Source organism: Accipiter gentilis, chromosome 15 (genome assembly GCF_929443795.1).
Source record: "Accipiter gentilis chromosome 15, bAccGen1.1, whole genome shotgun sequence".
NCBI lineage: Eukaryota > Metazoa > Chordata > Aves > Accipitriformes > Accipitridae > Astur > Astur gentilis.
The window spans coordinates 10,676,302-10,748,229 of record NC_064894.1 but is presented as its reverse complement, the minus strand read 5'-3'; the positions used below and the strand labels follow the sequence as shown (position 1 = coordinate 10,748,229).

The 71,928-nt window shown below is 43.9% G+C and overlaps 1 protein-coding gene across 1 annotated transcript; it reads left to right on the top strand.

The window, feature by feature from the left end:
* Positions 1-20,959: 20,959 nt before the first annotated feature.
* TBX18 (T-box transcription factor 18) lies at positions 20,960-44,949 on the top strand. The gene is made up of 8 exons (XM_049818114.1): positions 20,960-21,439; positions 22,337-22,520; positions 24,126-24,227; positions 27,141-27,312; positions 33,789-33,956; positions 35,142-35,206; positions 38,830-38,924; positions 41,462-44,949. Exons 1-8 carry the CDS (start codon positions 21,142-21,144, stop codon positions 42,184-42,186), a joined length of 1,809 nt encoding a protein of 602 aa, XP_049674071.1. The 5' UTR covers positions 20,960-21,141; the 3' UTR covers positions 42,187-44,949.
* Positions 44,950-71,928: the final 26,979 nt, after the last annotated feature.

Sequence of the window (71,928 nt, the reverse complement as noted above, 5' to 3'; positions counted from 1 at the left end):
CTCATACATTACAGCACACATCTGAAAACACAGTGGTAAATGCTAATCCTGCAATGGACTTTGAAGCACAGGTGTGTTCTTGCTTGATAAAGATAGATTCCATTTCAACAGTAGCCATTTAGTAAGAAATATGTGTAATGCACTGCTGCCTGAATCTGATGTATCGTGCTTCTGCTAATACACGACATCATAGAAGCCAGAGACAAAAGACTCATTAAACATCAGTAGCTTTTCCACAAACTCACCACCACTATTAATTAACTGCCTGTTAATGAGTGCAGCATGCTTTCTAAAGGCCAAATCTAGCGATTTGAATGGAGTTCAACAATAATCCCACCATACTGATAGGCTTTGACAAACTACCAAAATGCCTATTTGTGGTCTTCATGGAACAGTATAGTCAGTAACGGTATCTGGTGATACCTCCATATGTATATGACTTCTATATGATTCATGGTCCAACATGAGTAATCACTGCAATACCTGTAAAGTCATGGAGTAGACATATCCCACCACTCTTTGTCAATGGAAGTTGTCGCAACACACATCAACTCATTTAACTCAGAGAGCTAAATTTTGGGAATAGATACAGCGTTGAAGCTGCTCCTAGTTTTGGTTCCATGGGAGACAAAGAACTGAAAAATTCACATTTCCTCAGAAACGTCATGAGTTGAGCTGTTTCTCCTAGATCTCCATATAGCAGAGAAGAATGCCTGTGGGCTGACAGTCTTGCACAATATTTAATACTTGGCACTTAAATCTCAGGAGAACAGTTAATCGCATTTTGCTTTCTTCAAGTTTGACCCAGAACCCTGCTAAAGGCAGAATAAAGCTGCCCCATGGCTGAGAGGGACTCTTTGAGGTGCAGGAGTGGAAGTTCCACAACATTCCAGCTGAGCATTCCCCTCCTTGCAGAGAGCACCGGGATACTTTGAGAGTACCGACCACGAACTGCCATACACAAGCACATTTCGACGACAGCATCTGAGCCAGATTCCTAGCCTCCCCAAGGAGGTTACAGGAGCGTGATGTGCACTTTCAGATGTGCTACTATTGCTACCATCTTTGCGCAAATGTAGGCATACAGCCATTCGTGTACGACAGGTCACTGGAGTAAACAAGCACGTAGGGGTCTTGTGAGCGTGGGTGACAAGTAATTCTTATTAAGGAAAAAGGGGGTTTACCTCACTTGCCCCTTTTCGCTCTTATAGGACAATAGCTAGAGTAAATCTGCACAACAATAGAGTCAGATTTCTAATCACAAACTAATGTCTCCATTCTCAGCACATCAGATGGGGAAAAAAAATTCTGTTCCCTTTCCCATTGTTGGCCTCCGACCAAGTTCCATGTGGGTCTAATACTGCACTCTTCATTCAAATAAGAAGAGATTTATCAAAGTAAGGATCAGGACTTTTGTCTATAAAATCAGCTGGTTCCCGTTAGAAGATTCATTCAATCATGATGACATTTGTGATATCTCCACCAAAATCAGCAAAACTCATTCCTTTTGCCTTGCAAGATTCATCTCATTGTATCTTATCAAAGTCTTTTTGTTACTCAGCCCAGTGACTGTAAAGAATTATCAGGAAAAAAAAAATTCTGGAACTGCTTAAGACTACTGATTTCATGAGGGGGATGGGATGACTGCATAGAAATCCCCTTCCAAATTAATAGCATTTGAATCCTGCAACAAATGTAACACAATAAAATTGTCTCCAATATTACAATAAATTTAATGAGCCTTAGAGCAACTCAGTCACAATAATAAAATGCAGAGTCATGCAAATAACACTAACAGTAACAGACAAATTCTAAGAACAAGTATTGCATCTATCTGAGAATAATAATGGTAAGAAGATGAGAAATTAAATCAAATCAGAAAACAAACTTTCAATGGAAAGCTTACCATCCAGGCATTTTATAATTTAAAATATGTCTAAAATAAAAGTAGCAAGAAAATGTTAAGTATCCTACTATACTCTTCATATTTTGATTTTTTTTCAGTTTTATATCTTCCATCTTTGTTTTTGATATTTAGGCAAAGCTTCCTGGGAATGCTTTTCATGCTGACCTTCTTATTTATCATTTCTCTTCTGATTTTTGATCCTAGGAGGTAAGAAATGACAGTAAAAGAAAAATAATGGGTCAGTGAAAGAAAAAGAGAGAAAAAACTATCTGGCTTTAGTCCCGTTTTCTGTAATATTATAGGTACTCTTCATTTGTGAAAAATGGGAGATAACATGTTATACTTCCTAGATACTGTTAAATCCTGACTCTACCAGTTCACATTCAAAGAGTACCAGCAACGTTTTTGAGAGGACTGCTACCGAAGAACTTTCTCCAAGAAAAGGGAGAACATTACCCTCTATCTTTATGGGTTTCTGAAGACACATTTAATCCATGAGCTAATTGATTTATTTTGGCAGGAGAGCTGTCATTTTCTCTTTCTCTTTTTTCTTTTTTTCCCTGTAAAACAAGCAAGGCTATCAGGATAGCTTTTTAAAATGTGAAGATCTGCTTAATAAAATCCTTTGAGAGTAGTTGGGCCACAGATGTTTCTTATAATTATTAGTTATAGCTTAAGATAAAACGATGCTGGCAAATTAGAAGTCTGAGTTTTATACTGTGTACCTATTAAAACTCTATTAGTGACCTCATCCAGCAGCATGCAACAAATGTATTACTGCAAAGCATGCATTAAATATACCACACGTATGTAGCCTGATAGTTGGATGACATAAAAGCAATGCAAACATTTGCACTCTTCTTCCATGGGGGAAGTGTTTACTTCTGTAACGTAGAGCATTTGACCAGTTAATATCCCAAAGTTCATCCGATAGGCGAGACGACGTTTGTTTCTTTTTTTTTTCATGGCAAATATGTAAAACTTTCCCTGTGGATGTTTTCCTATAATGCATAGCAGCAAAGCTTATGTTGCTCAGCCCTCTCACTACAGAAATAGCACTCTCTTGCTGTCAACCAGCACAACTGGCCATGTTAGACCTTGACCTTTGGAGACGGGTCTTCAGTATTAGCCGTCTTGCTGGCGCTCAGGGATCTCTATCACTGATCAGGACCTGGCTCTTCCAGGCACCTCACACACACATAAGAACAAAATTCTTGCTGCCCTGAAGAGTTCACAGGCTTGAGAAAGTCATTTTCTCCTCAGCCAGCCAGTGGTGGCTGGTGCAAACTCCTCACCAAAGGCAAGTGCACATCTCCCAGCAAGGGCACACAGCCTTTGGTTCCCCTCGAGGCTGTGTCCTTAACTGCTGCCCACAAATAAGTCTTGTTTTCTCTATTTTTACCATGTCAAGCTCTGTAGCTGTATCTCCCTGATTTGTCTTTTTTTTTTTTTCTCTCATTCCCTTTCAAACCCAATCGCTTTGTCCCCACAGAACTCATTTAAGCCATCGGGGTTTTAAATTTAGCTCTGGTAGAAGTCAGAGGGTAGATTCCATGCCTTCCTCCGGTGATGTAAGGCTAACCTCGGGGTCCGCGCTTCCAGCTGAGCCCAGCGCTCGGTGCTCGGCTGGTGCCGATGCTCAGCTGAAGGAAAGCTCAGCATGCCGGTTTTCCCATACCGTCAGATTTTGCCTGCCGAGCTGCCTGCAAAGCCTCTCTGGCCTGCCTGGTGGTAAGCACTGCAGTAAACAAAAAGCAAATCCAGCATGGTCAGTTCTTGTTTGATCCTTATGTATCAGGAGCCCAGGCTCCAGCTGGTGGAAGCCAGGGCAACCCAGCCCATCGAAGCAAGGCTATGCCAGGTTATGTCACCTGAGGACCTGGCACCTGGTCTCAGGAGCCTCTCTTGAAGTTCACCAGGAGATTTTCAGCCAAAAATCTTCACATTCCCTTTCCAATAATGGCTGCTTTTTCCACTGCTGAGAGCAGAGTTCTCATAAAACATGTGCTCTTATTATTATGGGACAGTAATGCTAATATTATAGTAGTACCCAGAGGCCTGGAACGAGGTCCCATCACGTTGTACGCTGAACAAACATAGCCGTGGGTTTTGGCCCAGGCGTCAGCCCTGCCGCGGCAGCAATCACTGCCACGTGCCCGCAGAAGAGCTGGAGGTACCGAGGGGGAGGAGACCCCCGCGACAGCCAGGTAAGTATGCAGCAGCCCCGTCTGTCTTCAAATGCTCACCCTTTTGTGCCCTGAAGGTGGGTTTTCACCCTCCTTCTTACAACCTAAAGAAACCTACTGGAAAAAAATCTTATAAGCTGCAACATAAGACAGAGGCCAACACAGGAAAGTCGTCATGACCCTCGTAGAAGAAATAAGAACATATCTGATCTGTGTACCACCACAGGCTTAATCAATTTGTTTTTCAAGAGAAATACTTCAGTCATGAGCTGGCCCTTCCAGAGAGACTTTTAATGGCTTAGGGTAACGAGTAACTGGCTTACACTCTCTCCTGGGGTGCTGAGATCACCCTTTCATATCCAAAAGGGAGTGAGAAGGTACACGCTCCCAGGTCCTGGCTCTCAGACATGCCTTTAAAAATTGTACGGTGCCCTGCAAGCAAGAGGGTAACAGGGGAGATGTCACCCGGCAGAGCCTGTCTGAAGGAAGCTTTCCATGGTTCCAATACGTGATCTGCTGGAGAGACGTGGGAGCCCACAGTTCCTTGGTTTGTTCGTTTATGTCAAGAATTCAAAAAAATACATATTTCATTAGCTTTAACATATTTAGTTAAATATTTAACTATGTTAGCATGAGAAAACTCTAGTTAGTGTGCCAGTCGGTTTATTGGAGAAGTAATTATCAATTGATACATGCTCTTTATCAGTACTCTCTAAACACTCCATGCTAACTAATGTAACATTCCTCAAGCAGAATTTCAATCCCAGTACTGCTATTTGCTGTCTGCCCTGGGGTACCTGGAGGCTGTCCCCACACTTCGCCATTCTGCAAGGTACTCTACAGGCGCATAATGTTTCGCAGACCCTGTTTCAAAGACTTTTAAAATTACGTTCATGGTTTCTGGACTGGATTCTCTGTTAGTTTAGATTGGCAACCCTACATTGACTTCAGTGGAAGTCTGGTAATTTACACCAACTGCAAATTTGGATCTTTATTTCTTCTTCTTTTTATTTCTGAGGACAGATTGGTTTATTTTAAAAGCTGGCTGCTGACTAGAAATGTGTGAAATAACTTTTTTTTGCTGCATAAATATTTTTAAACAGTATTTTCAGGGATTTTGCAATGAGTTACATGAAGCTGGCAAAGCTCTGGTACCCTCTTCATCTTGTGCAAACAGGATTATGTAAAGAACAGGCCTTTGGGACATTAGCATGTTCAGACAAAAAGAACATTAAAAAGCGACTTTTTTCCCAACGACCCTTAACCTTTCCCCATCCTGGCCCCTGGAGTGACATTCCACCATCCAGAGATGTTACCTGATTTATCCTGACCACACCCACTAAATTTTTTTTGTAACCCAGATAGGACCAACTGGCCAGTTTAGGCCTTGCGTTTGCCATCACTGCAATGAATAATTAATCTCATATTGTGAGTCCCTCGGTCTATAAAGCCTACTCCAAATTCAATTAAATTTCTAAGTGTAGGCACAAAGCCATCTCAAACTTGTTTTTCCCTTGAATTTTATAGGTTTTGGCCTAGAAAGCTGGTCCTCTGGCCTGGTAGTTTTTCCCACATAAGGGAGGCCTTTCTCTTTCTTCGTTATTCAGAATTACCACGAGATCTTCTTAGCAGTAAGCACTCACTTAGCCATACACCTCCCCAAAATATTTTAAAGTGATGAAGCCACTGAGCATTTCTAAACATGGGCACAAATATTTATGACTGTACTGTAAATGGTTCCTGCACCCCTTTGAGTATTGTCTAAGGCCAAAACTCATAGCCAAGGAATCAAGTTTAAAAACTTGACATGAAAATCAGGGCTTGGCATCTGGTCCTCGAAGGAGGGCTGCACCCCTGCTGAGGCTGCAGGGATGCTTTGCCTTCTCCAGCGCTGCCTCTCGCCCAGCTCTCTACACATGCCTTGGCATCCTCTCTCCCATCCAAGGTTTTTTTTCCTTTCTCACCGGTGTTTTGGGGAAGTCAGTCCTATTCTGTGCAATATCCAGTCTCTCTCCTGCTGCTGAAGCAATTTGCCTCCTCGGCTCTAACCACTCCTATTCCAGGTTCCCAGTTAGTTGCACACTGGTATTGCCAAAGTAAAAAGATAATGATTTGGGCAACAGCAAGACACGGACACCACCATACACCTACATGTATGTGGGATGTCTTTGATGCCTCCTTTGAGCTCGAACTCCTTTCGTTTCCTCATCTCCAAAGGCTGTGGTGGGCACGGTGGTGCAAGGCTGCGTGCGGTGTTGACGGCTCCCTCTGGCCTTCGCTTCATTTGAGGACCCTTGCATTGGTCCACCTCTCCATCTGACAGCAATGGATGCTGCTGCCGGACCCTTTCCACCCACCCCAGATCTGCCCCTCGCCTGCCCCCGCTGCTCAGCCCCACCTCGCTTCACCCTCCCAGCCCTAAGGGGCTGCTTCTTCGGTTGCACACTGGTTCCTCACTCGTGCACTCCCATCACACTCATGCACGCACGCAAAAGAACATCTGCTTCTGCAGCTCTCCGCCCGCCCTCCTGCTCCCAGTTCCCCCCATTCCCAGCCTGGCAGCAGGGGCTGGCCGGGAAGAGGGGTGCAGAGAGCCCGGGGATGTGCATCCACCTGAGCTGCTCCCTTCTCCTGGAGGTGGAGGGCAAGGCACGAGGGGCCAGGCGAGGAAGGCTTCCTCCCAAAGGCAGAGCTGACATTTATAAGAGGGCTGGAGTTCTGCCTTTAGATCTTTCCTGGCTCTGCTCCCGAGAAAATCATGTCAGTGAGAAGAGCTGGCAGCACCGCTGGCTCCCCTCCGGCTCCTCAGCCCTGGACGACCCGCTCAGCGCTCGGCCCTCCGGCTTCTGAATCGCGGCTGAGCTGCACGTGGAGCTGGCCGTCGCTCCCAGCCTTTGCTTTACCCCTCCGTGCGCGGCTTCTATGAATCACAGGTGTTGCGCGTTTCCCTCGAAGGACTGAAAGGAGTTTTCAAGAGCTCCAAAATCACTCAAAGTTAATGGGAGCTGGGAGCCCAAAGCACCCCTGAGGAGCTGCGCTGCCCCAGCGCCGCTCGAGCCCTGATGTGCACTGGAACTGGGATTCCCAAGTCACAGGATGCTTTTAAAAATGTGTTTCGCTCTCTCACACAAGTAGGAGCCAAGAGCTTGCAAGTTCTGGTCTTGCTTCTGCAATTAAACTGTTCTGAGGCTTTTAGGCAAGTCACAATCCTACCGAGCCTCTTTCACCATCTGTAAAAGGGAGATAACAATATTTAACATCCTTCCAAAATAAATGTTAATAAGACTTCAGCAGCTTATGTCTGCACAGGGTCTTGAAGATACAAGGCACTGGGAGAGCATTATGTGTTGTTGTTACTAATTGTGAATATCCTTTGCTTTAGTTTGTTGTCAATTATTATTAAAAGTGAGAATTTGTGATCCAATGTAATATTACTCTGAAAAGATTTAGTATCTTTCACAGCCTGTAAATAACTTCGTTGTATTTGTCTGATGCAGAGATGGTAATAGGAAACAGATTTCAAAAGTGGCGCAAAAAGGAATGTGTGGTTATTCCGACAATATAGTTTTCTTAAATTTAAACCTGATAAATCGGCTTTGGGTTCGTATTTTCTCTGAGGAGAATATTTTTAAGTGAGGCAACATACATGAATTCCTTAATTGGAACATAAACATTAGCACTATGTTTCTACCCTTCCGTTCATTCTAATGAATAAACAGACACATGTCGGGGCTTTAAACGACACTTGGCAAGGCAGTATAGGGAATTTGTTCACAAATTGCAGAAGGAATCTGATGAAGGTCTTTCCGCTACCAGTTTTTCACCCCAACAAGTGAAAAGTGACCCATGCATTGCAAGGCTAGACACATTGGTGTCACAGAGCGCATCATGACATATCAACTGTTTACCAAAAACATTTGTCTTCATTACCGTGAAACACCTATCTGACGCCATCTGAAATTTGGCAAATGAAAGGTAATTGAGCTGCAGTAAAGACATTAGATCAACTGATCCCCTTGTGTGGGAAGTTACTCAGGGACAGGAAAGCTCTGCTCAATTTCCTTCATCTTGTTCCTTTTCTTTTTTTTTCCCCCCTCAGGAACGCTAGATACAACCACTCGGGCTTTGCATCTCCAGCATTAATATTGTTCCCCCCCCACTCCTGCTCATTCCTATGGATTCACACTGCCATGGGCTTCCCTCTAGTGGGGGCTAGCCCTAAAGATCAACCTTAATGTAAAGAGTGGAGTAGCTCTTGGCTGTTGTGCCATGAAGAAGCCAGTTTAGGAAATGCGGAAATTTTCTCAAGGATATGGGATTGTTGGTTTGGGTTTTCCTCTTAGAGATTTCCATCCTCAGTTAACTGAGTCTCCATGCCCTAACACCAAAGGGTTCCCAACCCTTCTGGGTCACGGTGCACCAGCTGAAGGATTGTTGATGTTGCTGTTCTTCTCCTTTTCATTGGAGCGAGTAAGCACACAAGTATGGGTCACTGATGCAAAGCAGCCAATTTGTCTGCGGAAAATGAAGTCTGGACTCTTTCTTCCGTGGCTGAGGTTTCTTTTATGCTCTCAAGCCTCATAAAGCCACTGTGTAGCTCCAGGTGTATGTATGGTTTTGTGTGGTTTTAATGCAGCTTCTTAGAACCTTTAGATTAAAATCCATAATATTTTTCTAATATAATAGCAGTTTTGGAAGGGTCAGCGCTAATGAGTTCTATTATAGTTGGTAGCAGCTCTCGGCGTATGTGGATCTGTAATGGAATCTCAACTTCCGTGGAGCTGAAGCAGATAGGAATTTCTCAAAAGAACAGAAAGGAGTGAGAATGCTAGTCTTTTCCATATTTCTAAGCAGCCAGTTATTTTGGAATCTATTGCAGATGTATCCCATTAACTGTCAAGTTACTTAGTAAACCCACCAAATTACTGCACACTCACTCAATAAAAGTGCTAGATATATAAAAGAGCAAGGAAGTTCTCAAGGTTTTTCTTAAACCTCACTAGGAAAAAAAGAATTGTTTGTTCTTTCTTTCTTTCTTTCTTTCTTTCTTTCTTTTTTTTTTTTTCTTAAACAAGGAGTACAGCCAGGGAAAATGAATGTTAAAAAACAAGCAGCACAAAATGAGGGCTTACATTTCCAAACCTCGACATACCACATGTGCCTATAAAATACAGGAAATGGGTACAAATGTGAAGCTGCACACAGGATTAGAGGCACATGAACACATTTAAAGCAGGTGGAAATAATGTCAGCTGGAGCTGTAATGTTAGGTTTGTACCAGGGGGCAAAGCGTAGATGGGGCTATGCTGCTATTAAAGTACTCTCGATATAATTTTCTGAAAAGAAATCATAAACACAAACAATTTCTGGCATCCTTAAACAAACATACAGATGTTAGTTGCATCTCTTCCCATTGCTTTTAAAACAGGAAAGCCTCCAGGCCTTCAGCCCAACTGCAAAGCCTTCCAAATCCAGAGAGCTACTTTGTCAACAAAAGGAGCCTTGGGGAACATCACTGAAGTGACTTCTTTGTCAACTGGCGTTACAATATCATGGGAGGCCAGCAAATTACATCAAGCTATTGGGAAATCTGTCGCCTGGTGCTAAGTTATCCTCAAAGAAGCGTGTCGTGCATTAAAACCCCGATGGGATGCAGACAGGACAAGAAATAAGATGGCCTCTACTGCCCCCGCAGACTCATCCCTGCAAGATCAGGACGGGCGGGTGTAATCCTGCGCAAAAATGTCTCCATTTTCCCCTACCAATTCCCAGTTAGGACGCTTTGGGGTACGCTACGTCAGGAAGAGCCTGGCAGGATGAGTGCAAGGTCTACAGAGGAAACATTTGCATCTCTTTTCGGATAATCCTACCAGCAGTGAGGGTAAAAGTAACTTGTCGTTAGCTACGCCCAAGGCTACAATCTCCTCTCTGAAGATCCTGGGGGTAGCTGGCGAGAGCCCGGCAGCCAGGGCAGAGGGCTCGGAGCTGGCACAGAGGCACAGCAGAGGACGGTCCCGACCCTGTCTGCATCCTCTGGGATATGAGTCGCTCTGCGTGCACAGTTGGTAAATTTACTGCATCCGGTGCCTCTTCTGCCAAACTCCTGCTCACAGTGAGGATCCAAATCAAAGACTCTCCTGCCTCTACAGCCCTGCCTCCTCGTAGCAGCTTAGATTACACATTTTCCACGAACTAGAGGAGCACCCATATCCTACGGCTTAAAAGCAAAAACTCAAGAATTGCCTGGGTCCAAAGAAATTTTTGTTTCCAAAAAAGACAAAATGTGAATGATTTCAGAGTCTGGAATCCCTTCAATCGATGCCTTCCAAAAGCAACCCTAGCCCTGCATCCAAAATCTACTGAGAGAGAGAAAACAAGCAAACCTTTCCCACTTCAGAAGATACAGCATACTTGCTTCAGTGCCCATTAAGTGAGATAGTAAGTTTCCCTCCTCTCTGCCAGGTTAAACTACAGATACTCCTTCCCATTCTCTTGTACTGTCTTCCAGAGCACAAATAAAGCACCATCTGGCCCTTCATTAACTCTATTTGATTTCCTTTGATCTCATGTAAACGATGAGAAAAAGATCTAAGACTCGCTTCTCCTCTTTAGACATGTGCATAACTCACATCAGTGTCAATGGGAGTTAAACATGCCTATGGAGAGGAAGAAATAGAAACCGCTCTGTGCTTCATTCACTGCAGCATCTTTGCATTTGCAAAATGGAAACAAACTGGTCCAAAACCTAATTCCCAGATCACATTCCTCCAAGTCTGAAAGTGGACCTTAGAGAGGATGTAGAAATACCAGGATACTGTGACAGGACACAATAGGGTAGCTGATGTTCTTATTCATAAAGCAAACCATCTCAGTTGTCATGAATTCAAGTGTCTGCAGCTCAAAGGAAAAGCAAAAGAATAAAATTTAAAATGCATTTTTAAGTTTTCCACAATTTACATTATCTTCTCTTTATATAGAAGACAAAAATTGCTGTCAATTAAAGCCTGAGGTCACAGAACCTTCCAAAGCCCCTCTTTTATTTGCCCCCCTCCCCTTCCCAAACTGCACCATCATTCTCTGGCTGAAGGGAGCAAGTTCGGCATTATCTTCTCTCACTGCTGGTCAAGTTTGTAAGGGCAAAAGATGCTCTCTCTGTTTTGCTTTGGCCAAAGAAGCAAGAGATCTGGAGAGCTGGCTGTTGCCGGTTAACACCCCACACTTCCTAAGGCGTGTGGGGAATTTTGTGCCTATATAACATCACTGCTGGTGAAGGTCAGGGGGACATGCAGCCCCAGGAGAACTGCACCCACCCAGGCAGTCGTGGTCAGGCAGGGGGGCAGGGATGCTGCGTGCCCCCTCACATCCCCTGGAGTGGGGTGCTCAGCGCAGGTGCTAACTGAGGCCCTCACCCCAACCTGCACCAGGCCCTGGCAGTGCGGTTCCTGCTTTGCCCTGCTGCCAGGGGGTTTCTCAGCCCCCATCCCACCCCTCAGCATCCCCTGCTGCCCCTTTAGTGAGGCTTTTCACGGATCAAGCGATGGATTTAGGGGTGATTGAGCCTGACGAGAACTGAGAAGTCTGCCCAAGAGCTCATCAGTCTAAATACATCGCCCCTTCCGCCCAGGTGAAATCCTATATATGTGTGTGCGTACATTTGTGTATATACACTCACACACACACACATATATATATATATATATGGAAGGTCTGTTTCTGCAGTCTGTCCCATCCAGGTGTTCTCAACTCGAGCACCGACTGCACAGCCCAGGCACTGTCACAGGACGCGCCGGGCGCTTTGCTGCCGGACCAGGACCAAAGAAAAGCGTGGGAGAGGGGCTGGGAGGAGCGGAGACCCTCGCCGTGCTCACCGGCAGTGGCTGCGGGGGGCTCTGTGGGTGCACAGGCGGGCACGGCCCACGCCTGCTGAGCTTTTAGCTCGTCCCGCTATCCGCCGGGAGCCGGGGGGGCAGCCGGGCCCTCCCAGACGGTCCATTTCGTTTCCCTGGTGTTTAATGCGGGCTCTGATCTAGTGCAATAATCAATAACCATCCTTCAGCCTTTGAACACCAGGGGGCTGAGAGGACTTTTCAAGACAAATTCCTCGGGCGATGATGTATACTTCACACTTACTGTGCACTTTCCACTGAGAAAAGAGACAGAAAGAGAGAAAGAGAGAAAGAGAGAAAGAAAGAAAGAAAGAAAGAAAGAAAGAAAGAAAGAAAGAAAGAAAGAAAGAAAGAAATCAAAAAAGGGGGAGGGACAGTGGGGGGGGGAATCAAAGGAAAGAATTGCATTTATCTACAGATACCAATGGGTGACAGAATCCCGACCACGAGGCGTGCCTATATTTAACGGAAAGACTTTATTCGATATACATGCATGTGCGTGTATGTATGTTTATACATACGTATAGATTTACATTATTATGTATGTGTGTATGCATGTACACACAGGCATTGGTTTATTTCTAAAAAGGCGCCGAGGGGCTTTACACAAGCAAACCTTAAAGGAGAGCGACTTTAAAGCCCCACTTCGCGACACGTAGCTGGAGTCTCCACAAGCGCCTCGCCCTTGCCCCGCTCCCCGGGTAATTACAAGCAGAGTGCTCGCACAGTTTTTAATAACTGTCTCCCTTTCAGCACATCGAAAAAGCAATATATTTAAAAGATATATTATGTATGCAACACTTGATAGGGAGCTCGGGGGAAATGATCTCCTGGATGTTACTCTGAAAGTATTTTGGTCTGGCTGATTGCAGAGGAATTTAATTTTGACGAGCCAAATCCCTTCTTTCAGGTGATAGGGGGGATCGGGCGGTGCTCGGGGGCTCGGCCGGCACCCTCGCTGCAGCGGGCGAGCGCCGGCGGCGGCGTGGGGAGAGGGCGGGCGTGGGCTGCGCGGCAGAGAAGCCCCTTGGATGGCTTCTTCCAAAATCGCTGCCCAGATGGAGCTCAGCTTTCTCCTCGAGAAACAAATGCCTTTCTGCCCCTAAAGCCTATCCGCCCGCCTCTTTCTCCGACGGCTCCCCGCGAACGCGCTCGCCCGCCGCCGCCGGGCTGTCCCGGCCGGGCTTCGGGACGCGACGGCCCCGTTCCCACGCGGAATCCCCCCAAAAGCGGGCAGGCGGAGCGGAGGGAGCGCGGCCGCCGGCGGTGTTGATGCCCCGGCGGGGCGGCGGGGAGCCCCGGCGACATCCCGGGGTGCGCGGTGCCCCGTCACCGTCCCCCGGCGTGGGCCGGGGGTGTTTGCGGGGAGAAAAATACAATAAAAAAAAAAAAAAAAAAAAAAAACAAACAAAAAAAACAACAAAAAAGGGGGGGGCAAAAAGCGAGTGCTTACGCCCCCGGGTGCGTGGGTTTGCGCTCCCCCGCGAGAGAGGGACGCGCGGGGCTGACCCGAAAATGCGGGGGTGAGGGTCCGAGGCGAAGCCTTCGGGCTCCCACCAGCCCCGCGTTCAGCTGCTGGAGTAAAAACCAGGCGGCGAAGGTGCGTTTCAGTCAGCGAGACGTTTCAATTCCCCTCGCATATAAACACAGGAACGGCCTTTCAAGAAATTCAGACAACTTTGTAAAACACCATCCACTCACACGTTCACACCGAAAAGAGCAGTAAAAGACTATGAGTGTAGGGTCTGGATTTTATATTTTCTTGTCCTCTGGGGTCTGGTTTTAGACGGAGGGAATTGTTTTTTATTTTAGGGATTTTTTTTTTTTTTTTCCTTTTTCTGGATGGGGAAAGATTAACCTTTCGAGCCGAGAAATACAGGTGCTCCGAGGAATTTCTCTTCCCCCCCCCCCCCCCCCCCACCGCACACTTCTAGGCGAGAACCGCAGAGCCGCGTTCTGCGGGACAGCGAAAGGGAGATTACAACGTTGAAAGCTAAAACAAAGGGCTCTCGTATTTCCCACTGAGCAGTACCGGGCTAGTTATGGCAGGGAAAAAGCCAAGTCCTTAGCAAGTGAGAGAAGCAGGAAGAAAGCCAGCTCAAGGCGGAGGGGCAGGGGCTTTCGTTCAGAAATCGATCTGCGCTTGGAACAGGAAAAATTGACTCTTCCCTTCACATCTGTCCGCTTATTTCGGTTTATTTATAGCTGATGGGGAACTATCATCTTTTCCTTCCCCTCCCTGGAAACGGGGAAAAGCACTGGTAGCTCTCTCTCCTACGGGATCGGCTTTCCCGTCGCTGAGAACAAGCGCTGCCGGCGAGACCCGGCGGCGGCCGGTCGGGGCTGGGGGCGGCCCCGCGCACCTCCCGCCCCGGCCCGGCAGGACCCCCGCTCCCCTGACCCCCCCCGCCGCCGCTCTCTTTCTTTCCAGCCAGGCCTCGTAACGCCTGGAGGGTAGCGGGGTGGCGGTTCGGGGGAGCTCTGCGAGGCGTGGAAGGGGAGGCCCGATCCTGCAGTCAGACTCGCCTAACGCTCAGAGGAAGCCTTAACTAAGCGGAGACTGTAAGGTCAGCTTCTAAGGCAGCCTACTGGGTTGTTTTGTGGCCATAAAGTCCTTAAGTAACCTTGCATGTAAAAAAAAAAAAAAAAAAAAAAAAAAAAAAAAAAAAAAATAGAAGCCTGCTTTGACATGGTTCAGTAATAAAACAATCGAAAAAGCTAAACCTCTCCCACTCGGGCGCTCCAAGAAGGGAGTTTGCAATTAGCTGCAAAATCCCCCTGCGAGTTAATGACCTAATTTGTGAGGTATAAATTCACTAACTGTCTCTGCTTTCTTCTTTTTCTTTTTCTTTTTTTTTTTTTTAATTTTATTTTTTTCCCCCGGACCTCCATGGAAATGTCTTTCTTCATTTGTTTGTAATATACCAAAACTATGACCGCGACACTTTGCCGCGCAGTATTCCAAGAACGGAAAATACTCGCTTGGGTACCCTTGGCTTTGTAAATAACTGCTTTGCCAATAGATGGCATAGTGTCCTTTCCATTGTGAGGAAGCTCCGCTTCCCCGTTTATTTACCTTGCTTGTTTGTTTCGCTCGCAGCAGTTTTTTTTACGCGTAAACGTCTCTTTGCATTTCCTTCCCTGGAGTACAGAAAACATAGGTATCTTTAAAAAGGTATATTGCAAAAATTAAAATTACAGATGTAATACATACTGTGAAACCTATAAAAATGCGTTTACAATGGTTACTTAAAAAAGAAATTTATAACTTTCATATGTACCTTACTCGTGCAATATGCAACTGCCATATGTTTCCTAGTTCCATAATTCAGTTTTTCCTGGACAGCTGGAGCAGGTAGTACTTCTTAAAGTACATTTCATGTAATATGAGAACTAGCCCTGACTAAAGACCGAGGGTTACCATAAAAAGACACAAGCCTTGCTTAAAAAATGTTGTTTAACTACACATCATTTCTTACAATGGTATGATATAAATGTTCCCGTAGACCCACGTTATGATAAAACGGGGTTACGCCGTATCTTTTTACTGCTGAAATCCCAGCCTCGCAAACATAAATATTTCCAATTAGTGACTCTACCCTAAACTATAGTGATTTAAGGCTACCTAATTTAATTTAATTTAATTCCATACATGTTTTCATATTTTTCCTGAGACAATAGTGAAAATACGAGTTAAATTTATAGGAAAGCAATAAAAAAGTAAAGCCAGAGGTTTCTTCATCCCTCATTTAGCGTTCGCAAACGTTTATTTTGTGACCGGAGTAATGAAAAGGCAATTTTTAAAAATCGTTTGTCTGCAACGAACAATAAATGTAAGTGGGAGCGTCGTATTAAAGACTGGAGATTTCCTTCAAAATTTCTCATACTCGTGGCTGCGTAATTCCAAATTAAGGTAGTAATTTAAAAGCGATAAAACGCAGTCACCAGAATATTTATAATTTTAACACGGGTGCCTTTAAACTGCGTTTTCAATTCTTTAATGCGATTCCTCAGCATTTTCGCCCGTCTGGAAAGCCGGTCGGTTGGCTGCGCATGTATTTCCGTACGCTGATCTTATTTATACTCCGCAGCAGGGGAGCGAATATTTTTTTTTTTCCGCAGTTTTAAAACGAGACTTGAGGCTGCGGGGGCACCGGCCGGTAAAGACGGCCGGCCCGAGGGGGCTCGGTGGAATGCGCGGGGAAAGGCCGGTCGCCGCCGGGCGGGAGGGGACGCGCGCCTGCCGGCGGACCGGGCGCCCCGTCGGCGGGCACGGCGGGCCGGCCCCGACCCGTTGGCTTCCCCGGTGCGCGGTCGCCCCGGCGCCGCGCGCCGCGCTGCTGAAGCGGGGACAAAACGTGCCCCGCCGCACCGATAAAGCCCTCCTCTAACTCCCCTCACGGCGGCCGTGTGAGGGCCGCCGTCGCCGCGCTCCTGGCAGGTTGGGCTTGGCTTCGGGGCGACAGGCGACGGCCGCAGCGAGGCTCCCTGCGGTCCGGGTTAACGCTGGGTCACCGCAGGCGACAAACGGCTCCGTGAGCGGGGAGGGCGCGGGGGTTCCCGTCGCCTCCCCGGCCCGGCTCCCGTTCCTCGGCTCCTGAGCTAGGAGCACGGAGCGGGATGCTGCACGCACCCTGGTCCCGGCGGCTGGGGCCGTGTCGCCTTCGCCGCCCCCTTGTTTTGGGACCCGCCAGCCCAGTTCGAGCCCGGGGAGTCTCAGGTGTCGGGGAAGCCGGTCCCGCTCCCTCCCGCCCCAAGCCCGGCCGCGGGGTGCCCGGGCCAGGGCCCCGGGGGCCGAGCCCAGGGTCGCCGGGACTCCGCGGGCCTGGGCCCGGCGCGGGGTTGAGCCGGTGCCGCCCTGGCCGTGAACCGCGCTCGTTACGCGCCCGCGGAAGGCCAGGCACACGAGCGGGGGCCAGGCTGCGGACGGCTTTCATCGGAAACCGAAGGAGAGCCCCGCCGCCCCTCCGGAGGGCCGCTCCTGCCGGCTCCCTGATGCCACCACCTCCTCCGCCGGGCTGCAGCCCGCTTGGAAGCGGAGAGAGCAGCCTGGCCGGAGGGACCGCGGCGGAGCGGGACGGGCAGGCTGTAATACCCCGCCGCGGCCAGGGGGGCTGAGGGGGGCTTGCCTGCCTCTTTTAAATTTAAAGCTACGCTCAGACCTTCTCTCAAGCCTGGGCTGGAGGTGACCTGTATCTCGGGGAGAGTGGCTTGCCGCTGTACCCCGCTACAGGGAAGCCGGAGTTGCTAATTCGCCCCCAAGACACCCCCCCCCCAGTCCTCCCGCTCAGCCGCAACCGCGGAGGGCGAGGAAGAGGGACGGGGTCGAAGGTGCGCTTGGGGTACACGGAAACAGGGCTTACACGCGATTTTCTCACCGGCGTCGGCAATTTTTTCTCCAGTTGGTAACGTTTGACTGACTAGCCCCCGGCAGCTACCTGCTGTCAGTTTTACACGCCACGTCTCCTTAGGGTGAAGCGATTAGGCTCACTGGGGGGAAAAAGCGGATAATGATCTAAATATGTTTCCCTTAGTGACCGCTCCTCTAGTCCCCTGCTGGGAAGTCACAGAAAATCGTGTCTTTGAAGAGAAAAGGACGCCGTGGATATTTTACTCTCTGATGGCACCCGGCTTTAATGTTCGCGAAGATTTGAAGAAATCACACTGTGAGTGGCAAAACATGGCCATAACCATCCCCTAAATGTCACTGGAGATTTTCGAAGGGACCGCAGGAAAAGCTCTTTCTGGTGGAAAACAGTTTAAACATTTCACCCCCCAGGAAGTTTAAATATGCGATTCTCCTACATCAAATAAGTAGCGCCTCACCCAACTGCCTAAAAACCCGGACTGCATTTGAAAGTCCGGAAATAAAAGTAACCCCAGAAAGGTGTTTTGAATATATATATTATTCCATTAGCAGATCACTATATATAGAGATTCTTCTCTCTTTCATCATCCCATAAAAAAATTAATCGGACAGACATATGGATCACAGGTTGTTCGATAAATTTAAATCCACCCAGTTATTTTAAAAAGTCAAGAAATTAAAACAACATGCCACATATCAACCTACAGAAATCGGGGGGGGGGGGGGGGATCAACAACAAGCGCCCATCCTCCCGGAAAAAAAAAAAAAAAAATAATAATCATCCGGCGATTTGTCCCTCCGCCGTAGGACGGGCAGGCTGCGCGCACCCCGCGGTGGGGCGCGGAGCGGTGCGGAGCGAGGGGTCAGGGTCTCCTCCGCGGGAAAGCGCGGCCGTTGGCTCTAGGGGGAGGGAAAGGAAGAAAAACCGGGCAGGACCGACATCCCACCCCCCCCCCCCCCCCCATCTCCGTCCGTGCCCAGAGGCTTCCCCGGCGGCACCCCCGCCGCTCCGGCTCCCTCCCCGCCTGTGCGCCGAAGCCGGAGAGCCCGGCGGAGGCGGGGGGGGGTGGGGGTGGGGGGGGGCAGCTCGTCCCCCCGTCGTCGTCGTCCCCCCCCCCCCCCGGCAGGTCCCGGGGGCCTCTCGGGGCCGACCCCGCTCTCCCCGCCCGCTCAGCCCCGGCCTAAAGCCCCCGGACCCCCCCCCTCCGTCCGTCCGTCCGTCCGTCCGTCCCCCCCCCGCCCCGTACCCCTCGCACGCCGGGCCCCGCCGCCGCGGAGCGCACCCTCCTCCTCCGCGCACCCCCCCCCCCCGCCCCCCCCCAACCCCGGTCCGCTGCGGCGGGGGTCGGTACCTGCTCCCGCGGGCCCCGCCGGGGCCGTCGCACCGGTGGCGGGGGGCGCGGGTGGCCCGGCGGGCGGCGGCGGGAGCGCGGAGCGGGGCCGCGGAAGGTGCCGTCGGAGGTGGGCGGGCGGGAGGGGAGGCTGCCGGGTCGCCCTCGGACAGATAACATCCATTTCCTTCCTTCCTCTCCCTATCGATCTCATCCCCACCGCGACGGCGTTTACACTCTCGCAAGATCCTCTAGCTTAGCACGTTTCGATCACTCCCGCACATCTGATTTCCTTCAGATTCAATCACGGCGGGAATAGGCAGAGCAGACAGACTTTAGACCACGGAACAGTTAATATGTCCCAGATTTAATGTAAAGATAAACTAACTCCACAGCACTCTTCGCCGGTGACAGGCGGTGGGCATTTTCCGCTCTCCTATCGACTCAGAGCGACAGGCACTGCGGGGGAATTTTTTTCGTAGTGGCGAATTTTTCTCAGACAAATTGCCATCTCTTCCAATGTGAGAGAGAGTTAGTGCTCCTGCGGCCGTTTCGTTTTGGGGTTTGTTTGTTTGTTTGTTTTTAGGTTTGTTTTTTTTTTTTTTTGGTCTTTTTCTTTTTTTTCTTTAATCAATTATCTCTCTGTCACATACCTATATTTTCACGTCCGGAAAGCACTTCTACAATTTTAACGCTGATAACCTTATTTGAAGGGATAATTTATCTCTAGGGTATATTTATTAACCAGCCCCTTCCTCAGACTCTCTGACGAAGCAGCTATTGAAATTAGGGATAAATTTGCATTTTAGGGATAGGTAAAAGGCGATAGTGGAAACGGTTACGTCCCCTAAATGGCAGCTATTTCCTTTTTAGATTACGATCAGAAATCTCAGCTGTGCCACTCGACGGCCCGAACAGGACCTCCGAGGCTGTAACACAGAGAAACCACACCGCGAATTTCTCTCTTTCTGTTGCCCAAACCAGCGCAGTCATCCTGTTCCCCGAAGCGGTGAAATTTGCCCCATGATTTTTTTACAGAAGGAGGATTTCTATTCTGTTTCCCTCAACGGAGCATGTCACCCCATTTAGTTCTGCGGAAAAAAGAAATGAAAAAGGAAAAAAAAAAAATTATCTCCCAACAAGAGAAAAAAAAAAAAGAAAAAGAAAACGCAACAAAAGCTCTGAATAGCTTTTTCGTTTCCCTGGGCATGCAAAGAAAAGGATATCCGGCTCCAAATCTTTAACAGTTTTACTCGCTGGACAGATACGGAAGGATTTTCCCCGTAACTATTCTATGCACCTGAATATGGTTATTATTAAAGTCGCTGCGGCTGGATGCCTCGATGTTCGTACAAGGTTCGGTTTAATTCTCTTTTTATTGCAGCTTCAGCGCCTAATGGGTTGGGTTTAACGGGGGCCACGGGTCCCGCGCCGAAACCCCTCTGCAGCCAGCGTTCGGCTAACAGCGCGATGAACCTCCGAGCGCAACAGCTGAATAATACTAATAATTGCTAATCCCTAACAGCAAGAAAGGCCACAACGTCTTTTTTTTTTTTTTTTTTTTTTTAAGTCCGAACGGTTTTCCCGAGTGAAACGCGGCGCTCCGGGAGGGCCCCCCCTTCCCTCCACGTTCCGGAGGGAGCCGGGGCTCCCGGCCAGCCCGCCCGCCCCCCCCCCCCCCGGAGGGGGAGATGCGAAGTCCACGGGTGGGTGCGTGGGGGGGGGGTGGTGTGGTGTCTCATTAACGTTTATTGCGGGGCGCATCTGCCGCGGGGCTCTTTCTGCCGGGGGGGCGGGACGGCGGGACGACCCCCCCCACCTCCGCCACCAACTCGAGTGCCCGGCCGCCGCGGCGGGGGCCCCCTGGTAAGGCGGCGGGCCGGGGCCGGGGCCGGGGCCGGGGCGGCGGGGCCGGGGCGGCGCTGATTGGGCTGCGGGCGGCCGGGCCGTGGCAGCCCCCGCCCCGCGGCTCCGCCCTGCCCCCGCCGCCGCAGTGACACTAATGAGCGAGTTCTTCCCACCGGTCTCCTGCCTGGAAGTGCTGACAGATCAAGGCAACAAATTTCAATTACAAGCCCTAATTTGTGTCCGCAGAGCGTTTGTTACCCATGTCAGTCCTGCCTGGCCCATCAGACGGGGCAGAACGTGGAGGAGGAGGAGGAGGAGAAGGAGGAGGAGGAGGAGGAGGGGGAGAGAAGGAGCGCATCTGCAGAAAGGAATAGATTTTTTTTTTTTTTCCTCTTAAAAAAAAAAACCACCACCCCCCCCCAAAAAAAAAAAAAAAAACAAAAAAACTTGGCTGATAACTCGGATTTAAAAAGAAAGGCGAGGAAAAGCCCCAGCCCCTTGCCTGCGCGGTCGGGAGGACGGGAGGGCGGCCGGCGCGGCGGGCCGGGCGCGGGTGCCGGTGCCGGCGGCCGCGGCGCGCCTGGATGCGCGGGCTGTAGTGGGGGGGGGGGCGGGCATGGCCGACAAGCGGCGGTCCTCGCCCGGCACCACCATGAGCCTGAAGGCTCACGCCTTCTCCGTGGAGGCGCTCATCGGGGCCGAGAAGCAGCAGCAGCAGCAGCAGCAGCAGCAGCAGCCGCCGCCGCCGCCGCCGCGGCAGCCCAAGCGGCGGAAGCTGGGCGGCGAGGACGAGGCGGCGGAGGACGAAGGGGGCAGCGGCTGCTGCGCCAAGAGCTCCCCCGCCACCACCGCCACCGCCACCGGCAGGACCTGCGGCGACATGGAGCTGGGCTGCGCCGCCCGCGCCCCCGTCGGTGAGTGCCGCCCCGCGACCCGCCGCCGCCGCCCGCCCGCCCCCGCCTCTCGCCGGGACCGCCGGGCGGGCGGCCCGCTCCCCCCGGCCGGGCTCCGGCTGCCCCCCTCCTTTCCCCAGCCGCAGCCCCGTTTCCCCGTGATCCCTTCTGCCTTTCCACGCTGCATGCGCACCCACGTCCCGTCCCGTCCCGTCCCGGCCGGCCGGCGCTGCCGCTTAAAACCCGCCGGGCTGCCCGGCGCCCCGGCCGGCCGCGGGTGGGGTGGTCGGAGCAAGAGCGGGGGGTTTGTTTGCGAGGAGGGGGAAAAAGCGCTCGTACGGCACGTACGCCTACTGCTGGGAGTGCATAGGCGACCATGCGGGGGGTGGTGGGGGGGTGTGTGTATATATGTACGTCTCGGTATATCTCTTCGGCACGCACCCGCACGTGCGTGTCTGCCACCGTGGGCGGACGCGGGTGCGTTTTCACGCGGCGGGGGCAGCAGGCCGCGGCCGGCGGCGCTCACGCGAAACGCGCCCAAACGAAACGCGCCGCCGGCCTCGCACCACGGACCCGCTGCCGCCCGCTTCGGCCCGGCCCGGACCCGGCCCGGCGCTGGGGGCGGCCGGGACCCCCCTCTCACCGCCCCCCCCCCCCACCCCCCCCTCCGCGCGCCCCCTCACGTCCTGGCGCGGCCGCCCGGCACTCGGGTCGCCCCACACCCCCACACCCCCCCCCCCACACACACACCCCCCGTCCCGGCGCGCAAGGCCGCGGCCCAGGCCCGGGCCCGGCGCTGCCCGTCAGCCCCGCCGGGCTGAGGGAGTCGTCCCCGTCCGCTCCCCGCCCCGGTCGGGGGGTCCGCGCTCTCTCGCCCTCCGCCCCCGGCCCCTCTCGCTTCCTCCGCTCTCTCCGCAGGCGGCTGCGAGGAGGGTTTCCCGGCGGCCTCCCCGCCCGCCTCCCCCGGCGGCTCCCCCAAGGGTTCGAGGCCCGGTTCGCCGCCGCCCACGCCGCAGGCGCCGCGGGTGGACCTGCAGGGAGCCGAGCTCTGGAAGCGCTTCCACGAGATCGGCACCGAGATGATCATCACCAAGGCGGGAAGGTAACGGGAACCCGGCGGGGCCGCCGCCCGGGCTCTCCCGGGGCGAGGCGGGCACAGGACGGAGGGCAAAACACGGGGGAACCCCCACCCCCACCCCCCTACCCCACACCCCCAAATTTACGAGGCAGGTAGATGGCGATCGTTTTAGGTGGGCGCGGGAGGATGTGGCGTTTGGGGCTTCCTGCTCGTTAGGGCGAGGTCTGGGAGCGCCGTGGGTCCTTCTGAGCGAGGGGAGAGCTGTTCCCCCTTTCCAGTGGAGACACGTGGTGAAAACCTGGGTAGTATAAAAGTATCTGAACTTATTAGAAATTACAAAAACATATTTTATTGAATCCATATGCTACCTTCTACGTTTTCAGAGAGGCTTTACTAATGATTGAAACGCAGTCTTAAACAGCACAAAGCAACATTTGTCTTGAGAGAGTCCAGTCGGGGAATTTCTGTTTTATCTTACAGGTGCACTGAAATAACAGCGAAAACTAGTTAACCGCAGTCAGGTTTACCCTCCTGCTTATTCAGAAATAACGGAGATAGGATTTTTCTTTCCAGTAACGACTTTTAATTGATTTTTTTATATGTGTGTGTATATATATATAAATATTTTTTTTTTTAAGAACAGCAGCAAACGCTGAATAAACTGGAATGGCTTTCAGGTTTATAAAATGCAGAAAAGTACCTTTCATGAGCTTGCAGTCAGCTCGTCACTAGGACATTTTTTTATTTTTTTTTTGGCTTCAAGAATGAACTTTCTTGATGAAAGGCATGCCAAACGTGAGCTAAGAATGCATTTTTATGTTAAAACCACCGCGTCGGTTAATTACCCCGTTTTCTCCGTGCGAGGATCCAAGTCGTGAACTTTTGGTTTTTGTTGGGAGTTTTTTTGAGTGGCTTTTTTTTTTTTTTTTTTTTTTTTTTTGAGAAATTGCCTCGTAGATTCGTTTCTGCTTTCAATAAAGAAGTTTTACTATACCTTTCAAAGACAGAGTAGCTCTTGCACTTCACCTTTAGTAAGTTGCAGACAGGAAGTCCCGTCTCAATAAAGACCATATTGTTGGGTTACAGCATGGCACGTTGGCTTTTATAACTGCATCCTTGCGGTGTTATAATTGTATCACCGTGGATTTAGCTTTCGAATTTGCTGCTACAGAACTGATACACCGTTTAGCTGCTGTCAGTTGAAACTAAAGTGGCATTTTGCATTTCTGTAAGTATTGCTCTGCCTGTGTGGAGGTGGTGTTTGCGCATCTCCAGAAATAGATTTCTAGCTAATATCTCAAACGGGCTTTAAATGCGCGTACTGCTGAAGTAAAGTCTCAAAACCAAATGATTTACTGTCTAACAATAAAGTTGAAATGATGTGGTAATAGCTGTACTCCCAAAGCGTATCCCAAAACATACGAAGCATTGTTCGAGTAAATGCACTTTAGAAATCTGTTTTGACATATCGAATGGGCCATTTCATGGCTATGTAACTATAATCGTCCAAAAGGACTCTGTAGGCTAAAAGGAAGAACGAGAAAAATCCCACGAACCGGTTACTTTTCCTAAACAACCGTTCCCGAGTCTGTTTCATATTAAACATGACCTCTCTCTTTCCATGTTCAGGCGGATGTTTCCCGCAATGAGAGTGAAGATCTCAGGTTTAGACCCACATCAGCAGTATTATATTGCTATGGATATTGTGCCAGTGGATAACAAAAGATACAGGTATGGTGACTTTAAGGCAAAAAACATATGATGCAAGCCATAGGGAGCTTGGCTATTGGAAGAAAACATTAACACTATATAAATTAGCAGAAGGTCGTGTTTAACTCTCTCTCGGATTCCTATTTTCATCCCCATGCATTTAAAAAAAAAAAAATTGTGCCAAGTATGCAAAAACAACTAAAATTGCTGTTGAAGCTCTTTATACGTCTGCCTTATGTTGTGTACGTTCAGGTTTTGGCTTTCAGTGAGTGCAGTTCTAGTGCGCTCAGGAAGCATTATCATGTTTTATTCCTCATCAGGTCAGGGGGAATCATCTCCTATTAACAAATACATATGAAAATGCACATTTTTCTAGCGCTAAATGGCATTAACATTAATAACATTAATAGAATTGATGTCTGTTTTAATGGCGTATAAGCTTTCTTGGTCATACTTCAAATTGATTATATAATTTAACTTAAAAGCTGTTTATCATTCAGATACTTGGTTGCTTAGATTCACAAAGGGTAATGTTTCTAATTACTGTTTTTTAAAGAATTAATGGCATTATTGTCTGAGGAATAACGTGAGGAACAAAAGTAGTTGTTCTTCGAACATTTGAGAGTAGGAATTAATGTGCTGAAACTCTCACTGTTTCGAGGGCAGTCGTGTTTCGAGGCAGCTAGTTGGACTCTGCTGAAACCACTGGTCCTGTAGAAATGTTTGCAGGATTGGGCCCGCAGCAGTTATTGTTGTGAATTGTAGAGGTTTTGTAGGTCTTGCTTTACAGATGCGAGCTCGTGCTCCATAGTAGCCAGGAGGAGCCTGGCCAAGTAGTTCAGGGGAGGCAGGATCAGGTCCTTACCAATTGCTGGTTTGATTGTTTCAACCCTATACTTAGTATAATGTAGGGAAAACCGCTGCAGATTTAATTGTAGAACTAGGAATATTTCAGACTAAGACTAAAAGCTTGGTTCTGCAGGAATGCTGCCTTGTTTCCTAAGCAAACACTGCCCTGTGTTTTTTTGAATGTCCTTACCTCATTGACTGCAATTTTGTCCTTTTCTCCTGTGGTGTAGAAGACATTTCTGAGGACCATTTTAGATTTTGTGTTTTTCAGCAAGGTGCAGATACCAGTGCTGAGGAAGTCCAGTACATACAGTTAGGGGAGGCTTTTCTGACTGTACCATAGCGGAAAAAAGTGTTTCTTTCTTTGGACCAGGGCAGTGCAGCTCAAATGAAAGCCCTTTTCTTGCTTTGTGTTGCACGTGTGCATTTACTTAGCAATCTAAGCATATCATTCCTAGAAGGTCTGAGCAATTCCTTAATTCATAGAAAAAGGGAGGTAATTATTCCAAATGGAATAAAAATATTAATATTTAAAATTAAAAAGAGTTACATGGAATATGAGTTGTTTAACCCTCATTTCATTTAAAAAAAAAATACAGTAGTAATGAGCTGCATTGTCTGCCCAGTGTGATACGTGGTGCCCAGATAACTGAAGTAACTGAACAAAAGTTGTATGAAGGGCAGTATTTTCTTAGTTAAATTTCTGTAATCATGTACTAGTACCGTGCCTTTAACCTTCCCACTAAATATTAAAGTTTCCCATGTTTTACTTGATTCCACTTTTCATTCTTTGCTGTGCAACCTATGATTTTTATTTTTTTTTTTAATTGCTGACTGTTATTTTAACTTTGGCTGTTCGTGTACAAACTGTCATGCAGATGTTTAGATATGAAAGACACAACAGCAGTCACATAGGGAGCCTAGTCTTTAGCTGTCATAGCAGAGAGCAAAATTAAATGGAAATGAAGAAAATTACAGGTAGGTCTAGATTTCTAGCAAAATTGGACCTTGTTGTAAATATTTGGAAGCTGAAGCTGTTGCTCAAAGTATTTTATGTGTATTTATGACTTTATTTACTTTTGTAGGGAAAGCATGTATTTGGTACAAACCAACAAATATCAAATAAATGAAGAATGTTGCAAACAGTTGACTGTCTGATCTGGGGTTGAGAATTTCTCTCCAGGAGAGAATTTCACCACCATTCTAGATCTTAGTTTTAGACCTTGATAGGAATTGTACGGAGCAATGCATGTATTGGATCATTTTGTTTCCATTTCCAATTATGTTGTTTGTCTTTTTCTAATAAGGAACTGAATTGTACAAACAAATTATCTGATAAAGTCTCTCTTGTTTTTATTAAAAAATACAGCTGAATTACTGGAATTTTACTATACTTGAAAAAAATACCTTGAAGTTTTTAATCAGTGCTTTTTCAATTGCCCTGTGAAGTGTCTGCCTTCAAAATAAGTTTTCTACCAAAGCAGGCACTATTTTTATTAGAAAATGACTTTGTCAGCATTGGCCTATCAATTGAAATATGGGCTGTGTTTTTTCATTTTTAAGCCTTTCTGCAATACTCTTCAAGAAAATTAATACGGTCTTGCAGAAATAGCAAGAGCATAGTTTGACATGGTTTCTTTATTTTTCCCAATCATAATGTTCTTTCCCTTCAATAGCTTTATTTATAGACTCTTACATTAGACTCAACATGTTAAATCTTCCAAATACGGAATTACTACTCAATTTGATAAATGAAGGACTAGATTCTTCGCTATTTGCTGATGCCTATTCAGAGCAGAGCCATAGCAATCAATGAACTGGCACCAGTTTAAAGCCTAGTGTTAAGGCTGTTACTGATTTTAAGAAGACTAAGGTCAGATCAGAGTGTTGTTTTTAACCTCGCTGTTGCAGATACCAGAACCACATTTTGAAACTAAAAAAAATTACTTTTATTTATTGTCTTTTTGCATTTTGTTAGTTGATGGGTGTTTGCTGTATGTAATGGGCCCTAATTTGTTAATACTGAATGGGTCTGGTAAATTATTTGGGGTTTTGCGGTTATAGGTATTTGTTTTCTTTTTATAGGTATGTTTATCATAGCTCCAAGTGGATGGTGGCTGGTAATGCTGACTCCCCGGTACCGCCTCGTGTTTATATTCACCCCGATTCACCCGCCTCCGGGGAGACGTGGATGAGACAAGTGATCAGCTTTGACAAACTGAAGCTTACCAATAACGAGCTGGACGATCAAGGGCATGTGAGTACTTGGTCTTCTGCAGTATTATATGTAGGCACATTGCTCAGCCCTGGAAGACTCTGACGTTCAGCTTCAGGGTGCCAGAAATAGGCTTGACTTTTCAAAGCTGTTTTGGAACTTTACCGTCCAGATCTAAAATCTGCTTACTTTCTGCTCCGATAATTAACTGCTTATTAGAGCCTGCTGTTTTACTCCCCCCTCAAAAACAGAACTCCTTCTGCAAAGTAAGACTTTACAAGGCTAAATTGCCTAATACGAAGGGGCAGAATTGCTCTCATGTTTTCCCACCGAGTGTGTTACTTGCAACTTCTGCTACGATCAAAAAGGACGCTTAAATTCACAAGTGGCTAGAAGAAACATTAATAGTGTGTAATAACTTCATGTGAATAAAAATACACTTAACTATTTTCTTAACCTAAACATTTGTGTGAAATCCCATGAGGTGTTAATAATTGCAGTCAAAAACGAACAACATGGGAGCTGGGTTTGCTCCGATAATGATTTATTACATACCTTATGAAGCAAGACCCTTTCACAGCTGAGGCTCATTACTTCTGAAAAAACTGGCGAAGACGTATGCAGTATGAGTGTTCTGTTTGCAAGTTCTAAATTGTTTAGTTATGACATTATCTAATGTGACAAAATGTGTTATGTTAATATTTCCTTTTCTCTTCAAAACTGTTGAAACATGACAGATGTAAGCCAGTATCTTTCCAGCAATCCCTAAAATAGTTTTACTTGACACCTTAGGAAATAATTAAAAAATGAGAATTGTTTTTTAGTAAGGGTGAAGTCTTTAATTTTGCAGAATCCCATAACTAAACGGCAAATGTTGGCTTCCCTTCAGAAGGATCATCGAGTTCCAAGTGGTAGAGTTTTAAGATGTTGGAGGCTAGTTTTGAGACAGGATGTGGATTCCATTGTCCTTAGCGTAGCCCGATTTATTCACCAGGATACTTTCTCCTTCATGGAAGGGAGTGAAAGAAAATGTACCTGGCACAGAGTACAAAGATACTACATGCATCTTTCAGGATAGTTGTAACACTGTGACATAAAGCCAGGTATTTTATCAACACATAGTCCAAGTTTAAGTACGAGATTTTTTTTTCCCATTTGTGTTTGCAAAGAGGTTTAACATGAGACGCCGGTCAAATTGTGCAGGAGCTACAACTTCTATGTTACAGAGGCAGGAATACAGGAAACTGGCTGGACTGAGCTAGCAAATGTGATAACAAGGATAAGAAGCCTCCCTTTCCTACAATACTGTTCATAATTTTATTGCATTCTGCCTTAAAAAGAACATGGGGGTATTCACATCTCTTAAGTTAGCGGGACTTTTCTTTAGGCTCCTAAGAAAGACGTTTTCTATTGCTCCTTTCCAGAACCACAGTTACGGGATCTCATTTGGCAGTGTCCGCTTGAGTTAAGGTTAGCCCACGTAGTTCCCTTCGTTTCCCCAGCCTTCGTGTATTTGTGACTCTTCTTGGATGGGGGAGTTGCTTCCTCTGAGTCCTGAGTCTATCGTAAGGGCTTTAAAAAGTGAAGTGGATACGAATGGGTAAAATCTTGCTTTTCCAACGGAGAGCAGGCTGGCTGGTTTTTGTACTCGCTCATTTCAGAGGGGCGATACGTGGGTACTGTGGTCCACCCTGCACTTGCAGTCGCAAACTACCCTGTGATAAAATCTCAGCTATGTAGAGAATTGTATTGCTGTATTTTTCCATCCCAGATCTTAGCTTTGTTTTTATTCTGAACTGAAACCTGTGTAATGTACACAGCACGCCATTATTCATAATGTGGGGGGATATAAATTTTCTGGTCTTTAGTTAAGTGTTTCGATTTGGAAACTAGTGAAGCAAAGCCCTAGTACAGTGATTTGAGACACATTGAACTGATTCAGAGCTATGGCAGCGCCCCTCCTCCCCAAAATGGAAATTTTAGCATTAAAATAAAAGGACAAAAGAAGGATGACTGTAAAATAATTTCGTATTTCTCAAATCTGGGAAATTGCAAACATGTCATTCATAATTACCAGAAAAGGCAAAAGCAGAAAGCAGAAAAGTGTCTCTTCCAATGGGTACATTTTTTCTTTTAAAGCTATGGTAGTGTGGAATGCTGTATTGAAAAAGCTATGTAGCCTCTGAATGCCTCCAGCAATAATGGAAAACGAATAATCATATTTTGTGATGAATATAAAAAACAATTGTTTCTCATAAGCAGGAAGGAACCATTTTTCTCAAGAGGGTACCAGGGGAGGGATGGGGGATTGCAAGAGCTAGGGGTCAAGGCTGTACTGTCCCTCAAATACTTGTTTTTACATCAAGTGTTCTGACTCTCCCACTGCTGTATGGGAGATGGAGTATATTTTAGATGATTAGAAGGTTAGAGGTTTTTTCCCCTCCTTCTTGGGCAGAATGGCTCAGAGAAACTTCGGTGGGATCTCCACACTCTGCCATCGCTCCTCCAGTAGTTCAAGCAGTGTTGGGCTTTAGCTGTTGTTCTTTGGGTGTGCTTTCCGTGCTGACTGGTTCTGGGGCTTTAATCGTTCTTGAAATTGTTCCTTTTTTCTTCCCGTGCTCCTCAGAGGCGCAAGCTTTTGCAGAGTTTTTCTGTTAAAATCCCAGGCTAGGTTTTGATCTTGCAGGTGTGGAGGTAGGGAGCTCACATGAGATCAACCCAGAGCCCTTTACCTATTCCAGAGTATTAATTCTCAGAATCAGTGAGAGAAGTGACCCACGTCCATGGGAGTGGGAACAGTATTTGCAAACAGACGCTAAGGTCGTATTCCTGTGCAGTATTTATACTGTGGTAGTAGTTCGCGGCAGCCAGCTCCCCTTGCATCGCGTTGGCCTGGGATTAGCTTCTTGTGAAAGGAGATCAGCCACCTCTAAGACGACTTGCTTCGCTGCTCGAACGCTTTCCGGGCTTCTTGCTGCCTGCTGCTATTTTCATCAGTATTTTGAGTGGGAGTTTGTGACGACGTAATTTTATAGCGCTGTTCTGCGAAGAGATTTTGAAGTACATTTGCACGTAGGACGCTCTCTGATACATGGGTTTCACTTGCAGGCTGAGGAGATCAAGCAGAATTTGTAAGGATATGTTTTCCTTGTGTGTTTTTGATCTCAAAAGGGAGTCCCAGGGTGAATTCCCTACTTCGGAAAGATTGTGTGCTTATAGAGGCATTAAGGCCCGATGGCACAATTAAGACACATACTGTGGCATTTGTGTCTTTCTGAATTGTGATGGTAAGGAAAAGTAAACCTGCATTTTGCAGTTGACACTCAGAAGTGCGTGGTCTGGGCACTCTCTGTTAATGCCTCTAATCCATCTCTCATCTGTGGAGTAAGTGCTGCATTGTAAACGCAGTCACTCCCACTGGCTGGTTAGAGCTGGCTGATTTTTCTGTTTTGATGCAGTTTTTAATCTGAATTTCAGTAGAGGGGAAAAGTCAATATTTTTGATGCTATTTTCCATGCTTTTCAACTGAGTATTTTTTGATGCAGAGCAGCATCTTTTAACTTTTAGTGAAAATGGGGCTGTTAGCGTGTTAATTGTTCCTTGGTGGTTGGTTCTTTTTTTTTTTTCCCCATTTGAAAGTGGGGTGAGGCTGAAAGCAGAGGCAGGCTGTTACTCTGCCCAGACTTGGCTCCAAGTAGTGAGCTCTGCTTACAGTCAATGGGTAGTTATATGTTCTTGTCACAATGAAAAGCTGGGAAACATCAGTATTTGCACTTGCAATCTTTGTCTTTGTGAAGAGGCATGGTCCTCAGCCCCACACACTTTCCTGACTGCAGAAAGCCTGAATGCACGGGCTTTGCAGGGAGGATAAAGGAGGATTTTTGGGCAAAACAGCGGCAAGTTAAGGACCGTGCCAGTGGTGGGGAGGTGGCTGTGTAGTCTGTGCACCGCTGAGCTGCCGGAGGATTGGGATCTCCCCTGCAAAAGACTATCGGGCCCTTGCTTGTTCTGGCTGTGATGGTTGTGCCACGGTGGTGCCTGAGCTCATGGTCAGCTCTGAGGCCTCGCCATGGCAATATCTCTCAAAAGCCGTATTGCGAAGGGAATCCCAGCTTTGTGTGTCTGCAGGTGCGTCAGCCGCCTTTGCTCTGCCAGGCTGTTGCCTTGCACTGCCGCTTACCTCTGGGCTCCCTGCTGCAGTATCTTCCGTCTGATAACGATGTCTTGACAGCTGCTGTGGTCAAAGTGTAATTTTACCTTTGGTGGGAGAGGTTTATTCCCCCACAAAGTGTTTTCATCTTGCCCTTTTAGGGATTTATAGAGAGAAGCAGGCTCTTCAGTTGTGAGTTGAAAGTTATGCCAGTTGGTGTTTGGTGGGACTTGTTTGGGTTGGGGTTTTTTACTGTTGGCTTTGAAGGATACGAAGGGAAAGTTGCTGCTTCTGCAGGTAAACTGTTAGATCCTGTTCGTGCTGTTAAATGTGCAAGCGCTTAGCTTTCTCTTCACAGTAGCTTTAGGTGATGCTTAGATTAATAGAGCTAAATGTTTTTTGTAGTGGGTGTTGCATCTCCCTCTCCTTTTATGTCCTATCTTCATAGTGTTGCTCTTTAATTCACTAGGGCTCTGCAGTTATGTATTATTTTTTAGAATTCAGAGTCCTGATCATTAACAAAGATCCCGTTGTACAAGGCACGGTACAAAATCCAGAAAAAAAATATTCTTGCTATGCATTTGCTAATTGTCTAACAGTGTGTCAGCACAGGAAATTTCAGTACAGCACAGAGCCAAGCCAGGTCGCTCTTAAGAGCTGACAAGGATCAGTTTAGCTGTAATAGCCACCCAGATAAGGAGTGGGAGGTATTCATCTCCATGCTCCTGTGACTTCACTTGTTCTGATACATGAGCTGAACTGTTCGTAGCTGCCTAGGTTATCATTGCGTACAGTCAAGTCTGCCGTGTAGGCAAGTGGTAGTTTGTACCACAGAGCTGATGGGGTGAAATAACTGGGGTGGGAGCAGAACGTGGCATGCTCCGTGGCACTCAGGCAAATGGCAAGGCACAGAATAGCTTTGAACAGTGGAACGGAGCTTTTCTTGATCATTTTTTTCTGTTGTACCGGTACCTCCCCTGGTATTGCTGGGTGTTCACAAGAAAATAGGGTCGGGACTGTGCTGTCCTCTCTACATTTTCATTTTTTAGATCTTCGCCAGCAGAGAACTGAAAGGAGTGTTGTGAAAGAGAATACACATTTGCATGATAAAAATCTTGCTCTGAGCAAGATTTCAGAAACTGGGAAAAGGCTTCATATGAGAACATCCATAGGGCATTCCCTGAGCAAATTAATTGGAGCCTGTGATGACATTGTCAAAACCTTACTTACAGGCTAATAAACCCCCTGATTATCCACTAACTTGGCTTATCCAAAACGGGGTCATGTCATCTGGCCAGGACCAAGTGTATTAAACTAGCCAAACTCTAGTTTATCCAAATGAATGTAATGTCCTCTATGTCATTTGGATGAATGAACTTCCACGGTGTCTGGCATAGGGGCTCTGTCGAGTGCCTGAGCACATGCACATTCTGAGGCTACTCAAGGAGCAGGAAATTAAAAAGCTTCCCTGAATGTTGATTAGTGGTTCCACAGGCCAATAGCCATAGGACTATTTATTTATTGAGTTACTCATTTCTTAGGCCTTCCAACAATAATAGTTGAGCTTCCAATTATTTTTTTGTTGAAATCTTGTATTTTAGTAGTGGTTATCTGAAGTGGGGTAAAATAGAAGAAAAATTCTGTACTTTAAATCTCCTCTAAAATTTGGGACCAATAGCAAGAGGTATTTTTGTGTTTAATTTTATGCACCGTGAGTTCATATACCTCTCATTTATAATTTATTCTTAATTGAGTTTTTGTATGCTGAGAGGTATTTGTGTATTGATATTCATTGTGTTATGAACTAGGGTTATTAACACTTTAGAGTTTTGGATTTTGGTATTACTTTACTCTAAGTCTCTGCTTCTTCAGAGTGTGAGAGTCTCAACTTGTGTTCAAAACAAGGTATGTTTCCAGGAAAAAAATTGCTCCAAGCATATCCCGAAGGTTCAAAAACAAAAGGCAAATGCTACTGCCCTTAATCCTGTTAGATCAAATCCAGGCTCCAGTAGAAAAAAGTGACAAAACTTTCCTAATTCCAGTGGGACCAGGACTTCACTCCTGGGGTTTTTGGTTGTTTTTGGTTTTTTTGTTGTTGGGTTTTTTTTTGAGCCAGTCTCAATTGAGCCAGTCTCTGAATTTGGAGCTCCTGAGTGGTAATTTTTAAATGCTTAGGGTTGGCAATAACATAAATGCACAGGGATTAGACTACTGTAATAAGAACCTTCAGAGGTTAAAGAAAACATTTGATTTCCAGTAAGTGGCATGGTAAACACATACCGTAATCTGTTCCAAAAAGCTATTAGTCCTGAAACAGCAGGGTGTCCTTTCTAATAAATGTTATCTTTTTCCTTTCATGACTGCATAGATTATCCTTCACTCTATGCATAAATATCAGCCTCGTGTCCACGTCATCCGAAAAGACTGTGGAGATGATCTGTCCCCTGTCAAGCCTATCCCTTCAGGAGAAGGGGTGAAAGCCTTCTCCTTTCCAGAGACAGTTTTCACTACTGTCACAGCGTACCAAAATCAACAGGTAACTTGGGCTTTCTGCTTAGCACTTAACGGGCTTTTCGGAGTAGACCAGGGAAATGAGAGATAGGAGAAAAGCGGATACTTTTTATTATACCACTTATTAAAAAGCATTGTCTAAACCCTTTTTGTGTCATGAGTAGCTTTTACTAGTAGTATTGCAGCAGCGCCTGGAGGCTATAGCTGAGACTTCAGGGCATGTAGGCTAGATGCTGCATGTAAAAAGTTGTTCTTATTGTGGTGATCATACAGTCTAATTAGCATAGTTAATGTTGTCTTAATTATAAATACAGCATTGAAACACAAGGCAAAGAACAGTCTAATTTTTAAAGGTGTTTTTGTGCCTTTAATAGTAGATACATGTCTAGATAGAATTTTTAAAGCACTTTTGTTCCTGACTCCAGTGATTTAAAAAATCCCAGGACCTTAACAGAGAAGCTAAGGTCTGAAGAAAGTTGCAGTCGTTTTCATTAACTGCATTCAGCGTATATTATTAACGGCAATTTATCTGGGTCCACACAGATTCAAAGTCAAAAGTAAACTGCAGGTTGCGTGACTCCAGTGTTTGGCTCTTATTACCACTTGCTTAAGTATTAACATACATAGTGACACCATAGTTAGTGTTGTGACATTTTGTTAATTCCACGTAAGTTATTGCAGCTATATTTTTGGAAATTACGTATGCCTTGCTATCTTTACAAAGAGAACAGCAGGAGGGCCATGTAAATACTGAAATATAATTATTTCATACCTATCCCATTTATTTAAATAAATTACAAGTATTTTAGGGGGTGTGTGCTGTTGTTTTTATGGAGGATAATAGTCTAGAGATAATCTCTCTTTTCACATTTCCTTCTTGACCCATACAGAAATAAACTTTAATTTAAATTTTATTGCAGTTAGGCTGTATACTCTCTTAGGTGAAGAATGACATTTGCCAGAAGATTTTTCTCAAGAATTCCAACCTGCCATTTGGTAGCATTAAATACCTATTAGCTTCTCTGGGGATTTGCAAAAATAATGATCAGAAGGCTGGCCCTTGTTTTGCTGTGTTTCAGGACAATCATCTTAAACCATACAAACATGAAGATGTTTCTACTCCGCTGCCAGCTTAATTCTATCAGGACAGTAATTTGATGTGTTGCTTAGCCAAATTTGCAGTTAATAATTTCTTCAATCATCTTCACAGATAACTCGTCTGAAGATTGATAGGAATCCATTCGCCAAAGGGTTTAGAGATTCGGGACGTAACAGGTAGGTGTTGGGGAAGGAGGTGGGCTTGTTACTGCTGACGGAATCGGTTTGTGAAGGCTGATAGAAGGGAATACCTGTATTTACAGACAAATTAGTCTGGGGACTCAGACTCCCTGCTAGAGCACTTAGGTTTCCCAGTAATGTTCTCTGTGGTGGACTCCCGTTCCTACTCCTCTAACTATCTAGGTCAAGAATGGGTTGGCGCACGCCTTGACTCATGTACTCGGGTTTCCTTTCGGTGGAAGCGGCAGCATACCACGAAGGCTGCAAATGGAAATAATGCATACTCAGGTCTGTGATTTCAGGCTGCTCCTGAAATCTCCTCTTTCTCCTGGCTGGAGACACAAATTGCAGATGCCAGTGTCAAACTATAAGTCCAGGCTTTCTTGCACGTAAGTGGCATTTAGTACGCATGAATGGCTCGTTGTTTTCTCTTAAAGGAGGAGAAACTAAGTTGCCTCTTACAGTAACCTTACCTTTAGTACACTTGCCTAGGAGGTGGGAGACCTGTGTTCAAGTGTCTCTTTAGCCTAAGGGGTTTTAAATCCACTTCCTAGGTGAGTGCCTTTCCTACTAGGCTATAGATGACCTTGAAACGAGCCTGGTTTCCACCTTTTCTGTTGAGGTTGGACTGATTAATTGCTTGTTCTCTCTTGATCCATGAATCTTTCAAAATAGCAATGGGGAATCTGAGTAGTGCAAAGTGGAGACTTGGGTCTAGTCCCTGCTGCCAGTACTGATGACGTATTTTATCCAAAGACTGTTTAATGCAAAATACTTAAGCCTGTTATGAATTGTATGTTAAACCATTTCAGCTAAAAAAAGCAGCATTTAATTGTGGTGCATATTATACATCAGTTCCAGTGACCACATTGCGTTTGGTGTCTACAGCTGCTATATTTATGACCTAGCCTTGCAGAGAAGGGAGCAGGCTGTGTGCTGGTAGGAATGCTCGGAGAGTATCTTTTGGTAGCTGCTTTATTGAGCTTCTCGTTTAGCAGAGGCTACAGCATTAAAGCCTGTTTTGTGCTTCTGCCTGAGTGACATAAATGCTGAGACTGGACAGCAAATGAGAGTAGTTTTTAGAAGATGAACAGTTATAGAAGGGGTGGGGTACTTGTAAAGATTTACAGGAATTCATTGTAAGTATCTTTTCAGCTTGCACTCTGCATTTGCTGCTGTCTAAGATTTTTGTCTTCTAGCAAGAAACAAATTAAGTGAACAGTAACTTCCAGATAAATGCAGTGACTGAAGAAATGAAACATGCTGTGTGTACTTGGGGAAGAAAAGAGTAGCCATACATGCCTTATTTGACAGCTCTCTGTAGGCAGTGTCTCTGCTATGCATGCTTTTTGCAGAGCTATAAAATAAGTACTAAGAAGTCTCCTAAGAAGTGTGAAACTCTGACTCCTCTGTAATTTCTGAGTTTAAGTGGAGTTAGAATTTTTTTGATAATGTTATATGAAACAAGAGAAGATGCCCTTGAAATTAGGAGGAAAGAATCGTTCAGACACCAGTTTTGAACTGGATTTAATGTGACAGGACAATCCTGGACGTCCCCTACCTGAGGACGATGTAGGTACAGTAAGAGTACTGTATCTGCAACCATGCAAATCCAGTTGTAAGACTGGGGATATCCAGAGAGGTTTTTTGGTTTGGCTGCTAGGAATAAATTTGGTTTCGGCATTAGACAAAAAGCAGGATATTTTAATTGAAAGACAGTTACAGTTTATTGAAATGGATTAGGAGGCCAGTCCTGTAGGAAGGGCCAGCCTCTGTAAAATGTTTCAGAACTGGCTTTAGGTGAGGTCTGGATGCTTTTAGTGTAACAAACACATTTGTTACAGAAGTGGCTCTGCAAACTCTTGTCCATTGCAAATTGACCTTGGTATACTGAAGTCAGTGTTGCTGTCTTCTTTGATAGGCTCTGTGGTACTACATAAGTGTGTTTGGGAATGCAGCTCAGGTTTTTAATTGTTGAGGAAAATTTCTTTTTTTATTTAAATTACTTGTTTACTCAGTTGATTATTAATCTACTCTGTTGCTAAATATTGAAATTAAATGTTAAGAGTCTCTTATCTTCATTGTTCTGGCTGGTGTATTTATCACCAAGGCATTTTAGTCTGCCACAAAAGTGTAAAAATATACTGTGGTACCATTGTATATCCAACTTTCCAATATTGCTTTAATTATTGCAGCTATCTCTACTCTGCACTGCTGCATGCAATAATTCTGTTTAATTAAAAATATTCCCTTTCAGGTCATTCCTGTTCAGTCCCACAGGCTATTTTATAGAAATCAGTAGCTTCACCTTTTAAAAGCATTCCCTGTGCATTTGCAAAGCGCAACAGAATTTATGTGCTGAGAATAGTTTCATTCTTCAGTTAGGCCTTAAGTTTGACCCTATAAAAACTTTTACTCAGGAAAGGACCAGAATTTCTCCCTTTAAATACTTCAGGAAAAACATAACTGTTTTGTTAAATAAACTTGGCCATTTGATAGCGTAAATTAGGGTGGTGATAAAATGTGGAAATTGTTCGAAGGCATCTTGTATAAATTATCGCCTTGGCTGCACTCCTCCAGGAGGCGGCTTTTATCTTCACTTTAACTAGAAATGAAAATTCACCATTACTGCAGAAAATGAAGGCTATCTTTTTAGTCCAGGTTCAGCTAATAAATACTTTATAAATGTTTCCTGACATACATTTGTGATCCTGCTGGAAATGCAATGGGGAAGAAGCAGTATCAGAAGAACATGTTGGTAGCTTCAAATTGGGCTATTTGCATAATTCGAGTTTACAGAGTGCCGCTGCTCAAAGGCAAGGCCACTTGTATTTGGTGTGTGCCTGATTCTGACACTTAACAGGCTTTTGGGGCCCAGCAGCCAAAAATAACAGCAAAATAATACCTCTGAGGTGCATTATACTTAAAAATATGTCAGAAAAGAAATGAGCCTTTACCTTCAGGAAATAGAGATTCTTCTGAATACTGTCTGCCGTGATCGTCTACCCAGTTATTTCTATTTTGTCGTGACACTGTTGAAAGAAAATGACAGAAGATTTTTAGTTTCTAAAGGCATTTTGCTCAGCACATACTAACCAAAGCACAAATTGTTTTATACATTTTAGCAGCAAAAAGAGCTGTACACCCATGCCTTGCTCATGTTGTACGTGTGATTTTCCAACTCCATTGGTAATGACTGGGAATCCTGTTTTAATGGAAGTTATCAGTGGATCACCTTTGTTCTAGGCAGAAATAAGAGATCATCCCTCTGGCAGTTAGAACAGTTGCTCTTAAGGAAATGTTATACTAGGAAAACATTTAACGTCATTTTAGCCAGGTATCCCCCATCAAATAACCCTCCCAAAAGGGCCAAAACCATTGAAATAGAGAGCCAGACTCGTGGAATTGAGGAACTCTTTGTGTGCTGCCAGCCCAGTGGCTGCAGATCACAGTGATCTCATGGATAAGGATGTAAGGCTCTTTTCTAAAAAGCAAAATGAACTTCAAAAGAATCCTGGAATGTTACTACTTTGTATATGTTTCTGAGGTAAAGTATCCACAGACATGTGACAAAATACAGCTTTTTTTTCATGACACCGTGATGTTTTTGTTCTAAATAGAATGGGACTGGAAGCTCTGGTAGAGTCTTATGCCTTCTGGAGACCTTCACTGAGGACACTTACATTTGAAGATATACCTGGGATACCCAAACAAGGTAACGATCTTCTTTGTGTTCTTTCAAAATAAAAGTGCATGAAGATAAAGATTCACCCATCGTGCTTTATGCAAGTCTAGGTAAGTGTGTCACTTGAAGAGAAAAAGCAACCAACACCAGTGCAGGCCATCACCTCTCATCGGAGTTATTCTAAGTTAGAAAACTAATGCTAACTTAACCACTGTGGCAATAAAAATGTTAGGTTGGAAAGATAAATCAGATCACATGTGGAGGAGAATGCTGGTTATTTAAGGATGGAATAACCTATTCCTTGGCATTATGCTCTGGTTAGATACACAAGGTAGAGATCATTTATAGACGACTTCCGTTGTACACATCCAAACTCCAATGTAGGAATTACTTGTGTGTTTAAGAGAAAAAAAAAAAGGAATGAGAGAAGAAATGACCTCTTAAGTAATGAATAAATAGTAGCAAGCTTAGTTGGGTTTCTTCCTTGGAAAGCCTTCTTGATTCTTAAAGACCTAAAAATTGTTCAGTAAAAGTCCCAACAAACTTTATCTGCATCCTAGAGCTTGAAAGAATGGACCTTCTCTTCATTTTGCTTTTTCCTGCTCCCCAGTCCATAACCTCTTGGTTTCCGCTTTCCCATCATACAGGTAGTGCTGTAAGGGAGAGGGATATTTAAATGGCCTGTTTGGACAGAGAGGGGAGTCTCTGTACTCTTTTCTGAGTTCCTTTATTTCCAGAGTACCCCAATACATATAGAAAACCTCTCACCCTTTTCCCAACTAAATCAGGCATACTGCTCCTGATTCTTCACATTTCCTGCTACCAAATTTACAAACATCCTACCTGCTTTCTTGATAATGTATTGCAAAGTCATTAAGCGTCTTCAGAGCAAAAATCCAGAAGATACAGAAATTACTTTTGTCAATTTCTCCTTAGCCTACTCCTTTAAGAAATCTTGAGCATCAGTCCTTGATGTCGGCAATTAAAAAGGAGTTTTTGTGCCAAGTCATAGATATGTTGGATGAGGGTTGGCAGAGTTTTGGGTGGGACATAGGGATGAGGGACAGTCCTCATAAAAAAGGCCTGGAATGTGAAGTCAGCATCAGACATGAAATACCTTGTCAGACTGTGTAAGACTGAAAGGCACCTCACTAGGAAGTTAATCCATCTAGGAGACAGACCAGCTGTATTGCCCTGTTTGTATGTAGCAGCACTGTTTGAGAGCAGGGGAACTGCTGCCATGAACTGCCCGCTTCCTTTTCTTCTGTTGCCTGAGGTTAAGGAGCTTGTTGAAATTACTGTTGATGTTCAGAGGATGGGAACTGGGATCCTTGCAAAATCTTTAGTTGTCTATACCTTGCACAGTAGGGTGGTTTAGAGACTTGCGGAAAGAACCCATTAGAAATTTGTCCTGGTTATTAATGCTGGAAGTGCCCATCTTCAGGTAGCGGAGGTGTTGACGTAGATTTGAAGAAAAATAAGTATGCCTTACACCAGGTTTTCTGGAATGTGGCAGTGTCTCATGGTGCTTTGAGCTTGTGGTGTCCTACCAACAGAGCAAGAAGCAGCAGGCAGAGTTCACTAATAATGTATTTTTCTTTTTACTAGCTTACCTATGAGGAAAACCTGTTAACTTATTGACAGTTTGTATCTCTTTGCAGCATCAAGCTTCATTCACAAACAGGAGAGTCTTCCTTGTTAAGTGCCTTCCACCTGGGAGATGGTGAAAGGCGCAAATGAGTTTTTCTATGCTCATTTTTCAGGGAGATGCAATCTCTAAGAAAAGGAAGTGTTTCTTGCAGCTGGGAAACTTTCAGTCCTGAGAAAAGGCTTCACCTGTAGCAAGCAGTGCGTTTTCAGGAGCATTCAGCACTGGTATTTGTCATGTAAAAAGTTCTGATATCAGTAAATGAACAGTTTGCAGTTTGCTGCAAACCTAAACCTCCACCTACCTGTTCCAGAAATGAAGCAGCCATGCACAGACTCAGCCTACACTTTTCCTGAAGTTGTTCTGAATTTTTTTCTCAAGTTTTTTTGGTTTGAAGTTGGAAGGTTTTGTTCTGAAGTTGTGAACTTCCCTGAACCTGTTGAACTGTGGGAGCCTCTATCGTTTGAATTAAGGACCCTATTCCTGACAGTCAGGCACAGATTGCTTGAAATGCAGTGGGGTGTACCAAGAGCATTAACGACACAAAATTTGTCATTTTGAAGGAGGCTTCCTGTGATGTGGTACGCACTTGGCTACATCTTAGCTGCCATGCAATTTCCTTCCAGTGTCAAATAAAGAGTAGTTAACATTTTGGGCAGGAGCTCTAAGTATTGAGTGATGGTTGCGAAAGCATAACTTACGTTCTCTTTCTTGGTCAGGTTGTTTCTTTAAAAATACGCATGTGCCATACACACACACACCCCCACACAGCCGCTGCACACGTATGTACAATATTTTTTGAATAAATTTGCATCGTGTTTCATTTCGAGGCTTGTTATAAAAGATGAAGGTCTCGATCTGTTGCCTAGGAAGTGAACCTTTCCCGATGTGCTTCTTACATTGTAATATTCTCTTCCAGGAAACGCAGGTTCCTCTACTTTACTCCAGGGATCCGGCAGTGGAGTGCCATCTACCCACCCTCACCTTTTACCGGGTTCCCCTTGCTCATCTCCAGCCTTCCACCTGAGTCCCAACACTAGCCAGCTCTGTAGCCTTGCTCCAGCTGACTACACAGCTTGTGCCCGCTCAGGCTTGACCCTGAACAGATACAGCACTTCTTTGGCTGAAACCTACAACAGGCTCACAAACCAAACCAGTGAGACGTTTGCACCCCCAAGGACTCCCTCCTATGTCGGTGTGTCGAGTAGCACAACTGTGAATATGTCTATGAGTGGCAACGATGGGGATGCATTCAGCTGCCCGCAGACTGGCTTATCTATGCAGATTTCAGGGATGTCTCCACAGCTCCAGTACATCATGCCATCCCCATCCAGCAATGCCTTCACCACTAATCAAACCCACCAAGGCTCCTACAACACGTTCAGACTGCACAGCCCCTGTGCGCTCTATGGATATAACTTTTCCACATCCCCTAAACTGGCTGCCAGTCCTGAGAAAATCGTTTCTTCCCAAGGAAGTTTCTTGGGGTCCTCGCCAAGTGGAACCATGACGGATCGGCAGATGTTGCCCCCTGTGGAAGGAGTGCACTTACTTAGCAGTGGGGGGCAGCAGAATTTCTTTGACTCTAGGACCCTAGGAAGCTTAACACTCTCGTCTTCTCAAGTGTCTGCACATATGGTTTGATGAAGCCTTTAAGTAAAAGTACAGTACGTTTGGTGTCTACAATGTATTTCTTTTGGAATATGAAAGGACACTCGATGTAGCTTGTAAAGTGTGTGTATATATAATATGAGAGGAAGTTTCACTGAATTTTTGACTTGTTTGTGGCCAGATTATTCTCCTATTTGAGTTACACAGAGTTTGCTGCAGCGCAGACTGCTTTAGTTTTCTGGTATAATACACTTAGTTGTATAACACGTTGGGACATATGCAACAAATTAAGTAAGACTTCCTCCCCTTTCCCCCTCCTCTGTTCTAACCCCTTTAAAGAATGAAATGACACTTGGAGTATTAAACAACACAAACAAGCCCACTTACATTTCCTATAGTACTAGTGAGTTTCTTTAAAACATTCATACAATGATAAGCTGATGCACCAAAGGCATTTTACAAGTTTCTTCTCTGTTATAAGGGATATGAAGGGTATTTGGACTTTTAAGCGTTAAGCATCAAGCATCCAGCCTAAAATAGAAGTTTAGCTAATGGATTATTTACAAAGTAAACGGAAAGATTAGTTTGCCTTCTCATGATATGCTGTTTTTAGCTTATCAATGGCACGGCATTCTCACTAGGATTTTTTTTTTTTTTCAGCATTAGTCTAGTTTTATGATTAGGTATTTGAAGACAAATAATGCATATTCAAACTGTGGTGATAGGAGTAATTTAAACGAACAGCAGAAGCAGCAGCATTCCTAGGTACAGAATGAACTTCAGGGTGCTTCATTTTTGTCAAAGGAAGGGCTTGATGCATTTTTTTCTCCATAAATATTGCCTTTAAGACATTTACTGGACAGTAGGATATTCTAATGTATCTTTGTTTTTGTATTTTTACTTTTTTTAAAGGAAAATGCAGGTTTGATTTAGAAAAAAAGCGAGCAGAATGAGAAATTCCATTATTGGTTTTACCCGTTTGTGTGTGTGTGTTGTGGTTTGGGTTTTTTGTTTTGTTTTTTTTAATAAGGGCAAAATGTCCTCCATCCTCAGTATTTCATAAATACATTGCCTGTATCAATTAGGCAGATGACCCAGTTTGCCCGTAAGTGTTTCTGGAAGGAGAACTTTGTCGTAGCTGCCTCCCTTCTGCTCTGTTTTGCAATCAGTTTTTACCCTGGAATTGGAGACATTCCCTTCCTTCCCAGTTCTGGTTTTAAATGGCACTTGTAAGAAAGCAGATCACAACGTGCTCCTGACCAGGCTTCTCCAGAGTGACAAGGATATGGGGAGGCACTTGTCACGGCGAAATATCTGCCTTCATCTGCACCTGCACAGCCCCGGTGTTCATCACTCCTGCTGCGAAAGCTGCCTCTCAGCTGCCCGCTTGTCGTAGCTGAACCATGGAGGTTGTGGAACAGATTTTAATGCTTGAGAGAACAGGTCATCTTCAACAGTACGCTAAGCCTCCTTTATACTGTGCAGGTGATGTAAAGGCATTATAAAGTGGGTGCAGTGTCGTTGAAAATGCTTTCCTGGTCAGCGTTGAAGGAGAATAAGGCCTTTCAGATTTTACATTATTCTCTGTTAGATTTTTTTGGTGAAGGTGGCTTGTCGTGTTTCTCAGGAGTTCCTATGTCTCTTCTGGCAGACAGTGGGCTTAACCACTCCCACTTCAAGAAAGACTCATTGCAGCTAATATTTCTTTGGTGGGATGGAGATAATCCATGCAGAAACAGCCCTCTCGCTATCTCCTCTTACCATTTGGGAATAGAAGAGAAACCACAGCAGTCTTTAAGCCTGTGCTTGGAGAAGGCTTTATTTCTATTAGTTACATATTTGTTTATGTTAAAGAAGACACATATGAAATTCTCATTCAAAGTTGAAAAGACAAGAGGATGCAATTGAGGAGATGTGGGTTTGCTTCTTTGCTGTCTCAAACTTCCCAAGTGACCTTGGGCAATTCACTCAGCCTCTCTGTATCTAATGTCTTTTATTCTGTAAAATGTGATAATAGCACTTCTCTGCCTCACAGGAAAGGGTGACAGTACATTGAAGATGAACATCTAATATACTGTGGACAGTACATTACAGACGAATGGCTAGGTAGTGTTCATATATGAGGATAACAAAGAGCATTCGTGTACTTCAGGTCTGTCACTAGTTTTGGCATTGCACTGTCCTTTGAGGCAGACCTCCTAGCAAAGACCTGCAATGCTAAAAACACTATTCAAAAACCTCACGCTAACGATTTGTGAAATGGTTCTGAGATGTGTAGAAGATAGGCAAATTTTCAGTTATGTAAATTGTCATAGCTCTATTGATTTAAATTAACAAGAAAAGTGTGTATAGTTATTCCTGCTCTAGCCAAAACTTTGAAATGTTGCAGTTGGACAAATCTTTAAATGGGAAGAATGGTACAATTAATCTGTACTTGAAAAGGATAATGATCCATGTCATCTTAAGGGCTGTGACTAGGTAGAAATGTGGAAGAGCTAAATCGTGCATGTTCCTATAAGGGGAGAAAAAAGGGTTGTGCGTGGATGTTCATGGAAGTGCTCCTGGCAAGAGTATGTACTTTATCGTCTGGGAATTTTTTAGAACTGGTCTCTTATTTTTCCTCAAATTATTCTTATCATATAACCACACAATATTGTTTGAAACATGTGTGCCTTAAAATTTGAATCATATTGTAAATACTTACTGGTGTGTCATTGTGAAAAGACTAGCTTTTTATCAATATAGTAAATGCTATATATGCATTCTATCTATAATTATATATCTGTATTTTACAAAAATGCCACAGAAAATATATTAAAGTGTGTATTCAAACACTTTTTACTACATTTGGAAAATTGAGGGGCTTGGGCCTTTTTTTTTTTCTCTACAACTTAGCAAGACCAAAGGAAGTGACTCTAAGGTAAGCTCTGAAATTCAAAGACTTAGTACAACAAGCTGCAACGATCTAACTAGTCCCCAATTCTTACATCGTTCAGTTCATCCATCTGCTGTTGAACCTCTCTGTTATTTGTATGCAAAGGTCACAACAGATGTTGGGTACAAGGAGATGCAGAGGCTGGTAGCAGAGCTGTAAGGTTTTTATGTGGGAAGAAGGGACTAAGCAGCTTGCTGGGCCCATTAGCCAGTGGTGGAGCTTTGCTGGTGCCTCATAGCCCGGCTCATCCCAGCTGCCCCATATCTGGGAGATTTGGGCCAGATCTTGGAATTTAGCACTTCCATGTGACCAGGTGCTCGAGCGGGAGCTCAGTACCCTGCATATTTTCTCTCTATGCTCTTGCTTTGGTCGCTCTCTCTCTGTTCTGCTTATTCTAAATGCAAAAATCCGTTGATTCCTAAGGCACAATTTACAACGTCTGATCAGCTGGGTATACTGTTACTCAGCAATGAGTAACATTTCTCCCCCCAGAAATACTGTTATGCATAGTGGCCTTATTTCCTATTGTACTGCAATAAATGGTTCCATGTGATGTAGGGCACAGGGCCTGAAAATCTGATTACTTTAGAGACTAGGGTTTCATAGTCACTTAACACCAACATTGTTGCAAATGACCAGAATTAGTGCAAGAGAAGTAGGCACGAAATGCTTGATCATAAATATCAGGCCTTGAGAGAGAATGAAAGCTTCTGTTTTTAATAAGAGAAGAGCCGTTTTTGGAGTAGCACAATCAGACTCAGACGGCTCGTTTCTGCTTCAACAGAGGACAAAAGGAGAAACTTTAAAATCGTGGATGGTGTTGGCGTTAATGCTAGCAAGTCTATACTGTGAGCAGTTCAACAGGAGGAACTTAAATCATCATCAGAACAGGTTCTGTGGATATATTCTTCCTGTAAAGGTGATGTATCTAATGAGTCTATAGAAATGTGTTTAAAAAGGCTGAAGAGTAGCTACTTCTAGAGGTTTATGTACCAACTTCACATGTGAAGTTACTATTTTGTTGCACTCTTCGGAATATGCTGTCAAACTCTCGTGACATCAATGTTTAAGTTTACTTCGAACTCCAAGTCTTAATGTCAATAACTGCAATTTATCATAATGAGGTAACGGTTAGTCTTTGTGGGCTGACTTTGCACTTCAGCTGACAAAATATATTGACTTGTCGGTTGAACTCTTCATTAATGTGCTCCTCAGATTCAATATTTCACCTTGTATTTGACACAAAGGTTGTTGATATGTCAATTTAATATATGCAAAACTACAGGAAATGTTATGTTCCACCATATTCCTTAGTTTCCCACTTAATTCAAAACACTGACGTGCCAAGGTGACACACACTTTAGGAAGTGATGACCTGCTTCATTAGTAAATAACATTTCTAGAGAATTCAGCTTGCTTTGAGTGCTTTTTGTCAGTTCTGTTATGTTCATGCTCTGAAAAGGTGTTTGTTACTCAAAAAAGCAGAAGTCCTATGGAGTCACCGCTTACTGTTGCAAAGCAGTGTTGGCCATAGAACTATCTCAGATAGATTGGTGCCCAGAGCCAGACAAGAGTGGTTCCAGCAAATGAGAATCTGAATCTTCTGGTCATACTTGGAGAAAGATACGGGCCTGAATTAGTGATAGTTTTATCTGTTGTTTATATTAAATCTGAATCTGCTTCATCTGAAAAGGCTAAAACTAAAGCTTTGTACTGTAATTTTCTAGGTCTTTCCTTGCCAAACATAACCTGCTGCAGGCTGGCTGAAAGCCTGTCCCTTCTGGAAATACGGTCAGTGTTCCAGTTGCTCCCCACCTTTAGGCTCTTGGCTTGCAGAAGTACCGGACAGGTTTGCAGGGGAAGAGGTCAGTACTTGCTCCACTGTTTGTTGTTGCCCCAAAGTACACTTCTATAGCAAAGACTCATTACCCACGGTGAAGTAAGTAATCCGATTAAGTGTCAGCCATGATGTTTGTCTCAATTTTAGAATTTAAAGTCCATAAAGTAAACATTTTTAAGAAGCATCAGTGAATCAGAACATCAGTATTGCTATCAGGAAAATCCAATACTGTGGGCAAATAGAAACGCTCTCCTGAAATTTATTTGCCTGTCACCTTCTGTTCAGAGGTTTATGACCCTTAAATAGTTGGTATCTCGCATCTTCCACTCCACCAGAATGAACATTAAACCTCCCGGAGCTGGATACGTTTCCAAATTTTTCCTTTGTGGCCTTTGTAAACGTTGGCGGTAACATCCAGATTTCAAAACAAGCACTCGGCCTCCAATTCTGCAGCGGGGAATGGCAGGAGAAGTGGAGATAGTACAGATGGACGCTGCAGTCCCAGCATGCGCTTTTGAAGTGTCACAGGTGCTGTGACGGCACCCACCATGTATAGTTCTATCTAAATATATCTCGGCGCACCTCTCACAGGAGTCTGCACCCTAAAATGAGAACTGACATCAAAGGCTGGTCAAGAAGGATAAAGCATGATGTGAAAATGCTTGTGCTACCTGAAAGCTGGACTATTGCATGAATGGTAAGTGTAGCCCCCACACAGACTTAACCTACACCAGCACTGCAGCCACTTTGACTGTGCTGTGCACTTACGTTCATTTGCACACCCAAACCCACTGGGTTTTACTTGGATGCTATAATGTAGAGCCAAGAGTGAATTTAGAGCATATTGGAGGAAACCTGGACTCCACTCTGGCCAGTGGTAATGTTGCCACTGACTTGAGCTTTATGGATCCCACATTTTCAGACTCTAAGCCATCGCCCTTTCTGTTGCTGAGTGCTTTACCCACGCAGCAGCTGTAGTCATACTGTTTTCAGGGATGGTCTTCTGGCCCTTTGGGGTGTTTTTCAGGTGGATAACCGGCTTTTTGCATTCCACACGCTCATGTATTGTTTCTAAATTTGTGCTTCTGCAGTTTTTGAGCCACAGTCTGTCTCACGCTGAAAGATAAGACAAGGCTGGAACTCGGTGCTCCCTCCCCCAGAAGCCTTGCCGATGGATGGTGTATTCCTTTCCACTGCCGATAATTGACTATATATTTCCCACAATGTTTTTATTGTATTTCACAGAGAAAAGTAATAAAAATAGAGGCTGTATCACAATCAAAGCAGTGTTTCCATTCCTCAGGCAATATTTTTCACTAACCCAAAGGAAAACACCTCCCCACCCTTTCCTGGTTACTATACTCGGTATATGGTTCTCAGTAAGAAGAAAACCAGATGCCATATTTAAATGTAAGATGGCAGAAACCAGAAAACCAGAAAAATGGGTCCCAGTTCAGGGAAATGTTCCTGCATAGTCTTTGTATTCTTTGAAGTGCAATATGGACACTAATGTTTCCAGAGACATCCGCAAAGACCCTTTGATATATCACCAAGTAGATCGCTGTTTGTGTATGATAAATGCCTTGTTGACACAGTGTGCGCTACAGATTACCTGCCCCGTACTCAGGCGGGGCCTTGTCAGTGCCACACAAAGACGTGAAAGCAAATGCCATTTATGTGGTTCTAGTAATCCTACACAGAAATGTAGCTTCGCAAGTGTTAAACAGACCCCACAGCTATGTTAAGAGACCAGTTCTCAGGGAGAACCGGTTACGTGCCAAGCCCATGCAATCTAGTCATCCTCGTGGTGGTAATTAAATAGCATCTTACAATAAATATAAAAGCAATTAATCTAAGCAGGCATTTATTTCACTTTGCTATAACTGAAAAGGATATATTAATTTCCTGAACATTCTGGGAGAGGAAGGGGATCAATTGCCTGGGGGCTGTAGTATTGGATGTTTCAGCCCCAACGGGATTTTTTTTTTTTGTGGAAAGAGGGAAGCATTGGAAAACAAAATTGAAATGAAGAGAAGGCAAATGAAGTGTGGTGTATGAGCAAGGAACCTTTAGACATCAAAATATACCATTGCAAATGTCTAAAAATGGTCTGTCTGGTGTCATGTCCTTGCATTCAGCAAAGGACAGAACTGTTACATTAAGGAGTGAAGTGATCCATGATACCTTTAACTTATGAAATGTTGGGTAGAATGAAGGCCTTTGTTTGGTAAGTTAAAGGCTGAACTACTTAAAATAATCTAAGGTTGAATGTCTGCCATTCTAAGTCTTTAACATTCTGTTCTTTTTTTTTTTTTTTCTTTTTGAAACATAGTATTAGCAAAGATGAGATGATGCTTAAAAATTTCCAGCCAGATGTGTCTCCAAACATTCCCAGAGATGAAGGATATTCAAATGTAGTTTGGATTCAACCCATTATATAGATAAGTTTGTTTTATAGCTGGCCGCAGCTGTGAAGTTTGGATTCAGATCTGTAAGTCCCCTAAACTTTGAAGACTGTAGTCAAATCTGTGGTTTTGGATTTGAATCTCCAGTTGCTTGTTGCGTCAGGCTGTCATTCACATCTGTTACACCGACAGCTCAGTGCAAAACTCTGATACCAGTTTCAGACTCTGCAAAGTTGAACCTCAGAAAGGCCACTTCTCAAGCACACTGTTCCATATGAGCAGCGACAGCCCCTTATTGCAGGTCTGTAGGTTAACAACTCTCTACATGCCATCTAATGGCCATCGGTGACCCACCACAGAGCACTGGCTGGTGGGTCACAGGTTGTTGGCTCCTGCCCTGCGAAATATGCGTTACATACTTCCTTCATATTATGTTTCTGTGTAAGCGACTGCTGTAGCTTCCCACAGGGATATTACATGATCCTGTGTGGAAGGAGAGAGGGTTGGCGTAGCTGCAAATAGGATGAAAGCTGGTCCTTGAGGCACTCTCTGAGGGCTTATCTATACAGAGTGGTTGCTGAGAAATAAACTAGGAGGTGAATTTACAACACCTCAGCTCCACAGGTGGGCACTCTTAACATGCAGTAAGCAAGTGGAAGGTACTCCGTGTGGAAAACAAGAGGGAAAATACTCCACACAAGCAATGTTGCCGTGAGGACACAGTGCTGTGAGGCTGAGGTCCCGCAGTTTCCCTCTCTTGTTCGCTCTACAGGCAGACCTTAAGACTTCAGCCACGCTGTAAAAAATAACAGCCCACAAATGTCTATCTGGGAGGGTGTCACTGGTTGTCACCATGGCACAGACAGCCTCACCAACTGCAGTGACGGAGCCACCCATGGTAAATGCTGGACAACTCTTCTGACCTGTTAATAGTTGGCAGACTATTTGATGACAGTTGCAAGAATCTGATGCACAGCAGTATCCTTTACAGCAGTTTAATCTTTGTCATCAAATCCCCCAGCAGCCATGATTAATAGCAGCACTTGAGCTTGTTTTGAAAGTTGTATATTTGGCAGCTATGAACTTTGATCTATGGTTTCGCTTTAAAGAATCATTATGACACAAACTTTTCCTGTAATCCTTCCATCTAATTAAACCACACACAAATACTATGTGGGGAAATATGATGCTATTGATATAAGCTGTGTGTTTATTACAATATTTTAGGCACTTTATTAAAGTGGATAGTTGTTCCCAGCAAGATAGTAGATAAGCTCCCCCAAAACAATAACATCACCCAGAAAGAATATATAAGAGAATTTCCCAAGGCCAAATTCGATTAGAAACTTTCTTTGTTGATTAGCACTGTGCCCTTGAACTCGTTAAGGGCTCAGATGTTTTAACCTGAGCTAAAATTACTAGCACTTAATGAATCCAGCCTACTAATGTGTACTTTTCCACAAAAAGTTTGCCTTTGTTCCAGATAGTCAAGGGACTTCAATGTCTAACATGATAGTATCTGTCCTCCTGTAGTAGGTTGTTCAGTATTTGGGTACAATTTAATGGGGAAGTTTTCAAAGATCCAAGAAAATTTATTTTCATATAAATATTTTAAACCATGAAACATCCATCTTTTTGTAGCTGAATCAACAGTAAACCAGACATTTCTTGCTGGTCTCTATCCTGCTATATACTGTGTAGTGAAATTCCCATCAGGTACATAAAGATCATTTTTTTCAAGCCTAGAATATGAACTGTGGATCAGAGTCCCAGCAGAGTTTTCTTCCAGGGCTAAGGTGCAGGGCTGCATAGTCTAGACCGAGTTGACTTGCTTGTGTATTGCATCTTCATGACCCTGGCATTCGTGCAGAAGAGGGTTCCTTCCTCTAGAGCAAACTATCCTGGCTGTGAGCAGCAGTTTTATGGAGCTACCTGGAACCTCTGGAGTTTCTCCTAATTGGCCCAAAGTGTGATTTGGGTGCCACAAAACAGAGATAACAGAGGTGTAAGTCACCATCTTGAGGCTCCTGCCACTGCCAGGTCCACCAGTGTTTATATTTGCTGATCACCATCTTTTCCATATTTTCTGGGTAGACTTTCAGCCAGCTGGCTTTTGCCTAAAACATGACTCCTGTCAGTCCTGGTTAAGCCCAGTGACCATGGTTTCTGAGTCAGTTGGAAAGCAGACAAAGTACCAAGTATAATAATTTTCCCAAATTGTCTCACAAATTTCCAGAGACTTCATATAAATGTAGAACAGCTGAGGCAATATGAGTGATCCCTTAGGGAATTCACAGCTGAGTGCCCTCAAGCAGAGGGAATAGCTGCCCATCACCACGCTCTGGACTTGATCAGAAAGGAGTGAAACAGAACTGCTCTAATGCAATTCCATCTCCTCGTGCCAGGTTCTCCAGTCTTGGTATTAATCCCCGGTGACGAGCTGTGTCCAAGGCTACCACAAGACTAAGCAGAATTAGCAGGGACATTTGTCATGTGTCTGTTGTCATGAGGGAGGCTGGATCGGTGGCCAGAAATGGCCTTGACCTAACCTGCTCCTGAATAGCTGGATGCAAGTTACTTGAGCTGTTGTCCTTTCTTTAGTGGCTCTTCTTTGAAAAGCAAAACTTGCTCAGGTGTCCTGGAATCCCTCGTACATCTGCACAACCAGGGTTTTGCGTGACAGTCGCTGACTGGGCAGAGTGGAGGTATCACACTATTCTGAACCGGCCACAAAGTCTTGAGGGTAGATATAGGGTCAAAATGTATTTCATATGCAACTGGAATAAAGTTTTGTATAAAGAGGTTATAAAACCTCATAAGGACTTTTTACTAGATCAAGGGCCGCCTCTTGTTCTTATTGAACTCAATGGGAATTTTGCTACTGACTTCAAAGGAAGTTGAAAGGAGGCATGAGGGGTTGATTTCCACTACTACATGTGTGCTTCTGCACACCAAATTTGCATCTGGAAAGACCGTGTTTTAGTTGTTTTTTGTTGCTGTAGTTGTGGCATTTTTTGCTACTTGAGAGTTTGTATAAGCACAAGATCTGCCACATGCAGATTGTCTACACACAAGCAAATAGCTTATTTCTGTTGTGCAAAACTATATGTATACTACACATTGCATACATGCAATGTACACAATGAAAAAAGGATGCACTCAACTACCTCATCTGAGTGGCATCATTCTCCTGGGAGATCAAAATCTCTCCTAAGCACATAATGACTGCTGAAGCAGGTTTTGTATTTATCACTGTCAGCTGTATAAAACCAAATCAAATATAAATGAATCCTTTGCAGTTCTTTTCCCAGGCTGCAAAATGGAAAGCTTCAGCTTCGATTCCATAAGCAGGCATAGAGCAGCCTTAAGACCAGATTTGAGAATCCAAACAGTTGTCAAAATGGTTTGGAACTTACTTTAACTTAAACCACTTCTGAGTGCATACTTTTCCATTCTTTTTCTGCAGCAATTTGCAGAGGACGAGATTTATCAACTACACCCAAACGCACTACTTCAGGCAAGAGGGCTTCTTACACAGGAGTATAACTTAAAACTTCAGTGGTTCAGAAACAGGCATGAAGTTGTTAGAATGGGGGCACAATTTAAAAAGTAGTGATTCAGTATGAACAAGGGAGTGACCTTGGAAATACCTGGCAGTTCCGTACAAACCTTGTGTGCGCTAGAGGCTCCCTGGGGCCTAAGCAAAATCAGATTGAACTCATTTCTGTGTCAGTAATAACATATTCTCTCTGCTTTACAGCTGATTGAGACCTTGCTGCTGATAATTTTCTTTTAGGGATGATTTCATAAGCTGTAGATCTTCATGTTAGGATACACTCCTGCATTGAGTGCTTCAGTAATTACCATCCCATTCTTGATATTTACACACTCTTTATGAATCTAGATAATGCTACTATTTCATGGATTTTTATATACTTCAGGTATTAGAAAGCATTATGATAGCCTTCATCAGTGATCTTGTAACCAAGCCATATATATTTAATTCCTTCGACCTTCTCTTGTGAGAAGATGCCCGGGAGACCAGAAGGCAAGCTGAGACAGCATCTGCATCTCTGAGTAAGGATGTAACAGAAAGCAGAGTGGTTGGGTCCTCTCAGCCTCTCAAAAGAAAAATGCTCTGCTTGCTCCTCCCCTCCTGCATGACTCTTTTCTGGATTACTCAAACCATGGGCATGGAGTAGAAGATTGCTGAAGCTTCATAGAAGATGACTACTGCTAATTGGAGAGAGTTCAGGGACCAATATGAGGCGTGTAGGGGGAGGCTGACTGTGTGGTTACGGAGAGTAGCAAGTAGGGAGGCTTGGTGAAAGCCTACACAACCTTGTGGCAAAGAGTTTGGGTAGTCCCATAAAGCATTAGCACCTGGTTGCTGATGAGAACAAATCCAGTTTTCTGAGCTGACTGATGTTTCTTTCCTCTTCGTGAAAAATACGTACTTACGATCTCACACTCTGAAGCTAACCCAGTCAACTTTTCAGAATAGGTTTAATACATTTTGTTGTATTTGAGGTCAAAGGGCTTTGCTGCAGCTGCAGCTCAGCCAAATAATCTGGACCTGTTGCAGGACTTACTAGTCAGAGCTCTGATTTGTGTCAGGTGTAGGTTCAAACCAGATGTGACAGGGATACTTTCTGGTGTTGAAAGCTAAGGAAGGTGTCCCACACTTCCTGGGAGCTTAGCCTTGGGCAATATATACTGAAGAAAATAGATTTAAAAGGCAGACAATAAAAAAGTGACATTGGAAACTGAGTTATAATTCATCTAATAAACAGAAACATCCTATACCATGGTTGTGGTTGTGCCTAGTGTTGATTTTTTTATGCTTTCTGTAAGGCTTGCTTTATGTCCAGGATTAGCTTTTCAACATCCAGGAGTGATAAGGGCTTTTGAAGGGATGTAGACAAGGGATAAGACAAAGGGCACAGAGCAGCTACCAGATTTCTTTTAATTAAAGCAAACATAGCTACCAAAGCTGAGAAAGACAGTGTCCTGGAGACAGGCACGGACACAGAAGCCCGATTTGGAGATCCATATCTTTTAAAAGGTGGAGTTTGGACTAAGAAGCCTTTATGGTTGGAGGGAATGAGTAGACTGAAGGGATATCTGTGCATATAAATCATCGATACACAAAAGTTGGAGCTCATGGTATCACAACCGGACTAGGCTTGCCTGTCAACTCTGGCAACCCGCAGTGCTGGGTGAATAGCTAAGGACATAGCACAGATCCTCATCACCCATTTTGACCTGATAGGAAGATGTTTCAACCAGAGCGCTTCATGCCATTTTGTCATACGGATTTATGCCCATAGGTCCTGGTGGGACCTCACAGATCCTCACTTTGCATTGACAACAGTGTTTCAGTGTAAAATAATCAGTGACTGAGAATACTCTGATGGACAGTTTCATTGCGACAATTAACAGGAATTTTCTCACATCGCGGTGTTAGACTGTTTTTTAAAGCAGTTCAGGCCACTTGCTCTTCACTGAGAGTCCAGCACTGCACCCTGTCTCCCTAAATGTCAACAAAAAGGAGGAAGTGTGTGAAATACCTATATGTAACTGCCTGCTCCTTAGAAACCCAGAATACACTCTGCTTATGTAAAAGCACAGCACAGCTCTCTTCAATAAGCAAAACGACAACACATGTATTTAAATATCAGAGCCTGAATGGAGTCTGCTTCTTTTCCCACACCTCTGTAAAATCAAAGTTTGAAACCCTGTAGGAGCTCTTTTAAAATATCCTGGCTTCCTTGCTGCAGACCATATGTTGTTTCAAAAACCAGGACTGCAAACTCGAATAATTGCATGACTTGCATTCTATCACTGTAGACTGTGCTCCGCTGGCTTCAACTGGCACGGTTTGGTAGCTGTTACAGATGCCACAATTCATTGCTTTGAAGTCTGCACATTAAAAAAAAAGGGGGGGGGGGGGGGGGGGGGAGGAAAAAAAAAAGCTTTCAAAAGATTTGCCTGACTTTCTGTTATGAATAAGTCGACATTTCGCAACATCTGTCATAGTCCCTGCCACTTCAGCTTCCTTCTTCTGCTCAGGCTTATGTGTTTTATGTTAATACTGGAGCAGCTGTGGATTCACGCTCCGAGTGAGGTGCAGCAGAGCGGTAAGGGCAGGTAACTGCTTTCTCTGAGGCTCAGGCCACGAGGTGTTGCCTTGCTCCTGCTGACACGAGGTAGGGAGCAGAGAGAGCATGGCTATTGCAGTAATATCTGTCTGGGAGTAAATTGTCATTATAATGGTCTGCAACAGCCTGTCCTTGGGGAAGAGGCTCAGATCATCCCTGAGGAGCCTGCAGGTACCCCAAACCACTTCCCAGCACTGCTCAGGCATTTGCCCCTTCTTCTCTAGTGCTCTGAACAAGGTGTGATGGACAGTTGTGGCTTGGGTCGCTGGGCTGCAGCTGAGCTTCTCCTTTTCTTGCTGGGTGGAGGCTCAGGGCAGTGAATCCACGCTCTGCTCAGCCCCTCATTGTGACTAGTTCAAGTGTTACCATCAGAGGAAATGAGCCTTCCCTGTGCTGTTTCTTCGGTTATTGATTTTCATATTCCTAGATGCAATCTGTATAACCTCATTCAGCTGTTAAATGATAGGACTCAGAGAGAAAAGCGTGTCCCAGGTGGACTTGCTACCAGCCTGTTTTAATCAGTTTTTGAAAATAAATATTGCCAATAGGAGAAAGCAGTGCTATCAGTGATAAGATTAAGCTTTAACTATTAAAGCACTCGAACACTAAGAAAAAGCACCTTCACTTTAGCAACTTCAGCTGGTTCCCCGGAGAATTTGCAATATGATATCATTTTGCGCGCAGTACGATTTCCCCATTAAAAAAAGTGACGCCAACCCCTCCTTGGCATGTTACTAGCAGGGTTCCTCGCATAGTGCTCATGCCCGGGGAGGTGCCCTGGCTGTCTGCAGCGCCCTGGCTACGCCGAACGTTGGCTCTTTCATTCAGGCTCCGCGTGGAATAATTCCACCCGGGTTGTTTTCAGGTTTGAATTTGGGGGCTGGAATTCATCACCTCGGAGGCTGCTTCCCCCGATTCAGTGGTGTGTTCGATCACAAGCATCTGTAATCCCTGTAATCCATTTCACCCTGCTCGCCTTTTGCATGGAGGATGGGAAGAGAAACGGTCTGACTCCATAAAAGCACGTAACACTGCCTGTGACCCTGCTTAAAAGCCAGAGGAAGGTGTCCTTGAAGCTATTAAGAGGAACTATGTGACAGCTCTTTACACTATTATTTTAAGTATCAGCTTCAGCTTCCTTATTCATTTCCAGTATATTTTTGTTTTGTTTTGTTTTTATTTGGTAATAATATCCTGAGCATGGCACTCATCTGGTTTAGCTGAGGTGGTGCTACTGAGGTGGGGTTCCCCCCCTCCTCTATACTGTTGGTCTGTTTTATAGAACATGGGAAAAGGGTCAGGGCAAACATAATTAAAATGCCAGCACATGAGCAGATTTTGTCCACATGTTCTTAAGATCTTGTTGTTCTCGGGTTTGCTGTTTCTATGCACCAGGTGTTAAGACCAAGTTATGTTAAAGGGGTTTCATATTAAAAAAGTATATTTGATGTGGTATATTATTAGCTGGCAGCAGTGCTGTCTTATCCTAGCGAGGTAAAATCGAAAATTTTTGCATAGCACTGCACTTTGCAATCTTTTGCAATGAGAAGCATCTAGGTCTTGGAAAAGTGAACGCATTTCAGTAGATACTGCTTTGTCTCTCCCCTGTCAGCCATGATTTGGGAGGGTTTCTAAATCTTTGCCACTTGAAATCCCATTGAGCTGAAACTTGCCCAAAAAACTGTCAGCCTTGTTGCTTTTTTTTCTTTAACATGCTGTTCATTACTTCCATATACCTTCTCCCACAAATAAAAAGTGGCAAAAAAAAGGAAACAAAGGACTTTTTAAAAAAACTACTAAAAGACAGATTTCTAACTGGTGGTGATTTACAATCTTTGCAAACAATTAGGCTTCAGTGAACACAGACATTTTTTTATTTTGATGATTAACATTGCTAAAGAAAAATATTTTGAAGCCTTGAGATATTGATGTTTGAAAAAATTAATTAGAACCATGCTGTGTTTTTCATAAGGATGTGATTGTCTATCGTGATGCTTGCAAAAGTTCAGATTTAAAATTGAAAAACATTTATCCAGGATCCCTTGTTTAACTAAGAATCAATGTCAGAGGCAAGCATGAATGGAAAAGTAGTTAGAGGTAGAAGGGAACAGTTTTCTCATGTAAAATCCTTGAGCAGAAACCACCTTTGCTCTTGCTCCTGCCCTTTTTAGTTAACAAGATGCCTAAACTGGAGGTCAAAGTGACACACAAAAGTGATTCTCTGAACAACCAGGGTTAAGGCTCAGCTGCACCACTGTCATTATCTTTCCTGCACCTTCTAGTACACCTTCAGGGGCAGAATTTGGGGGGTGGGAGGAAGGCAGGAATGAGGATGGAACAATGTAGAAATAGAGTGAAACGTGACTATACCATACATGCATGAATATACCATGCCTGGATCATGTCACTTTGTACAAAGGCAGCCTGGGAAACGTGAACTGAGCAACTACCGTTTATCAAAGACTGGAGTCTGCACATACACAGGCTTTATGCATATTCTTCATAGATATCTACAATGCATGAACTGGTTGTCTAGTTAGTACGTTAGAGCCCATGGCAGAAAATTGAAACTTCTAGGTTTCCATTCCTCTTTTTTCCTCAAAGAAGGCATGTAATTTAGGTCAGATAAATTACTTTCTACAAGCACGGCTAACTCTCCCAGAATTACAAAGGGGACCTAGGGAGCCCAGCACACATGTAGCAAGATGTCTGTAATCAGGTGGGACGAATCTTATCTAAAATCACTGTGCTAATGACTCTGACTTCCCCCGAACCTCCTTGCATATGTACAGACATCATGTTCGACACATGGCAGCCCTTGTGCACACACACGTAACTGCTTCTCGTTTGTCCAAGATTTGCTCCTTCCAGCCCTGTGGTTTCTTTGGAAAAGGAAGCGCTTTTCTATTAATGCTTTGCAAGGTGCTATCTGTTAGGCAGAGTGACATTTATACCTGTGCCTGGAGCAGCACCCTCTAAACTTGGCAGGACTGGACATGAGCCCTTTCTGTTTCTCTTCATGAAGTGATACTCGGGAACGTTTTGCTCTCAGTGCTGGAGGTGCACAACTGTCTGTTCAGAAATCTAAAACCTTAGTGTTTTGAACATCAGCTGAGGGCTAATTCTTCCGGCACTGCAAAATAATACTGGCAACACAACTTAGTTGTCTCTGTTCTTAAAGCAGGCCTTGACTCTTGCTGGTACGCCATGCTTCTTTACAGACCTGAGAGCAGAGAAGATCCGTAATTTCAGCAGTTAAAATGCCTTTCCTTTGTCAAAGACCTCAAAGGGCCGTAGTATAACTAAAGATTGGGCATGGGCCAGTATCTCCCTCTCTTTCTTGCCTTTTCCTTAAACAAAAAATTGAGCTATACGCCCTCCATACTGACACAAAGTTGTGTTGTTATCAATATCAGAGTAGCTAACATAAAGTGGAGAGTTGTTATTTCATTTGGTGTAACTCATTAGCAGTAAAACAGGCCTGTATATTTACTTATCTACACTGAAATAAACACATTGTAGCAGTTGTGACTGTTATAGTTAAGACCGAAGTGAAACCTCTCATTACAGTTTCCACTTTTATATCTAATTATAATGTTCTTAATCTCATACCAACTTTTCTTGGCTGAAACATTGTATTTGCACTCATTTGAGAAAAGCATTCATGGTTTTATCAGTCATGAGTAATGTAGTCATTTCTATTTCATACCAATAGCCACAGAATCTTGCCTTCATATTATATATATTATGTTTACTTATATAACTTGTTATTATTTTATGTAAGTACAGATACATATTTACACATATGTACACAAACATAAACTGATAAGGAAAAATATTTCAACATTAGGCTTTCAAAGAATTATGAAGTTAGAACAGAGTGAAACGTTCACAATGAAACCTAAAACTTTACTGGCTATAAGATTTCATTACTAACACAAAACTCAGTCCAATACTTTGCTCAGGCCAGGGTCAACTTATTTTTAGCAGGAGGGATGGTCATGTAGTTAAAATACAACTGAAAGTAAGGTTTGATTTTCAACACAAAAACTTCACACTGCTGAGTAGCTTCTAAAAAAAAAAAAGAAAAAAAAGGAACAAGGTCTGTTTATTGGCAAGAATGAAACCTTGCTAAATTCAGTGCAAAAACTTTGGATTTGCCTTGATCTGTGGTGTATATGGGAAGGATCTATATGCTTGCTTCTTGTTGTTTCTTCCACTGCACAGTATCGCTACTTTATTCTTCTACTGACATTGCAGGGGAGAGGTAAGTGTGAAATAGCTCATCCATGCACTAGCCAGGAGTATTTCTTTAGATACAGATGTTGGCATGGTTAGATTCTGCATCCTCTCTCCTTTCCCATGTGAGTGTGTTCGTGCCAGTGGGAAGGTTTTCAGAGAAGAAGGGGTGTTAATGCACACACAGTTGCACCAAGTTCCTGAATAATCATCTTGGAAACAGCTCTGCAGTTTCAGGAGTCATCTCCTCAGGCAGGAGGCAGGAATGCTTCCTATTTTAGTCAGCCACAGAGCCGGAGGTGTGAATGAAGAGAAAAGTTCTTGCAATAGTAGTCACAGCACACAGTTAGCATGAGCAAATCTCACAACCAACATGCATTTACATGATCATTTGCTGCAGGGATCAACTCTGAATAACAAATTAATTTCTAAACTTTATTTGTAAGTGGGATTTCTAGATATCTAGAAACAAAAAGTGGGTATAAATAAAGTAGGTTTTAGAAAGATTAAAAACAGAAAGGGGAAAAGCAAGTGAGTTTTCGCCTGTTAATTGCTTCATGCTTTTCACTAAATAATTTATTGTTATAAAAAAAGATATCTCAAGCTAATAAAACTACATAAAAGTTGATGACTTTGCTGATAGATCTTATATGTGAGAGAAGTTGAGAAGGGAGAATGAGTCAGTATCACTGTCATGCAATAGGGTTTCAAAACATTCATCATCAGGAATTAGGTTCTTGCATCTCTGAAGCTGTTACACAAGTCTCTGACATTTTCCTCGTAAGGATTTTTGAAAAATATATACACACATTGAAATTTTACACCTGCCATTGGTTCCCTCCCCTGTGTGCTGGGGAAAACAATACATCGTGAGCAGAGACATTTTAAAGTCCTTTTATGGAAAGACCATCGTGCCCAGTATTGTGCTAATATTTTCTTAATCTAAGCAGATGTTTGAACAAAGTTGTAAGACTGCAGCATCCGCGGCTGCTGGGAATTGCCCTGTTCCAAGGCAGAATCATGGAAAGTTGCCATAAGGAATTATTCCTCCGTGAAAATGAAGCATAGGTTTGGAGGTGACAGACTACCCCTGAGGAGAAACAAGGAACCCCTGGAGAAGTTCTTTTCTTTGGCAGTTGGCTTTATATGGGTTAGAAGCCCCCCTGGGTCTTCTGCAATTGTTCCAATGGGTGGGAAACACAGTTAACATTTAGGAAAAGCAATTTTTGACTGCCAAAACTGCAGTGTCTGACAGTTTTGCATCCAAGCAGAACTGATGAAAATCCAAATATTTGTGGATTTTGCTTCAGATGCAAATATTTTGTATAGCTTCAATCCCAAATTGAAGTCCCAATGGAATTTTGATTAAAACTCCTGATATTCATTCTTCAGTGTTTCCCTCATTTCAAATAATGTCAAGCTGAATATTTCTTAATAACTTTCTGAGTGGATATACATGTCAAAAATATTTTAGCCTAGTACATGTTTATAACGTGGTATGTGTTATTTTCAAAGCTGGCTTCAGTGAGATTTTTATGCAGGGTGTGTTTTATGGCCAAAATAACAAGCAGAAAATATGATTATTTGCCAGGAGGTATCATTCAAAGAACCAAACCACACACTTCTTGGCCTTGGGTCGATCGTGCTATCAATTGCCTTATACAAAATCAAACTCTGGAGCAAAAAAAAGTCACAGTTTAAAACAACAGTCAAGCTTGTGATGCTGTTTGGATTAGCAGAAAGGATATTGCCAAGGCTGAGTAAGTATCACTGTCTTCTGTCAGCTAAGTAGACACCGCGGGCAAGGCAGAGCTGATCGCTGGAAGGAGAATTATGTGTGAAGTGATCTCAATTTTTAAAAACTATGTCTGTATTTTGCTTAATATATTCAGTGATTACAGATACGAGCTTTCATATCAGTTCTTTGAAGCACACAGATCAGGAAGGTTCAGCTGTTTTGTCCTTGAAAATCCAGAAAACTTTCAGCAAGGTTCCCTCACCAATGCCTGCTAGAGAAACTAAGCTGCCATGGGATGAGAACCAAAACTCTGACATGACTAAATAACTGATTAAAAGGTAGGAAAGAAAAGGTTAGGAATGAAAGGTGGGGGGAAGTCATGAGTGAAATCCTGCAGGATCTGTGTTCTGCTCTGTGCTGCTCAACGTGTTCCTAAGTGATATGGAAAAAGGAGTGAATAATGAGGTGACAAGGTACACTGATGATAGTCAGTTATTTAGGGTGGTAAGGACAAGGGCCTCTTCATGGTCAAAGAAGAACCTGACAAGATTAAGTAACTGAGCATGTGAATGATATTTGACGTAGGTAAATGTAAAATAATGGATAAAAGAAAGAACAGTTCTAGTTTTACCTATTCAATGGTGGGCCTCAAGATCTGCTGCTGCGTCTTTCATGGATGAAATCTTTGCGTGACAATACACACTTCCACAGAGACACCATCTCAATGTGCAGAAGCAGTGAAGAAAATAAATCAGATGTTAGGCACTGGTAGGAAACAGAGGACAAAAAGTACATATGATTATGCCACCATACGGCCTGTAGTGGTGGTGTCTGGAACGGTGCAGGCAGTTTTGGCCTCTCTGCCCCCACAAGGCTGTAACAGAGCTGGAAAAAGGTCTGGCGAAGAAGAGTTGTCAAAGTAGGACACAGCTTCTGTGAGGAGTGACTGAGGAGAGCAGGAGACACCTGACAAGAGATACAGTACTGCTCTCTAAAATCATGCTTCTCGTACAGAAGGTAACCCACTGTCTCTTCCAACACAAAGCCAGTCAAAACAGAGCAATGAGACCTTGTATGAAACTAATGGGTGGCAAGTGTGAAAGAAACAAAGGAAACAATTCCTCCATAAATCAACAGTAAACTGTGGAACACCTCGTGACTGGATAATTTGGATGCTAACAGTTACTTGGGTTGAAAAACCTAGTGGAAAAAGAAATTAAATAAAACCCTACTGAAGGCATGTAAACACAAAAAAAGCAGTTCCAGACTAGAATACTCCCTAAACTACAAATAACTGGGGACTGAGGTTGTATTTTGAGGAAATATTGCTGGAGGCTTACCCTGTTCTTGCTGCCTTCCCTAGGTACCTGCTACTGAAACTCTTGGAGACAGGCCACTCAGCCAGATGGACCTCCGGTATGCCCCAGTCGAACTACATTTGTATTCTTGTATTTGCAACTCATGATCTATGTTAGCTTGGTTACACCTCAGCAGACAAGTGAACCTTTAACTAGGAAAAGTAAAAATGCTCCCCTCCTCCCCAAACTGACAAAAACCCAACAAGTGTTTCTGGTGTAATTTTTGTATAAGTTTAGCTGAATAATGTTTTACAATCAGAAAATGGTTTGATGGTCACAAATGTTTCCTTGAGCATTTGAATTTCACAAAGAAAAACAAAGACAACTGGTGTGAATCCTTCCCTCCATGCTCAATAAACTCACCTTTGTATTTCTCTTCTGCACCAAAGCACTCCAGTGTTTTTAATCCTGCTCTTAGAAAAGCAGCAGGAATACTTCCATGGGTCACTGTAAAAACTTTTGTTTCTTTCCATTTTCTGTTTTCTGCTAAAATAAAATCATCTTATATGTCAAACTGGTTTGAGACACACTGTTTAGTCACATCATAGAAAGCTACATTAAGGCATTAGTTGGGCAATATTCCTTATCCAATCTTTCTACAAGCCTCTCCCCTGTATGAAAAGAACTTGACCTGGCAATCACAGAGCACACAGGAATGACTCAGTCCTGGAGAGTGTACGACAAACAGGAATAGCAGCACTGCCATCAATCCTGACAAAAATAAGAAATTCACAGTCGTTGAAATGATAGACATGAACACTGTTCTTGCAGAAGAGATAACAACACTACCAACCAGAAAGAAGAGCAGCAAGAGCAACTGTTGCTAAATACAAGGGGATTTTTGACAGGCTGTGATGATAAGGGGTTCTCAGCTGGCAGGCAGACAGAATGCATCCCTGCAGAACATCTTTAAGTCAGGGGATGCCTGTTAGCCAAAGTGCATGCAAAGGAATAGTGTGATGCAAAACAGGAGTGAAAGATAGAACTCATGTGGCAGAAAGCATCACCAGGGATGGAAATTTTAAAAAGTAACACAGCCTTGCACCACTGTGAAGTCTGTATTTGAACTTTTCCTAGCCAAAGTTGCCTGCTGCAACAGAATCTGTTCCCGACACTTCTGATGTTCTGTGTTTATGCTAACTGTGCCGTCAGTCACAGAAAAACTCAAAAAATATTAGGAAATCCTGGGTTATGAAGCTCCACTCCACCAGTTCTAATTTGACTGTCGTCAATGGGAGACATTCGCACTTAGTATTTTTTCAGCTGCAAATGCCTTTTGTTGAAACTAAACATAACCCAATACCATTTTCTTTGGGTTGTTGCTTGGAGAAAAAATAGGATATTTTGCTTTTTTCCTTCTGTCGTAAAATGAGAAGGTAAATTGAAGATCTTAATATCTTTCAATATAAGAAAGAGAGAGAGAGAAGGAAAAGGAAGACTACTACCAGTAACTACTTCTTTCTCAGTTCTAACAATGATTATTTAAGATCTAGAAAATGTGTTAACTGCGAGATTCCCCTAAAGCTCTGTCTCTCTAGCTTATCAGAAAAAAATTACAAGGTCACTTAATTACAATTTAGGGGGAACATAGCTCTGTTAAGAGAAAGATACAAATGCACAGCATCCTTCAATGACTGGAAGCCCAAGAAAAACAATCTGAAAGACAGGAACCTAATTGACCATTGAAATAACCAATGTGATAAAGGTTTTCTTCCAGGAAATTTTAAGCCGAGGCTGGGTATTTAGCTAGAACACACATTTGATTCAGTGCGAGCTCTTGAGCTTCAAGCAGAAATTCAGTCAGGAAAATCCTGTATCATTGAGGACCTGAAAAGCAATGTATTCCTTTTACAGGTAGAGAAAGGTAGGATCCCTAAGGTGAGTCACACTTATGATTGAGAATTGGCAGCCAGCCTGGCAGAATCAGCTGTTAAATGGGCTTTTTGGCAGTGCTCAGGGGTCTCAGGCAGTGCAAACAGCAATCTGAAGCCCACAATTTCAAAAGTCCTTCGTGGTAGCTTGAGTACTCCTCAGGCCAGAGGTCTGGTTCCAAATAAGGAACTCCAGCTTTGTGCCAATCCTTTTCCGTTTCAGAGATCAGCTCACCCTGACAATATCTGATCTCCTCTTTTTCAGACACCACAGGAGCAACCTTCTGTGCACACCCAGCCATCAGCTTGATCAAACTGAAATGAAGAACTTCTGAACTTTTAGTCTGTTCCTCACCTAGCAGAGAAATGACAATGTCCTGTCTGAAAGGATGGATTTGGCCAGATACCAATGTCTTTTTCCATATTTTAAATCCACCACCCCCCCCCCCCGCCCCCCCCCCCCCCCCCCTCCCAACAGCCTCTGGTTTACCATTTCCAAGAACCTACTTTGGCTTCTGGGAGAGCTCTGTTTTGCCACATAGCAACAACAGGAAATAATATGTAATAGGTTTACAATTATAATAATTCCCAATTTTGTATTGCAAGACTAAATGGGGGGCAATAGTGACTTATATATGGTCCTAAATTGTGTCTCTTTGGTCTGGTGATCTATGCAAGGTGAATTTACTGAGGTATGGTCTGTTCTGTATTGGAAGAATACCTAACTAGAATACACTGCTACAGTTGATTTTAGATATCTCTTCTCCTTGCCTCTCTGTAAAGAAATCTTGAGGACAGGGAGATTGAGAATATATTGCAAAATTCTTGCCTTGAAAAACAAAACATTTAAAGCAAATTTATCTGAAGAGAGCACTGGGAGATGCCACAAAGCTCTTCTGATGTGAGCTCCTTGGGTTCCCAGACATTAACTCTTTTTACTTCAGCATTTATCAGTAGCTGAATCTTCCATTTCCATAACTCTTAGGAGTTCATTCTTCCACTTCCCATCCAAAAAATAATAGAAAAAAAGAAACTGTTCTGAAAAAGATTATGACACAGGCTTCCTACCATCACAGCTATGTGCTAGCTTCAGCAGGGCTGCTGGTTGTTGCACTTAAAGCATGCTGACATTTGCTGATGCCTCTGTGAACAACTGGCATGATTTGTGATCTGCTCTTTGGGCAGGTGAATGGCAGGCGAATGCAGGCAGTGCACTTCGCTGGGGGGTGCCTGTCCTCGCAATCTGAATCCCTGGCTGATATAAGAGAGCCAGTGTATTGCCATTTCTGCTCTTTTGGCTGCTGATACCGCCACCTTCTTAGTTATTTATTTTTAGCTGAGACTGAGAGGAAAGCGGCAAAGCAAATTACCCAGCAGATTCACATACAGTTTTCTACGAGACTGTTGGAGTTTGTCACGCTCGATATCACCTGTGGATTGCTATCTTGCAACGTAGGAAAGGAAGGGAGGAATGAAAGAAAGACATAGGATATTGGAAGCAACACCACCACATATGACCTTTCAGATTCAGGTTCTGATCCTCTGCACTGTTACACTAATGTATAAGCAAAGTGCATTTACATTTCATTCACATTCATTACACATGACTGGAGAATGTAGTCATTCATTTTCAACAAGGTTATTTTGCATGCAATTGCCATCCTTGGCCAGAACTTTTTCATGTGTGGGAATAAAAACACCAAAACCAAAAAAAGGCAGAAGAAACAGAAAAAGACACGAACGTGTGCCCTGCCCAGCTTCATCGCCTGTGTTTTCTTTAGCACTTGTCAAGATGAAGAGGAGACTTTGAGTCATGTTCCTGCAAATCTGCAAAATGCTGTTGAATTCACTGAATCTGGGTCAAATTGTGGGATTCTACGTGTCATGAGATGACTGAAGCTCACAAACATTGGCTCAGTTTCAGAGTCTCAGAGCATGAAATATAGAAGTATGCCTAGTCATATTAGGAACAAGCTTCTAAGGACAAACTGAAAGTACACAACAAGCCGAACTCTTGCTGGGAAGGGAGTCACTATTTCCTCCTTACTGTTGTGGTGCAAGCCCTGAAATGGCTGAAGTGTCTGGGAGTAGGAAGCTTGCTATTGACATCTATTGATGAAGAGGGAGAAAAGCAGCTCAGGCTGGCTCGAGAGCACCATGTATCCGGATGGATAGGGCCGGGAGCCCTTTGTGAGCATCTGCTGGTAAACAAAGGAAAGCGACTGAAACAGCCCAAACTTATTTTCGTCTTTTTTTGTGGCCTCATTTGCTAGAAGTGCTTCTGGGTAGGGATCTGTTCTGAGAATCTGTTTTACTTCATAAGAACTAAACCCAAAGATCAGACCATAAATCCCTACTATTTACAGCTAGCTATGTGGATATAATGTTTTGTCCTGTACGCCATTCAGTTTTTATCCTCTTTACGTCGTCAGCTCTTATCCTAAAATGTTATACAATACAGTAGCACTACTTTGCCTTTTTCTACCAGAAATTCAAATCATTTAATAACCAGCATTGTGATTGCACAGCACTTACAGTGTTGTCATATAATGGCTATGTACATACATAAATCCAAGCTTTCATTGTGTGTACACACTGCATGACCGGGGGATCATTTTCACATGTAGTTATTTGCTATAGTTCCCTCATTACTGTCTAAGCGTGGTTTTAGTTCATTTGCCAATTTTTCAGCTTTTCAAGAAGAAATGTAGGCAGGAGTTACCATCAGGTTCCCATTTCTAGTGATTCAGTTTGCCCTATGTCATAAAACTCTTTGATACACATAAATATGCTTTCACATGCATGCAAAGAATTGTTTTCAAAGTACAGTACAGCATGGTCCCACAGCCGAGGAAAACTGCCTGAACATGCTTCCAAACACGGACCGAACACAGTCCTGCTGGGTTTGACTGCAGCTTTTCACAAGTTAATAAAGTTGTATCCACTTACACCAGGTCTGAATTTAGCCCTAGCTTTCTTGAAAAGAACAAACAAATCCCAACAACAGCAGCGAAACCAAGCTTGAATGTATTAAACAGCTATTTAAACCGTTAAACAATATGGGCTTTCTTGTGCATCAGCAGGGAGCTAAGCTTGCCCCAACAACACTCTGTGATGGATGGCGGTGCATTCGTGTCAGCTCAGCTGGCAGGTCCAGCACCTTTAAGGAGGGTCATGCATCTTTCCTGGTATGTACCGGTTCGTACTAGGCTTGGAAAAGTTCAGAGGGAGAAAGCAAGCTTCTCAGATCATATGAAGGAAGACTTCCATTTTTGCCCTTTAATTGGACAGATCCTGAGGTAGCAGGGCAGTGCACTTCACCTAAACTCAGGAAGAGCACCAATAAAAGACAGGGTAAGCGATGCAGGGGGATATGTCCAATTAGCAAGTCCACAGAGCTGCCAGAAGCCCAGCTTTTTCTCTGACCCCTGCTCCTAGTCTTTTTTCTTTTCTGCACCTAATGATGTTTCTCCAGTTTTCCAATGCTAAATAATAAGGAATAAGTACCAACAGCACAACAGAAGCCCTCTCTTGAAACTCTTACAGCAGATTTTGAGAAGACTCTTAAATCTACACAAATCTTAACATGAAGACAATGGTAAGCCCCACTCATCATATTCATCCTAGGTTTTTTCCACATCAGTCTTCCACCTCACACAGGTCCATGTGGTTGCTTTAGTCAGCAAAGAAAACTGCATGGGTAAATTAGGATGCTAAAAGCACAAAATAATTAAACCACCCCACCTCTTCTGTGAACCACAATTGGCAAAGTAAGGACATTCAAATACAAAATTGTTTCATTTTGTATGAATCAAAATACAAATTTGAAAAACACAAGCATCAAGTTTTATTTTATCTTACTGTGAAACCTTCAGGTCTCCTTGAAGTCATGAGGAACTATCCTCTCTGAAAAGTAGACATATACCTTTAGAGGTACTCTGAAGAGGTGCCGCACTGTAATGTAGGCAGAAGTTGACAAACTCCTTACGTCCTCCCAATCCCCTCTGTGAACACCAGCTGCTTTATGTATAGACAGAAATATATGTTTCTGTCTATATATGTTACAACTAGACAGTGAAATTGGACAAAAGTACTTGGGCCACCTATGCTTTTGGATGCAGCACTGAAATTCAAATGTCCTATGTTTAATCCATTAGCAGAAGAAGATAACTGCCTTTTTATTAAAACTTGGCAATCTGTTTCATATTAATATAAACACTGAGAAGAAGAGTATAAATTCTTAGTGAGCAGTGCTCCAAATGTACATTTGATTAAAATGATGCATCTTCAGAGAAGTAGACTGTATTTATATATTTTGGATGGAATGCTTGTATTTTTTGGCAGGCCCACACATAGAATTTGCATGTTAATATGCTAGTATGGATACGGTCTTTTTAAGTAGCACACATCAGAACTCATATTGTTTTCTTTTGAGTCCCTACCACAACACCACTGACTGTAGGAGGTAGATGAGGCTTTTAAGAGAACCTGTTGAGTTTCACAACTTCTAAAACTCATTAACCACCAGCCCGTGTAAAATTTCATAACATCTGAAACATTTAACACCCATGCCCATGAGAATGGAAACCTAGGAAGGGGTAAGAAAAAATGACTCAGGCATGTCTATCAACTAAATCTATAGATCATAAATTCACAATACTTTTCATTGTCATTCATGCTACTGGCCAAGCAAAAGAAAAACATACTCGGAGACTGACAGAATTCATCTAATGGCATGTTTACGAGGCATGACTTTTTAGTTTTATTAATCTTTCTCCTTAAAACTCTGAAGTTTTATACTTGGAGTTCATTTGTTGTTTCTGAAGACATGAGGATTCCAGAAATTTAAAAACCCAGAGTATAGATGTATATTATAGCTATCTCCAGAATCCACTGCAAGATACTAAGCACAGCCCTGTTTTAATTTTCTTTCTTATTTGCTCAGATTTTCAGTAATAATAATAGTAACAACAAAAATACTACTAGCTACCCACAGATCATTTCCATGTAGTCTTGGCCAAAAGAGATTTTTTGATTGTGCTCCTTAAAAAAATAATACTTAAAAACCTCAAAATGTTCCCCCATGTGCTTCAGACTGAAATGCTGGAAATGGCTAGCCTTAAAAATAGTAGAGCAAGATTTACTTTGTAGAGTAAGATTTGCCCATCGAGACAGATCTGAAGAAAAGTTAGATAGATATATGCAGAATTAAGGTATGAAATTGGCTACTTCCTGCAGGTGCCTCAGAACTTTTCTGCTTTTGAACAACGTCACCCATACCAGTGAAGTTCATGATCATATGCCCAATACTTCGGCGCACTGGCAGGAGCATGTGCTTCATTTTGCAGTTTCAGGTACCCAACCTGAGTGAGTGTTACACAGCAAGAGTCAGCACTGGGCACTTCTTACAGGCACACTAATATCTTCCACTCTAAGACATTGTTAGGAACAACATCTGAGTCTAGAAGGTATAGCTGGTTAAAGGCAAACAGTAAAATTTCTGAAAGTAGGACAGGAGAAGGAAAGGAAGTCCTCAATATGGCCTTTATGGCCTCAAGTTGCAGCAAGGGAGATTTAGCTTAGATATTAGGAAAAATTTCTTTACTGAGAGGGTTGTCAGACATTAGAATAGGCTGCCCAGGGAAGTGGTTGAGTCACCATCCCTGGAGGTATTTAAAAAGCACGTAGATGGGGTACTCCATGACAAGGTTTAGTGGGCATGGATGATGGTTGGACTCGATGATCTTGAAGGTCTTTTCCAACCTAAATGATTTTATGATTCTGTGATTCTATGATTCTATGTATTCAAGGGATAAATGGAATGAACATTTTTCTTACATGTGCATGCAATTTCCAATTACTTCAGCCGCACCTGAAAGGGTTCTATTTAAGAGCTAGATATAATAAAATATCTAGGTGCTTGTAAATTAAGTGCCAGACTTTAAAGAGGAATCCAGCCCCATAGTCAGGTACAGAAATTTGTCCAGTGGGAGAGAGAGGTGCACAATGCTCAGTGGTTACAATTCCCTCTCTTCAGAAAGTAGGTGCCTGGCTGGGGACTGCAAGGAGTCACCTATGGCCACCTGCATACCTGGCATCCTCTCACACAGACAGTTCCCCAAATGCAGTACCTGAAAAAACAGGCAGCATCTGCCAGCCCTGCATGTCTTTTGGTACTATTCAAGTATTACAGCCCTTGTTCCTGAAGTAGAAAATTGAATGGAAGTTTCAGTGCCCTGCTCAGTCTTCATGAGCTCAAATTTCCATCTCCCAGGAAAGCATCCTAATCACAAATAGAGAGGTGCCGTATAAATGTGAACAGCTTCTGAGTGAGAGGAATGGAGATTTTGGACCTTAATCTGCTTGACTCTGGCCGTGATTCATATGTCATTGAAGGAGAGGGGGAGAAATTAACCCAAAGTCCCCCATCCAGCAAGCGCCTATGCACATTTCTGGCCATATGTGGGTGCTGCTTGAGTATCTGGGGTCAGACTGGAGCAGGAAGGAAAGACGATGGGGCTCTTCAGGGTCCTCCCACAAAATGACTTCTGTCCCTGTGAGATGTCAGAATGAATTGCCGCTCGCGGTAGATTGTGCAGCTGTTCAAACTATGATTGTGCTGCCCTCTGGGTGCTTGGAGCTTGGCTCTCTCTCACTCTGAACATGCCTCTGAGCAAGAAATTCCCAGATAATAGTGGTTAGATAACACACCAAAGTAGCTGATACTATTTTTTTAAAAGGTTTTATCCCTGTTCCCCTCCCTTAATCTAGTGGTTGACATCTTAGATATTGAGACGCTTGGGGCAGGGCCCACGTGGTCCTATTTTTAGAATGTACCCAGCACATTAGAGGCCTGATGCAAGCCAAATATGTTATTATAAGTCAGTATTGGAAAAAGGTTGTTGTTAAGAGCAATGCACTTCTGAGGTTGCCAAGCAGGCTGTGGGGACTGCTGGACGGTACACAGCAGATTTACCTCCTCCTGCCCAAATGCCTTCTTCCATGTTTCAGAAGCTAGGAAAGTGGCCACTCCACTGAAGACACTTGCTGCATGACTTCATGCCTGTGAAACTTCATCAGAGTGTTTACCTACTTCCATCTCCTCAAGGTTGGAACAAAAGGGATCACTGGCTTCTTCTTAGTATTTCTTCCTTCTTCTCAACATCCTGGCAACTACAAATTAATTTTCTGTGTCCCCTTTATGCAGTCCTAGCCTCTGGTTAATGAC

Excerpts from the sequence above, each read along its gene's own strand:
- TBX18 (XM_049818114.1), top strand. The coding sequence starts at position 21,142 with ATGGCCGACAAGCGGCGGTCCTCGCCCGGCACCACCATGAGCCTGAAG. Across the intron at positions 21,440-22,336 it reads CGCCGCCCGCGCCCCCGTCG|GCGGCTGCGAGGAGGGTTTC; the intron begins GTGAGTGCCGCC and ends CTCTCTCCGCAG. Across the intron at positions 33,957-35,141 it reads CAGCGTACCAAAATCAACAG|ATAACTCGTCTGAAGATTGA; the intron begins GTAACTTGGGCT and ends TCATCTTCACAG.